Source organism: Tasmannia lanceolata, unplaced genomic scaffold (genome assembly GCF_043159265.1).
Source record: "Tasmannia lanceolata isolate RefF3 unplaced genomic scaffold, GAP_Taslan_0.1 ptg000003l, whole genome shotgun sequence".
NCBI lineage: Eukaryota > Viridiplantae > Streptophyta > Magnoliopsida > Canellales > Winteraceae > Tasmannia > Tasmannia lanceolata.
Window position 1 is genome coordinate 23,425,065 of NW_027518680.1, and position 72,089 is coordinate 23,497,153.

Below are 72,089 nucleotides of genomic sequence, written 5' to 3' on the forward strand. Positions count from 1 at the left end.
AACCAATACTAGAGGTAAGACATAGATAGAAAGCTCAAAAGAATGAAGGAAGTGACCGACATATGCTATACAAGGGGCATGGATTGGAAACAACTTTCATGTCTCCCGTCGATGATCGTGGTTTATAAATTCATCATGTGATAATGTGAAGCGGACAAATTCAAGATAAGAAAGTTCAGAAGCAAGCATCGAAAAGCGATAATCAAATATCAAGAGTTACCGATTCATAGATGGAGGATGTGAAAGAACAGGTTTCGCCCCATCAAAGTCGAAAGCACATATCAGAATCTTGAAGGAAGAAGACCTATTATCTCTTACCAGGAAATGCCGTCAAATTTTGTAAAAAAAAATAATATTAATAAAGAGAATTCATCAACCTAGATCAATTCCAAACCTGAACATTGGAAGGCCTCCTTTGGCCGAACGAATCCAAAATTCATAACCCAATATAAAAAAGAATATCTGTTTGCAAATCCTTCGAGCCTGAATAAAATTTCTTTGAAAACCCATCAAACTAGGGGCATCTGCCCAGAACTACGCGAGACCTAATTCCTTCATTGGGGTACGTAGGCAGCTCGGTCAAACCGAGTTCGGTCGTTTCAAACAAAAAAATTCAATCGTTCCAAAAAGAAAAAAAAAGGAAAGAGAGTCAAATAATCAGAGAAAAAAAGAAGTCAATCAAAAAGAAAGAAGAAAAGAAAGTCAATCAAGAAAAAAAGAAAAATCAATTTACCTTCAAACTAGGGGCATCCGCCCCGAACTACGTGAGACCTGATCCCTTAACTGGGGTACGTAGGCAGGTCGGTCAAACCGAGTTCTGTCATTTAAAAAGAAAAGTTCAATCGTTCCAAAAAGAAAAAAAAGAAAGTCGATCATTCAGAGAAAAAGAAGTCGATTTTTCCAGAAAAAAAAAGAGAGTCAATCAATCAGAGAAAAAGAAGTCAATTGTTTCAAAAAAGAAAAGTGAAAAGAAAAGAAAGTCAATCAAGAAAGAAAAAAGAAAGAAGAAAAATCAATTTACCTTCAAACTAGGGGGCATCCGTCCTGAACTACGCGCAACCTGAATCCTACACTAGGATACGTAGGCAATCTGTTTACAGGTTCGGTCGAAAGTTTTGCAAAGCCTTAAGCCATTTCTTTGAAAAGCCTCATCCTACCTATAAAATCTTTCCGATGTTAAGAATTAAGGATTTAGGTCCCAAAATAATAAAAAAGAGGAAAGAAAGAAAAGAACGGAGTTTGAAGATCTGCTAGATTGAAAACCAAAAAGGGCAGCTTATGCAAAAGCTAAGTTGAAAACCATAAAGGGCGGCTTATGCAAAAGCTAAGAGGATGGCCTACTGAGTCGAAAACCTGAAAAGGCGATTCAGGCAAAAGTTAAGGTTGAGAGGTCTGCCAAGTTGAAAACCCTAAAAAGTCGACTTGGTCATGGTAAGAGAAAATATCCAAGAAGGCTATACCCGGTATCAAGATTGAAGATTGAAAAGAAGTTTTGAACAAGCTTAATTGTCATCCTAGAAACTGGGGGCATTGAAACCATGCAATCCTAGAAATGGTAATCAAATCCTTGAGGCTTTACTGTTTTAAGGAAGTAGTTCAATGTTTATCTATTGAGAAACTACTCTTTGAAAGGCTAGACTTACCAAATAAAATGTTAACTAAGTCAGAAGCATCATTGTGTTTGTCAGTATAGTCTGCTAATCTTAGTTATTCTAAGTTCACCTTTTCAGAGCTCCTCAGTTCTTTGAATAGTGTCTTTTACCCAAATTTCCTCTTTAAGAAGAGTCAATCTCCGTTCTTGTGTCCAAATGATGCAACTGTCTCGGTGAAAGAAGCCCTGCGTCATCAGCTCCCTGCGATTGTACCTGAGCCAAGTTAATCCTGAAGGAAAAACCTCAAGAATCTAGTTAAAGAGCTTTATTTTAAAGAAGATCAGCTCAGAAGCATTCAGAAGTAGAAACATCAGAAAGTATGATTTCCATAAGAAGACCATGCCCCAGAAAGGCACATAAAGCTTGGGAGAATTTCATATATGATGATGGTTAGGTCTATTTCTCAGAAAGATAAACCATTAAAATTCAGAATTTCCTTCCAGTTAGTTGAATACTATCCTGGTCAAGAAATGCTTGTCCAAACACCTGTCAAGAGAAGAATCCCACTTTCCAATTTCAATATCCAAGAGAGCCGTTGTTCTAGATCATCAGTTTCGAGTATTTAGATCAAGGGTTTCAGTTATTGATACTCAAAATCCCTAGCAGCAAAGATCAACAGTCTCTTCGTGAAAAAAATATCTTGTTAAAGCTTTCTGAAAGCGTTCCTAAAAAATTAACGTTAGTCATGCTTCATCGTTCCTAATGTTTATTGTCTCGTCTTTTCTCAAAGTCCTAGTGTTAGTGTCTTCATCGTGCACAATTTTTGTTGTCCCCCAATTTCATTTTTCATCAATTTCAAGCATCTAAAATTCATGAAATTCAAGTTCACTTCAAATTCAAGTCATTTTATTTGTCATTAATCCTTGGGAGGATTAATCAAAGCACTAATTTGGTCAAATCTCCTGGGATTTTATTTCCTGTGAGCCCATTTGAGAACGGTGTCTCATCTTTTTTCCGAGGCCATTAGAGAATGGTCTCTTATCCTTTTTGAGCCCACATGAGTATGGTGTCTCATTCCTTGAGCCCGTTTGAGAACGATGTCTCATCTTTTTTTCACGTCCAATTGAGAATGGTCTCTTATCCCCTTTGAGCCCGATTGAGAACAGTGTCTCATTTTTCCGAGTCCATTTGAGAATGGTCTCTTATCCTCTTTAAGCCCGTTTGAGAATGGTGTCTCATTTTTTCGAATCCATTTGAGAATGGTTTTTTATCCTCTTTAAGCCCGTTTGAGAACGGTGTCTCATTTTTCCGAGTCCATTTGAGAATGGTCTCTTATCCTCTTTGAGCCCATATGCTGTGAGCCCGTTTGAGAATGGTGTCTCATCTTTTTCCAAGTCCATTTGAGAATGGTCTCTTATCTTCTTTGAGCCCATATGTATATGGTGTCTCATTCATGTGAGCCCGTTTGAGAACGGTGTCTCATCATTTTTCCCGAGTCCATTTGAGAATGGTCTCTTATCCTCTTTGAGCCCATATGAATATGGTGTCTCATTCCTTTGAACCCGTTTGAGAACGGTGTCTCATTTTTTTCGAGTCCATTTGAGAATGGTCTCTTATTCTCTTTGAGCCCATATGAATATAGTGTCTCATTCCTTTGAGCCCGTTTGAGAACGGTGTCTCATTTTTTTTTCTGAGTCCATTTAAGAATGGTCTCTTATCCTCTCCGATAACCATACGAATATGGTGTCTCATTTCCTCTGAATCCATTCAAAAATGGTTTCTCATTCCCTCATTGCCCGTTAAAGAACGGCGCCCCATCATAATTATCTTTCATTCTGGGATGCATGATTTTGGCACGTAGAGTAGATCTATTCCTTATTCTAAATAACTGATCATGGTGTTTGTAATAAGTGATTCGTTATTAATTTCTAATTTTTAGGACTTCCATTTAGGGTCTTGCATTTAGGATGCGTCTGGCGTACATAATCTTTTTGTGGCCAAAGCAATGCAAAATGCTTCTGTCACTTTTGCTTTGGTATTCGATGACTACGTCATCTCTACCAAAGAGGGGCATCTGTAGAGATTCGGTAGCTCCGTCGAGTCTAGGGTCAGTTTCCATCTCGACGGGCCCTAGACTTATTTCAAAAAATGCAAGGATTCACAACCTAAACATTGAACATGAATTCCTTCTTATTTCAAGTGTTCTATTCTTTCCTAGTAGTCTTGAAGGGCTCTAGAGGGTTCCATTGATCTCCAAATGATGACATTTCATGTTTCCAAGCAAGTGTGAAAACCTGCTATTTTTAGGATTTCTGAAGGTTATCCCCGGTTTACCCTCTTCTGCCTCTCAGGGGTATTTTGGTTATTTTCATAATGTCTCATTTGATCCCCAGAGTATGTCAAAGAAATCATTAGTCATTTCATATATTTTGGAAAACCTGCTAAATTTAGATTTTTCAGGGGTTTCCACCTTTTTGGAAATTATGTGTTGAGGGCACTTTGGGCATTTCTAGGGGGATCTGAATGATCCTATTTGATGTCACCCATCGTATCAAATGAACCTTAATACTTTTTATTTTTGAAGATGTCCCTCATAAAATATTTTATTTTTAACTTTCCCCTTAAGGGGCAATCCAGTTTGAAGGCATTTTGGTCACTTTTGGGCGTGTATTGATCAAATAGGGGCATTTTGGTCCGAGGAATAATTTTTCCCAATTGGGGTGGATAGGCCATGTGGTGGGGGTCCACCATGGATGCTATATGGGCTAGGCCCATTTATAGGAATTCGAATTTCATTGATTTGTATTGGGTTTTGGCTGGAAAACGTCCAAAACCCATTTAAAAGCTCATAATTGAAATGGCCCATGGACCAAGGCCCATGTGGGAACCACATCAGTCTCAACCAACATGTGGTCCCCACATGCTGGGCGTTCCCCATAGGGCTAGAATTTGTGTACAAAAATAAAAATCTCAAAAAGATCTCATGAAAAGGTTCATTCCTTCTAAAAAGTGCTAATATGGTCAGGTTACTAAAACGACCATAACGTTTTACATACTTGTCCGAAAATTTTGCATTCTATACATGTTGGAAAGATCTCGAAAAGATCTACAACTTTCTAGTTTACAAATGTTCTTGATTCGTAACCTAAATAGGTCAAAATTGAGCTTCAACGTTGGGAAGTCCTTTTTGGACGGGAATCTTTCATAATAGGTTGTTTCCAATATGTGAGAGCTTCTAGAAGAATTTTGAAAGATCTCTCTTATGCATAATGGCATGCCTTAGCTTATAAGAAATCTAAATTAGAAGCAAATCAAATTTGGAAACAAAGGGAAAAGAAAGTCAAAGGTGTGATTTGGAAATAAACCAAAAGAGAGAGCCCTCACATTGGAAACTTCCAATTCTATTCAACGCTAGCCTTGGCCTATAAAAACCAACCCAACCTATTCTTTCTCCTCTCTTGAAAATTTTGGTCTAGCCCTCTTGCTGCCCTTTTGCAAAATTCGTTCAACTCCCCTTCGGTAATTCGGCCATATTTTGGTTATCCCTCTCATTGAAGCACTTGATCTTCATCATCTCTTCTTCCGGTCTACATCAAAGCGGCTTATCTCCATCAGTCTACAGCAAAGCGGCTTATCTCCATCGATCTTCGGGGCTTCTCTCACGGATTACAAGGTGTGACAAAGCGAATATCCCGGAGTTTCATACCTTAGAAACTAGGAGAGCAATCGAAGGTTAGTACCCTATTCCATGTAATCTAGAACTAGAAAGCATGCTTAGGGTATATTTAGGGTTTTACTTTGAAAAGTTATGTATATGTACATGTTTTCGCATGAGATTTTTATATGAAAAAGTCAGAATCATAATATTTTATCATCCGAATTTTTGCTAGGAAAATTAGTTTTGATTAATTAAAATTGATTTTTGTAAAAAAAAAGGGTTTTTAACATGGAAATTATCAAACGATTTCAAAAACCTATGAAACTCTCCAGATAAGGATATCATATGTATGTAAAGAGTTTTATGTTTGAAAAGTTTAGAAAATCAGTTATTTACATGTATTTTTTTGTCAAAGCATCGTTTTGTGTGCGAAAAGGGTTTTTATACTAAAACCAATATTTTCTTAGATTTTTCTTCCCAAACCAGTTACATATGTTACTGTGATGATGGAGAAATTTTTTTATTAATTTTCTTGGTGTTTTATTACTAATAATCTCGATGTTTTGGATTAAAATATTAGGAAAATTGTGAATTTTCCACTGAAAATTGGGTTTTCAAAAATATATTAATTTTTCAGAACCAAAATTTGGTGATAAAATACTTTGGTTCTGATCTGATCTTCTGTGAATGTTTCATGATTTTTGAATAACAGTAGATAATGTTTGTGATTTTTCTTCTAAATCAAACCAATTTTGTTAAATCTGAAAAACATAGTAAATCAAAATAAAAATTATTAAAATATATACTGTGACATACTACTGATATGACCATGATGTCATAAATATTCGTGCCGATTTGGATAATGTTTACTATAAGTTACTGTGTAACATCATTGAAATGGCCTGATTTAATTAAAATCATTAAAAATTCATTTTAATGTTAGAAATTGTGAAAAATTTCAGAATCTCATAAATTTTCATAATTCATGTAATCCTTAGTCCACAAAAATCCTGAGTAAATGCCAGGCAACAGTATATCATAATTCATTTGTCGAATAGTAGGAGGAAAGAAATCACAATTCCCTTCCCTGAGCTCAACCCTAGTATGGGGATAATCACCCTTAGAGCCTTAGAATACCATGATTTCTAGGTTAGGAATCCCCTAAAAGATGAAAAACACCAACTTAATGAATTTGGTTGATATAACCCTCATAACAACACAGTTTTGGCACCATTGTTCATGGTCCCACCTCCGTAGGAGCCTTGTAGAGCCCTTATAGGAAAACTTAGGTCACAATCGAGTCCTAAGTCCTAAGGAGTCCTAGAGTTAGGAGTCTAGTTAGCCTCATCACGGCCAGATGCTATTATTAGCAACTGAGCCATATATTAGGTTTCACTAGTTAACCCATTTTCCTGTAGGACATGCCTAGTTAACCTAGGATGTAGGACCCACCTGCATTAGTCTAGGGAGTGTCTTGCATTCAGATATGATCATATAGCATCTTAGATAGAGTCCTAAGATAATAAAACGTAATCAACTTGAATTAATTAATTTCTCATAGACTGTTGAAACAGTTGAGTCCAGTCTAAATCGATGTCCTAGATGAGTTAGGCATAAGTAGCTTAGTTTAGGCGCACCGAACTACCTCGACTTTGATCCCTTGAGGCTTGGGTACGTAGGCAACTTGGATGCTTGGATGGCATTCAAAGCCCAAGTCGACCCTACACACACTCCAGTAAGGTTTTAGGATTGTTTTGTTTATTTCTTGATCATTTTATAATCCTAAATTAAAAATTAAATCACTTAGAATTTTCCCAAAATTAGATTTTAGGAGAACTCTCATATAGATTGAACCAAACCAAATCAAGAGAATTAAGAAATACACCTAGGAACTAAATTAAAATTCATCATCTAGCATATATGTTCCGTAGTTTGCACATTAAGAGAGTTTAAATGAGCAATTTAAAAGAAATTTAAATGAGTTAATCTTTGGATTTGAAGACCGGATTATCGCGCAAGAATGGTGCATATGGTGGTAATCCGCCATACCTTCAATTCTAGTAATCAGGTAACGAATCTAGCCTTCTGGGATCACAAGTCATTGCAGTGTCACTTATGGGTCATAGGTCCCTTACCTAGGTGGCAACTCTGGTCATTCTCTTTTGCATGAAATTCAGATTTCTTTTGTGATCCCAAGTTCACGGAAAGGATGATTTATATCAATAATAAAAAGTACACGTCATTCGTGTAGGTATGAGAGACCAAGAGAGAGGCGGGTCGCACCCCTCTCGCGGGATCGGGTCCACAGTGGCTTTGTAACAGATTCAAAGACTTTAGTTAGTGGTCCTCACTCCAGGGATTCGGCTAAGTAACCATCTCCGTTCACCTTTTTGGCTTAGGTTACTCAGTCAACAGATATTGGCACCCAACTCGGCCCGACGGCCCTAGGTATTTCTTCAGTTTTCAATTCCGATTAAAAAGGTTGAAAGCAAGGTAGGAATCCTTAGGGAACAACACCTAGTCAAACCGACAGCCTTCGTTCCAAGGTTCAATGATCTTGAATGAACTCAACTTGGTAGCCCGTGAGTGAGGGGAGGGGCTAAAACTAACTTAATCCACTCTCCAAACCGGCTTTCGAAGAGATTGGAATGTACGCTATTTTTATTTTGAAGTAGTATTCTTTCCTTTTGCAAATGAAGCAACTATAGCCTTTTCAATTGCTATCTGCTCGGTAGAATTATCATTATCTAGTCAAGAAATGAGAACCGTAAATGAATAGGAATAGGCTTATCCTTCCTGCTTCCTCCCAGTTTGAATTTACCACCCGGATACGACATGGAGTGGACTTTTTAACATTTGTTTCAATGGAAGGGAACAAAAAATGAAAAGACATTCTGAACATCAGATATGTTTAGTGTCAAGAATATGGTATCCTATCAGGATGAGTCATATGGATGAGTCAACATATGGAAAGTGTGTGAATTCAATGATGAATTCTTCCCAAACTAGAGAGGATATGCATTGTTGGTCATAGAAGGCACTTACATGTAGGAAAATGATATTCAGAAAGAGGCTGTGTTTTTTGAGACATTGAGGCATTTACTCGTGCACATAAGTATTTTTGCCAATAACTTGATCCAATTGTCGGATTGAGGCAAATTTTGTATCGATATCGGGATAAGCGAGAAGATGCATCAATTGATGATAGATTTCGATGTCATTCAACATGGATGCATGCTTGGATTGTCGATCCGACATCGTATGATAAGAATTTTTAAAATTTTAAGTTTTAGAGGTATGTTATAATTTTTTCTTTCATAGCAATAAATATAAATATTTGCAATTCTTTCTAAGGGATTTTTCATATTCTCATTTATGCAAGAATTTTGAAGCATTAGCCCATGAATTTGGGCTTCGTAGTCTTTCTTTGGGTTCTTGAAAACCTAGATCAATCAGAGACCATTTTGACTATTCATAGGGAGATTCTTCTGTAGTCAACATTTGTTCAACAGTCTAAGTTACATCAAAGGCTCTAGTTAGATAATGATTTTAAGTTTTTAACCATTTTCCACACAAAGAAATTATTTTTTGTGTAATACAAACCTTCCAATTTAGTGCTCATATTCTAGGATCATTTTTTGTGTTTGGGTGATCGTTTTGGAGGTTAAGTGCTATTAGCTATGTGGTCTTCTTCTTCAAAAAAAAAAAAAACTATGTGGTCTTTAGAGGAATGATAGATGCAAGGGGCCTCTTTATGCAAGGGCTAAAGAAGGGCCCTTGAATAGATACACATCATTAAATGCAATTGAATTCAGTTTCTCAACTGACTTTAAAAATGACATGGATCTATTGAAGGGCCCTTCACCGGCCCTTGCATAAAGATTCCTACATGAGGACAGATAATATTTCTATACACAATAAACAAGTATGGTGATAGCGGGTCACCTTGTCTTAATCCTTGGAACTGGTGAAAATAATCAATAGGAGTACCATTGAGCAGATTGCGTACTCTTTTGTGGTGACACATTGTATGCTTGGTTTGATCTTATGATCGTGGAATCCAAATATTTTTTCGGAATTGAAAAATATATATTTCATTTGATTTTGTCGTTAGCTTTCTCCATGTCAATTTTATAAAGGATTTACTTCTCTTTTTAATTCTGCTATGATTTCCTAAGATATTATTAAATTATCCAAAAATATTCTTTTAGGAACAAATAAAGATTGATTGGAAGGCGTATTTTTTGGACGTGTGACCTCATACTATTAACGAGTATTTTTGAAATAATTTTATATGTTACATTGCATAAACTTATTTGTCAGAATTTGTTGAGTTGAACACCATCACCAACTTTTTGGAGTACTTTTATGAAGATGTAATTGACTGTGGGTGTCATGCCCCGAGCCGAGCCCATGGCCAGGCACGTGACCCTGCCACATACCTGCAAAAAAGGCTCTACAGACATGCAAGGCTAAAGTATATAGAGCAATTTTAGTCATTTTTAGTTATAATCAATACAATCCATAATATTCCATCCGTGCAATAAAACCGAAGTAACCAACAGTTTTTTGTGCTACCATAGTATGTCTCTCAGATTTGGTTTTACTCAAATCACAACAACAAACAAGATCACTCAAACACACAAGATCACTCAAACTAAAGTTTTCTCAGTCTTAGGATCTCCATTCTTGGAAATTCAAAATAGGAATAAGAGAGAGGAGTTTAACAGCCAATACCTGTAAGTTTTCTCAGGGTTTCTTTTTCCAAACACTCGAGTTTCTTTTTTCCTCATTCCATCTCCATTTCCCCTTAGTGCAGATCATTGAGAGACAAATGCCCTTTCAGGAACCGAACTATCTGCTCAGTGTCAGATTACTGAAAGATGTTAAAAAAAGTTTCAATTTCATAAAAAAATGCACAGATGTCAATGTCAATAGATTACCCCCACTTTGTTTATGCATGACACAACCCATATGTAATGAAGAAAAGGATCAAACATGTTAAAGCCATTCAATACATACGTAAGTTTTCAAAAGCTTGCTAATCAAATAGGAGCTTGGCTAAGTCAGCGTGCACTGGTTGTGTTCTTGTTTTGGATTTTTTCTTTTTATATCAATGTTACCGATTTTGCTAGGTAAGCTAGTAGAAAACCAGCAACTGCAATGGAGAGTACTGCTCAATTTTATTTCATTGTCAACTAAATACCACCAATACAATTTCAAGAAAATTTGCAGATTTCATCCAAACAACGCAAATACCAGAATTTCACCCAAACAACATATTTTAAATTCGGGGAATCTAAAATCATTGTTTTTAAAATCTAAGAATTTGAAACTTCCAACAAAAGCAAAATTAGGATTTTGTTTACATTGAAACCTATGATAAGGTTATGAGCTTATGATTACAAACAATAAAAATTTCCACGTACAATTAAAAATAAAATAGTTACCGTTCTTAATGTCGAAATGAGTGCTCAAGTGTAAATCGAAGGAAATTTCCATGTACAACTAAACACAAAATAGTTAGTGTTCCTACTGTCAAAAATGTAACATTTTTACATCTCTCGGGACCAATAAAACCACCTTCGTATGGGTCCAGTGAAAGGTTTAACTATGCCACATCCATGATAGGTGTCATACCTTACTCATTCTTGGTCGACGTTGAGAAGGGCCCACACAAATAGCTGCACAATTAACCATTCGTGTCATCTCATTGACATCGTAGATTGAATTCAACCGTGAATCGACAAGCTGCCTATAGCATTGAGGATTCATTAAAGGTCTCGCCTGCAATACCAGACAACTAATCTGTTAATTTTCCAATTCCAAAACCAATAGAAAATGCGAAACAGAACATAAACAAAAGCAGAAATAGGCTATTTTATGGCCTATAATGTCTTGGGATCTTAAGATTCCTGGGTAGGAATGGTAATGTAAGTGAAGATTTGTGCAGTTCCATCTTCAAGACATGTAAGGAAACTGAGAATCTGTGATGTAAGTTACTAACCCAGTCTACCAATTTAACCATAGAGGACCGAGTCCTGATAATAGCTTCGCGTCCAGTAATTAGCTCCAGAATCATGACCCCAAAGGAGTAGGCATCTGATCTTTCAGTGAATTGGTGGGTCGAAACACATTCGGGATCTACGTACCTGTCATTAGTGAAAACAATAATAGAGAAAAGAAAAGGGTATAAATGATTAAAACAAGAATTGGATAGTGGTCATTGGATATTTGAAAATGATTCCGTTTTCCATGAATTTGAAGATCAAAAATCATTCTGGATCTAAGTACTTCCCATTAATAAACACGTTAATAGAGAAAAGCAAAAGGCATGGATAATTAAATTAAAAAATTGATTGTTATCATTGGATATTTGAAAATTATTTACTTTCCCATGTCCGAGTCTTAAAGAAAATAAAAAATAACTGGCAGTTTTAATCAAACACTTCAATAAATGGACTCCCAGGTAACATAACTTGAATTAGAAACAAAAAAATGACACCAACTAGGTCTTTCCATTACTCCAATGTGACCAAACAAGCTATATATCAATGCAATTGGAGCTCTTGACCAGAAATGAGTCCTAACCAGGATAACAACAGAGTAAACCCTTTTATGAAATTGCAAGAGTTAGAAACAAAATCCACCCCAACTAGGCCTCCCTGGTTCAACTCAAACCAACTATAAACCAGTGCAACTAAGACCAGGCGATTGAAAATGAGATAATTAGAAACAAAATCACACTAGCTGGGTGATGAATGTTAGTGATTTTTCAAAATGATATTGGAAAATTAAAGGGATTTTCACAAGTTATGCTTTAATTAGAAAAATAATTTTCAAACAGGGCCGGGTGACTGGGGGTTCCCGAGCGACCGCGGATTGGTTTCTGGAAACATAAATAATTTCTAGAAAGGTGTGGGCGGGTGACCGCGAGTAGCCCGGTCGACCACGGTTCTGTAGATCGGAAAAAATATAAAAGGAACAGAAGCATGTCGGCGGGTGACCGCGGTAGCCCGGCCAACCGCGGATGTTCGAAAATCTATCTGTTGGGAAAAAATAAACATGGATTTTCACTTCCATTTTTCAACCTTCTTTCATGTCTTTTGCTTCCCAACAGTCATGGATGATTTTCAAACACAAGGGACACTTTGTGGAAGATCCAAAACACTTAAATCGAAAAGAGTTGCGATCGAATGGTCATTATTCAAACAAATCCAAGAGATGTCTTGAAGGGATGTTTCCCTTAATGAATAGACATCTAATGCTCTATAAAAAGAGCAAAAATCTGTATTTTTAATATACAGAAAACGGTTATTTGTTGTAGCTTTTCTCTTGTAAACCCCTTCTCTTTTGTTTTCATTTTATTGTTCAAAAATAGCGCACTAAAGTCTATTTTCTGCAGAAACAGCTTTAGTGATTTCTAAGGCTTGAAGTTCTTAAAGAGGTATTTTGGGTTTGATACCACTTGTGCAAAGTGTCATCAAACATTTGTAGGATCTTCCTACATGGCTTCATTGCATCTTGGAGGCAATTCGAGGATCCTCTTTGCACACAATTGGTGGGGGAGAAATTTGTCTTAACGAAAGCGATTACGCGCCTTGAAGCAACTCTACAAATTTCTATCTTCTAGAAATTCCCAAAAACAATCTTAAGACAAATTGTTGTTGTTTCTGAGTGCATTAATGGCGTTATTTGCAATTCCTCAAATGACCCAAGACTTTGTCAAACTTGAGCACTTTGGCAAAGAAAATTTCAAGCGGTGGCAGAAGAAGTTGCACTTCATCCTCACTTCGCTCAAAGTTGTCTGTGTTCTCACAACTCCAAAGCCGGTGGCAGTTGAAAATGAGACACTAGCGCAGGCTCGTGCAAGGCTGAAATGGGAACAAGATGATTACGTCTGCAAAGGGCACATCCTCAACGCTATGTCGGATTCATTATTCGACATATGTCAGGGAATGGGATCGACCAGCGAGATTTGGGATGCACTCGAAGCAAAATACATGGCAGAGGATGCAAGTAGCAAAAAGTTTTCTATGAGTCATTTCTTGAATTATCACATGGTAGATGATAGACCTGTTATTGATCAACTGCATGAAATTCAACGCATGGTGAGTCAAATTCATTTACAAGGCATTTTACTTGGTGATTCCTTTATTGTACCTTCGATTATTGACAAACTTCCGCCAAGTTGGAAAGACTTTAGAAGAAGTCTCAAACATAAGACAGAGGAAATATCTCTAGATGACTTGGCTCAATGCCTCAGGATTGAGGAAGAGTCAAGAGTTAGAGATCATAAAGAAGATCATAAGAATTCTTCCTCTAAAATACACTTGGTGGAAAATGACAATAAATCGAACCAACAGAAAGGCAATCGGAAAAGAAACAAACATCCTGAGAAGAAGAATAATAAGAATAAGAAAAGGAAGGGTGCTTGTTTCAATTGTGGCAAACCAGGCCTCTACAAGAGTGAATGTGGACTTCTTAAAGATAAGAAGTCGGGAACACCAACAGACAACAACAAGTTTGTTGCCATGATTTCTGAGGCAAATATCCTTGAAGATGGCAGTGATTGGTGGATTGACTCTGGTGCGACGAGACATGTCTGTAAAGACAAGAATCTATTTTCATCTTATGAAATGGTTGAAGATGGAAGGATGCTCTACATGAGCAATTCGTTGATAGCAGAAGTCAAAGGAAAAGGAAAGGTGGAACTTGAATTCACATCTGAAAAATGTCTCACTCTAACTGATGTCTATCATATACCAGAAGTAAGAAAGAATTTGGTGTCTGGAAGCATTCTTAACAAGAATGGCTTCAAACTTGTGTTTGAATCTGACAAGTTTATTATTTCTAAAGGGGGTAATTTTCTTGGGAAGGGATACATGTATGAAGGAATGTTCAAGTTGAATATTAATAAAGTGAATGTGTTTGCTTATGTTATTGATTCCTTTTTATCTTTGTGGCATAGTCGATTAGGACATATTAATACTAGGAAAATGGATGATATGGTCAAATTATAATTAATTCCTAAGTATCAAGTTGACTTGGTAGACAAATGCAAGATATGCTTGCTCTTGGTAGACAAATGCAAGATATGCATGCAAGCTAAGATCATTACAAAGTCATTTCCTAATGTATATAGGAATAAGAAATTGTTAGACCTAGTTCATAGTGACGTATATGATATACATAGTGTCCCCACTAGAAGAGGCAAAAAGTACTTAGTCACATTCGTTGATGACTATTCAAAGTACTGTTATGTATATCTCCTTCGTCACAAAAATGAAGTTTTAGAAAAGTTTGAAGTACATAAAACTGAAGTTGAAAACTAATGTGGATCAAAGATTAAATGCCTAGGATCCGATAGGGGTGGTGAATATTACTTTCCTGATTTTTGTGAATCGGAAGAAATTATTCATGAGACTATTGCCCCTTGTACTCCACAACAAAATGGAGTGGCTGAAAGGAAGAATATGACTTTAACTGAAATGCGTAAATGCAATGCTTGTAAACTCTGGTTTAAACAAGAGTTTTTGGGGTGAAGCCTTGCTTACGGCTTGTCACATCTTGAATAGAGTTCCAAGCAAGAAGTGTAATGTAACTCCTTATGAATTTTGGAAGAAAAGAAAACCAAACTTAAGTTATTCTAAAGTTTGGGGTTGGAGGGCCATAGTTAAGGTCCCTAAGCCTAAGTTGAGAAAGTTAGGTGAGAAGGGTATTGAATGTATCTTCTTAGGATATGCCATTAATAGTAAGGCCTATAGGTTTCTAGTAGTAGAACCCAATGTCTTTCTTGAGATAAACACTGTAGTTGAGTCAAGAGATGATATTTTCTATCAAAATAGATTTACTTCTATTCCAAAGGAAGTTGAGGCTAGTACTTCCATGGAACCCCCTCTAGAACTTCAAAGAGAAGTTAGTGAATCTAGTGATGTAAGAAGAAGTAAAAGAGGTGGAAAAGAAAAGAGTTTTGGTCCTAACTTTGTTACCTATCTAGTAGAAGGAACAAGAGAAAAACTCAAAACTTCTATAATGTTAGACTTGAACATAGAAAGTGATGCTTAAATCTATGAAGAAGCCATAAAGTCAGAAGATGCTACCTTTTGGAAGGAAGCAATTAATGACGAAATGGATTCTATCATGGGAAATAAGACTTGGATTTTGGTTGACCTACCACCTGGCTCAAAACCAATAGGTTGTAAATGGATCTTCAAGAAGAAGATGAGAGTAGATGGATCAATAGAAAATTTAAGGCAAGACTAGTTGCCAAAGGGTTTACACAAAAATCCTGTATTGATTACTTTGACACTTATGCACCAGTTGCTAGGATTATTACCATTAGAGTGTTGATAGCTCTTGCTTCCATATACAAACTTCATATTTACCAAATGGATGTCAAAACTGTGTTCTTGAATGATGAATTGGATGAAGAAGTATATAAGGAACAACCAGAAGGTTTCATATTATCAGGACAAGAGCATAAGGTTTGTAAACTGATCAAATCTTTGTATGGGCTTAAGCAAGCCCCTAAGCAATGGCATGAAAGATTTGATAAAGTTTTAGTGTCAAATGGCTATAAAATACATGAGTCAGATAAATGTATTTATAGTAAATTTGAAGGTAATAAAGGTGTTATAATATGTCTTTATGTGGATGATATGTTAATATTTAGTACAGATATTGAATATATTCAAAGTACTAAATCATTTTTGTCTCAAAACTTTGATATGAAAGACATGGGTGAAGCATATGTAATATTGGGAATAAGGATCATAAGGAATGACAATGGTTTGATTCTAACCCAATCTCATTACATAGAAAAGGTGCTCAAAAGATTTAATCATTTTGAGTGTTCACCTGTTTCAACACTTATAGATCCTAGTGGGAGGCTATATCCTTATCATGGAAGGATCATTTCCTAACTAGAATATGCTAGTACTATTGGTAGTCTCACGTATGCTATGACATGTACTAGAGCAGACATAGCATTTGCAGTAGGTAAACTTAGTAGGTTTACCAGTAGTCCTGGTTTTGCACATTGGAATGCAATATATAGAGTATTTAGATACTTGAAGAGGACTATGGATATGGTTTATGTTATAGTGGATATCCAATAGTGATAGAAGGATACACTAATGCTAGTTGGACAACTCAGCGTATAGACCATACTTCAACCAGTGGGTGGATTTTCACTCTTGGTGGAGGAGCTATCTCCTGGGCCTATAAAAAGCAAACATGCATTACTACTTCTACAATTAAAGCAGAGTTTGTAGCTTTGGCTACATGTTATAAAGAGGCAGAATGGCATAGGAATTCATTATTGGAAATTCTGTTATGGCCTAAACCAATGCCATCGATGTGATAATCAGGCCACACTATCAAGGGCATATAATCATGTTTATAATGGTAAGTCCAGACATATAGGACTTAGACATAGTACTATAAGGGAGTTACTAGCCAATAGGGTTGTAACTATTGATTATGTGAGATCAAGCTAAAATTTGGCTGATCCTTTGACTAAAGCTCTTGCAAGAGATTTGATATGTAAAATATTAGTCGGGATCTGGTTAAAGCCATTAACCAATAGTCAACAATGATGGAACCTCGACTCAACACTTGAATAAACATCAAGTCTTGAGTTCAATGAGTCTAAGTACATCATATGGAGTGATTGCAAGCACTATAATATATATTATTTTCATTCCAAGGTAAAGTGCTTGGTACCTGTAATGTTTAAAAGGGTAAGGATGATCAAATGGGCTCTTAATAGACTTATAACAGGGTGTTGGAGTGTTTTAGTTACAAGGACACCCTTAATAAGTCTACCTATGTGAGTGTCGGAGTGGTGCTGCTTCCTATGAGACTTGACTAATCTCTAGAGCGCTCATGAAACCAAAATATAGACACAAGGCCAATACATGTGTCTGCTCTTAGAAATTGGCTATAAAGACGGAATCTTATGTGTGAACATGTGTCCGGTTAGTCAAATAGAATAACTAGTTCAAAGATATGTCTGCTATGCAATTCTGGCTAATTTTGATGTGTTTTCACTAAGTGAAGGCTCAAATCGAAAGATACCTTCATTTATGCATAATGTTTCCAAGCGTGATTAGGAAATTATTTTCATTTTGAAAATGGTGGGGGATTGTTAGAGATTTTTCAAAATGATATTGGAAAATTAAAGGGATTTTCACAAGTTATGTTTTAATTAAAAAAACAATTTTCAAACAGGGTCGGTCGACCAGGGGTTCCCAGGCGACCGTGGATTGGTTTCTGGAAATATAAATAATTTTCAGAAAGGTGTGGGCGGTCGACCGCGGTTCTTTGGATCAGAAAGAATAAAAGGAACAGAAGCATGTTAGCGGGCGACCGCGGTAGCCTGGTCAACCGCGGATGTTCTAAAATCTATCCATTGGGAGAAAATAAACATGGATTTTCACTTCCATTTTTCAACCTTCTTTCATGTCTTTTGCTTCCCAACAGTCATAGATGATTTTCAAACACAAGGGACACTTTGTGGATGATCCAAAACACTTAAATCACAAAGAGTTGCGATCGAATGGTCATTATTCAAACCAATCCAAGAGATGTCTTGAAGGGATGTTTCCCTTAATGAATAGACATCTAATGCTCTATAAAAAGAGCAGAAATATGTATTTTTAATATACAGAAAACAGTTATTCGTTGTAGCTTTTGTCTTGCAAACCCCTTCTCTTTTGTTTTCATTTTATTGTTCAAAAACAATGCACTAAAGTTTGTTTTCTACAGAAACAGTTTTAGTGATTTCTCAAAGATTTGAAGTTCTTAAAGAGACATTTTGGGTTTGATTCCACTTGTGCAAAGTGTCATCAAACATTTGTAGGATCTTCCTACAAGGCTTCATTGTATCTTCGAGGCAATTCAGGGATCTCCTTTGCACACAATTGGTGGGCACGGAATTTGTCTTAAGGAAAGCGATTATGCGCCTTGAAGCAACTCTACAAATTTCTATCTTCTAGAAATTCCCACCAACAATGAGGACTATCAAACGGAGATGAAAAATAAATAATAGGGACCATCTATCCACTTAAATGTTTTTTTGGTAGGTAAGCTGGTATCGAACCCCGAACCTCAAGGTTGAAGGCCAAAGCCTTAACCATTGAGCTAGAGGCACAATCCCATCTATCCATCAAAAGTTGTTGCTTTTCTTTTAATTAATGGGTTTCATAGGTGTAGATTTGCCTTTGGGTTGTTAATTAATTGTTGATTTCAGTTTCTAATGGGATTTAAGTTTTAAGTTTCAATAGGAGTTTCATTATTTGCTTGAATTTTAATTTGATCAGATTCATGTCTTAGAGGGAGTGTTTTAGTTTCTTTATAATACCTAAATGGATTGTAAACATTTTCGAGAGCTTGAAAGCATTCTATATCCATTTGGATTCTTGTTATGATGCTCTAGGTGGATTTCTAGAGACCTCCAATAATGATTTGTGGTAACCCTACTCATATTCCTCTTTACTAATCTATTATTTCTTAGATCTTCTCAGCTAGTACAGATTTCTCTCCCATCTTAATTTTATGTATTGTTTCCTTTCTCTTATTCTTCTTTAGTTTCCTCAACCCATTTAATCTGTATTCAACTTCAATTCATTCATTTTTTCATATGTTATTGTTTCTTGAAGCCAACTGTGGTTTTCTTGAATCTGAACTTATTACAAGATTTAATCAATCCCTGTAGTTTTCAAATCTCGTACGATTAGCAAAGAATCTTGGTTCGAAAGTAATTGCATAACTTTCATATGACATTTCTTGTTCTAGTTCCATTGTAGGACTGTATTTATCAATCAGAGTAATACTTCTGAGTTGTGACTTCATGTTCAACGAAAGAACAATTACTCTTAATGCATTGCATATGGGTGTTGAAAAGACCAAGAAATGTGTGAGTTCAAAGATATTGAATCGAAAAAACTTTGCAACATACTCATCATGAAGCAGTTTGAAGATGAATGCAAAGAACAAGTTGTTGTACTCATACTGGTGACACAAGAGGTAGATGATACTAGCGTTGAAGAGAAGTCGACACTTCCTCGCTAGCAAGGTTACATGGAACGCGGTTCGTTCCGGTATGGGTACAGGAAGGGTAAGGGAAACGATGGTAGCCTGGTATACGGTACGATGAGGGCAGGTAAGCTAATTCGCTATTTGGGGTTGTGCAACGGTTTGGAGCACTAATTCGGGTGCTCCGATCCACGCACACTCTCTTTATACTTATAGACACACACACACACACACACACACACACACACAAGATTATCATTCCATAGCCCGTACTACATACATTTAATAAAAAAGTAAAAAACCTCATGTATGGCATATATATCTATTAGGGTTGTAACTCGGGTCGGGTGGGTCAGGTTTTCCAGAACCCTACCCTACCCTACCCTACCCAAGAAATTATCTCGGGTCGGGTCGAGTTTATTTTCTTTGAAAAAACCCTAGGTTCCTAAATCCAACCCTACCCAAGATAGTTTTTCGGGTTGTTTCGGGTCGGGTTGGGTCTTTATTATTTAGCATAGGATAGTGAATAATTTCGAAGATTTTAGAAAGCAACAAATTTTCACATTAAAAATCTCTAGATTTATATCATCAAGTGCATAAATTTAAGAAACAGAATATTTTTTTTCACATCACAAACATCAGCCCATTGATAACAATTATTTCAATATATTAGAAAATAATTTGCAATGTTATTCAAGAGATATTTAAGATAGTCAATACACCTATAAGAGCCGGATTGGGTTTCAGGTTTCGGGTTTTTTTTCTTTAAACCCTACCCGACCTAAGACTGAGTCAGGTTTTTCAACCTGAATCCCTATGCAACCCCAAACCCATGATTTCTAAACCCAACCCGGGTAAAACCCGGCCCAAGTTGCAACCATAATATTTATTTAGGAAGAAAGTTTTAGTTCCAATCCAACCCAAAATATATAAAATTTTAAGGTCTCCAAATATCACTAAATAAAATATCAACATATATTGCATTCTCAATCCTAAATGAAAGCATACAGGGTGTTGATTTCGGTTCCCTTCCCATCTTCTCTTTCTTTCGCTCTCTCTCAATCCATATGCATCTCTCTTTTTCCCTCAAGGGTCGCCATTTTTGGCGACTCGGGTTCCAAACAAACGCCATTTAGGATCGTGCGACCACGGTTCGCGGGTCGAAATGTGGGATGGCGACTCTGATAACATTGCTCGTGAGGTGAAGGATGTCGTTTCATTTGAGAATCGAGTGCCTGATGAGTGGCATAATGAGCTGTCACAAATGGACTATATAGAACATGTTTCTGATCTTTTGCCATGGTCTTAAGGGCTTTATATGAGAAAGAATGTCCATGCACACTGCAACCTTTACTCATATTAAAGAAGGATGAATCACAGAGGATGTTTATTGATAGTCAGAATACTAATTGGATCACAATCAAGTACCGATTTCTTATTCATCACCTTGAAGACTTGTTGGGTATGCTTTTAAGATCTACTAGCTTCTTCTAAGATTGATTTATGGAATGGATATCATCAAATTAGAATTCAAGCTACTGATGAAGTTAGTTTAGGAGTGACTTGTTATGTCATTCAGTCTTACCAAAGCTTTGAGCAGATTCATGTGCATGAACATGCATGTATTTCATTCATTTATAGGTTGATTCCTTGTTTATTCTGATGATATTCTTATTATACTAAGGGCAAGGAAGAACATGGACACCTAGATCATCTTCATCAAGTGATGGGAGTTGCAAGGCAAGAGAAGCTCTACATCAACTTGAAGAAGTGTTCATTCATGACTACAAGCGTTATCTTTCTTGGATTTGTGGTGACTTCACGTGGTATTGAAGTATATTTAGATAAAGTTAAGGCTATTCTAGACAGGTAATTTCCTACTACAATCCATGAGGTTCATTCAGAACTACAGTTACTGCAACATTGTTATGGCTCCAATTATAGTGTGTACGAAGAAGGGACAATTTGCATGGACCATGTTTGTGCATATGCCTTGTATTCTGGCATTATATAGTACCCTAATAGATATATTTGTGTGCCTCTGCGGGGGTTTTTGAGGCAGCGCCCCAGAAGGGAAATTTAATTTTCAGTTTTACGCTAAAGGATGTTTCAATAATTATTTTGTTGTGACACTGATATATAGGCCATGTACTAAGTTTACAAGAAGATATCTTTGAGTTTTCTTGGCCGAGAAGAATTGGTAATCCTAAACCGAAATAGTGAAACTCTTCTCCCTTGGACGTAGGCACACTGTCGAACCATGTAAGTCTTGTGTTTCTGCTTGTGTGATTGTGTTTCTTTGAATCCTTTCTCAGTGTTTTTGCTACAAATCGTGTTTGATACTTATTTTTTGACGTATTTCTCGGTTTTTTCTACAAACAAATCATCTATCAAAGCCTTTAAAAAAATCAAAAAGCAAATGACCAAAACAAATGTGCCACAGTTGCCCAATTTCAAAGATGTTGGAAGCCAATACTAAGTCAAGAAGCACATCCAGTAGTTAACTACAGTGAGAAGCTGATCGAATCCAGTAGCAATACTCTACTTATGACTTGGAGTTTTATGTAGTCATACAGACTCTTCAAAACTAGCAACATTATTTGGTCAGTAAGGAGTTGTTCTCTATTCAAACCATGAGACATTAAAGTATTTTTAGCTCACAAAAGAAATTGGGAGCTTATCATGCCAAAAGGGATAGTTATCTTCTAGAGTTCACATTGAATTGACGCACATATGGAGTAGAGAACAAGGTCGTGTATGCATTTACATAGACTGCCTTAACTTTTAACTACTATAACATTCATAGTCATTGAGTTAGATTAGAACAAATCGGAGTATGCAAGTGATTGTGAACTTGGAGTCATATACACAACTAACATGATTATTTATCCATGGTACGTATTTTTTAATCGATAAAATAGAGAAATTTCTTAAAATATTCAGAAATGTCATAATTGTTACTTAGCAAAAGGGATGAAGCAAAACACAGGGTTATATTTGTATACTCCTTTCTTGATACCTAGTACGTCATGGAAAGCCTTGTTTATTGTCTTTGTTTTGGAACTACTGAAGATGTTGAAGAGGCATGATTCCATCTTGTTGTCATAGACATATTTTGATGTTATGCATATTGCCCAGCTATTCTTTAAAGCGGTTATTCATCTACATGATCTTTCTATAGCTATTTTTTTATAGTGATGTAAAAGTAAAAAGTTATTTTTGGAAGACTTTGTTGAAGATTATGAACACCAAGATTTATTATTTCAATGCCATTCATCCACAAACAGATTGGCAAACTGAAGTGGCAAATAGGAGTGTGGGAAATCTATTGTGATGCGTGGTTGGAGAGTATGCGAGTAATTGGGATTAGATTCTATCTATTAATGAGTTTGTTGAAAATAGTTTGATTAATCTAATACAGGCCAGAGTCCATTCGCAGTTGCGATAGGAATTCCTCCAAGGCAACCAATTGACTTGGCCTAAGCTAGAAATAATGCAGAAATGTTTGCTCAACATAGAAAGGAAATAGTATAGAATAGAAAAAGGCAAAGCAAAAAATACAAGGTCTTCAGGTTGAATGAAAAAAAAAAATCAAAACTGCATCTCTAGTAACACCGGAATGAGTAAACCTATAAGCTTCCCTTCTAGCTGATATCATGACTCTCAATCTTGACATAGATCTCCTCAATTTCATCCGTGAATCTCGACAGATATTTAAAACTATCTCTCAACCATCTACTGATTTTCAAGGAATCACCCTAAATGATAAGGTGATGAAGTAAGTTCTGATGAAAAAGTGAATATCACAAAGAGGATCTTGCACGTCGCCTCCTTAGAGTCTTTCTTGCCAATGGTCCTTGAGAAGGACCACCTAATTTATCTCGTAGGACCCCTAATGATACCTCCGATGGTAGCCAAACCCATACTGTCGAGGCTCGAGCCATCAAAATTCAACTTAGAAATCCTGGAGCTTCCCACCTGGGGCTAGGGTGCTCCCTCCTGCAACTGCTCGACAAGACTTCATTCTAAGAATTATAGAAAGTAGTTATCAGATAGTATCTAAGCATGGGGTCAATGTAGAAAGGATTTTCCTTCAAAACGAACCAAATTACAGCAACAAAAGTAAGATGACAAAGGGTTCTACCTCTCAAAGAAGACCACTGAGTGAAATCGTAAGCCTCACAAAGATAAGTAATATGACCTCAAGTAACCTAACAAACACTAAAAAGAACAAAGATGGAGTACTGACAACTTAAATAAATCAAGAGGTGGTCAACCAACTCAGTATCAACAATACCCAGAGCAGTGATTGACAATTATTTTAGGTTAGTGACGAAGATGATCAATAGTGAGAATTTTGTCCAAAAATATTGACCAATAGAAGGCCTTGATTCTCTATGGGGTCATGGAAACTCAAGATTTCCTTGCAAGAGACGGGTGATCCTGACCGAGTAACTGTGAATAGAAGGAAGAAACAAATAACCTTCTGATTGGATCTCATCTCCAAATTCTCCTATTGAGACTTGGAGATGGTTGGATGATGTGGGTTTGGTTTTGTTAACTAGATTATTTAATAATATTTTGAAGACTAAGAAGATGCCTGATGAGTGGAGGAAGAGTACATTAGTACCTATTTGTAAGAATTCAAAGTTGCAATAATTACCGGGGAATTAAGCTAATGAGTCACGCCATGAAGCTTTTGGAGAGGGTAATTGATCATAGACTAAGAAAAGAGACTAAGGTGTCAGAGAATCAGTTTGGCTTCATGCCCGAAAGATCGACTATGGAAGCTATCTTCTTAATTAGGTGGTTAATGGAGAGATTTAGAGAAAATAAAAAGGACCTTCATATGGTTGTCATTGATTTGGAGAAAGCGTATGATAGGGTTCCCAGGAGTATTATGTGGTGGGTCCTTGAAAGGAAAAAAGTGCCTACTAAAGATGTTGATTTGATTAAGGATATGTACGATGGAGCAATAACTAGTGTCAGAACCACGGATGGCACGTCTAGTGATTTTCCAATTACAATAGGACTGCACCAAGGATCAGCTCCAAGCCCTTATCTTTTTACGCTAGTTATGGATGAACTTAGGGTATCCAGGATGAGGTGCCATGGTGTATGTTTTTTGCAGATGACATAGTATTAATTGACGAAACCAAAGCATGAGTAAATGTTAAGTCAGAGTTATGGAGAACTACTTTGGAATCCAAAGATTTTAGACTGAGAAGGACTAAGATAGAGTATATGGAGTGCAACTTTAGCAATGTAAGGAGGCGGGACGAGGATGTAGTAAATATGACTGGATAGGAGGTATCTAAGAGGAATATCTTTCGCTATATTGGTTCAATTCTACATAACGAAAGAGAGATTGAAGAGGATGTTAACCATAGAATAAAAGCGGGTTAGTTGAGGTGGAAGCTTTCCTCAGGAGTTTTGTGCGACCGTAAAATCCCTACCAAGTTGAAGAGAAAGTTTTATAAGACAAATGTGAGGCCGTCCATGTTGTACGGCTTAGAATTTTGGGCGAACAAGAAGCAGCATGTGCATAAGATGAGTGTAGCAGAGATGTGAATGCTTAGATGGATGTGCGGCCACACGAGGTTAGATAAAATTAAAAATGAAGACATTCATAAAAAAGTGGGGGTGGCACCAATTGAGGAGAAGATCATGAGAGAGCATCGCTTAAGATGGTTTGGACATATCCAATGTAGGCCTCTGGATTCTCCAGTAAGAAGAGGTGACTTGTGCCAAGTTGATGGAGTAAAAAGAGGTAGGGGCATACCGAAAACAACTTGGGTAGAAACAGTGAGGAAAGACTTGATAGCTAGGAACATGACAAAGAACATGACCTTGGATAGGAGAGAATGGAAGAAAATGATCCATGTAGATGAACCCAACTAGTGTTAGGATTAGACTTATTTAATTTGAGCCGGGTAGATTCTTTCTCCTTCATCATGAAAATTTTCTAAAGGATTCATTAGCCTACCCCAACTGGTTTTGAAAAAAGGCTTAGTTGAGTTGATTGCCATGTCTCCAAATATAAATTAAATTGATATTACTACGGAGAGAGGCACCTTGATCCACTTCTTAGTCGAACAAATTCCTATGAAATCTAACATTTCACTCCACTTTCTTTTAAATTTTGCTAAAAGATTTTAGTGCAATAATATCTTGCACAGTAGCCATCCCAAAGAGATGGGGAAAATTAAGTTTCAAAGGCCTGCATCCACACCCTTCATCCATCAAAAATCATATCTTCTCTCGATTGCCACCTCTGAACCTAATACCCTCCTAGAAAGGACGCCTAAAATTTCAAATGCCGCACAAAACTGAAACTCCTTGCAACCTGTAATTGTCCTTAGACATCAAACCCCAAAGTTGGATCGATATTTATACTCAATCACCATCCTCCAAATACTATACCTCTCCTCAGAAAATTTCCACAACTACATTATGGCAAGAACCGTATTCATCAGCCTTAATCTTCTAGAAGCCAAGCTCTCTTATTTAATTGGTTTGCAAATCTCATCCCAATGAACTAAGTGGTATTTCCTATTTAACTCATTCTCATTCCATGGAAATTTCCTATAGAGTTGTTCGATTCTCTTGATCACCAACACAAGCCAATGAAAGACCGACAAGTAATGGAAGGTGAGATTAGCAAGCATTGCCTTTATAAGAGTAATTCTATCACAGAGAGAGAGAGAGAGAGACCTTTTCTTCCAAGGAGAAGTTTTCTTCTACTGTCGGATACCAGATCCAGGAGTCATTTGTCGACACACAATGGGAATTCCAAGTATTACAAATTAATTCATACTTGTAATAAAAAAATAGTAAAAAATTCATTGATATTGTGATCATGCAAACTCTCATGACCACCAACTTAGAAAAACTATTTTGTTTCCCCAATATGGCTTCATAGCATCTTATCACAGGCTTGAGGTTTCTAATCTTCCACCTCTCTGGGCAGTAAAAGATCAGTATGTCATCAACGTACTAGAGATGGAAAATTTCATCCATCCTCTCCAACTCTCTTAGAATCCCATTATTCTAATGCGATACTCCAAACAAACTCATTCCACTCTTCCATAGGCCATTTCTGTGTCAATTTTACAGAGAACACACTCACACTAGTCCATGTACTCATTGGCTAGAAAGATACCATCGATAATCTGTGTGCCCCTAATGAAGGCACTTTGAGTAGTAGATATGATGACTCTTAGTACCCTCGGAAGCTGATGCACAAGAATTTTAGTGAGAAGTTTAAACTCCTACTAGACCGATCTAAAAAACTCACCAACCGTGTCCGTCTCATGCCCCTTAGGGGTCAGAGTAATGAATGTGACTCCCATACTTTTCCCAACTCTTTTAGCATGATAGAACTAATTGAACACTAAATATCCCCATTCATCAATTCCCAAAAAACCTGAGAGTTATATAAGCCATCTGACCAGAGGCTTTATCTCTCTTTAAAGAAAAGAGGGAGGACATGTCCTCATAGAACCATCAGGGCCAACTCATCCAAGTAGTCAAAATTAATATCCTCCAAATATGGGAGTTCGATTTTACGTGGAATACAACTCTTTGAAGAAAGAGATAGTATTTGAAGAGATGGTGATCAAGTCATTGACTATGAATCCACTTATGTTTAGAGTGAGGTATCTATTTGCTCATCCCGTCACACTAGCAATACTGTGTAAGTAGGCATTTGTATCATCCTCAGCCAAACATTTCGATTATGATCATTATTTCCATTTAAGTTCCCCTTGTAAAAGGGCATAGTTATGGTCTTCAAGGAGTTATGATCTGCCCCGAAGTTCATCCGAGGATAGCTAACAGGTCTCACTAATGCTCTCTAGCATAGAAAGTCGCTTCGTTTGCTCCACCTCACCAAACTTTAGCCTTGAAAAAAGTTTCTAATCTAGTCTAGGTTCACAAGAACTAGATCAATGAATGGATAACTACCACTCTCGGCTTTAGTTTCAGATTGGGGCTTTCCAACCATGCAAGCTCAAAGTGGAAAGGGGACATTCCCAAGCAAAGGATCGAGGAGAATGGGTTGATGATCCAAGATGTCTGGGGAGAGGGATTTGAATAATTCCTAGAAATGCCACACTACATTGGGAGCAAATAAGAAATCTATCTAATCTACTCTTATTTTGGTTCCATTCTCAATGGAATTGTGCTATAGAAATAGTGTGATCAACCAGCTCATTCATACTAAAGAACTCAGAAAGAAATCATGTTTGTAGTAATCTTGGTGCTACCAGTTCTTTAACCAAAGAATCGAGTAGTATTAAATCCACCCTGAGACACTAAGGGATCTACCAGCTATCCATAATGGGAGAGATTAGGCCACAGATTACTCCAAGGGAGCTATCAAATGGGCAATTAACAGCTAAGAAAGCCAACTTCTTGTACTCTGATATCCTTTCTCAGGATAGTTGTCACCAAGAAAGTCCCATACTTTCAACAAGAAGGAAAATTTTTATCAAAATCCAAGGCCACAATAACCCCATCTGGATCATAAACAAAAAAGCCAAAATGCGGGAAGAAGCGAATTTCTCTAAGAACGGACAACGAAAAACCTATCACATGAGTTTACTAAAGGAAGAAGATACACGGTTTGTTCCTCGGTGAAACTTTCTTCACATTGGCTTATTTGGTTTGAGAACCCAGACCCCTAATATTCAACTTGAGAATCTTTGAAGGAGAAGACTAGAAAGCCAGCCCACCCTTACCCTCGTTCCTTCAACATACCTATTTCCAGATGCCCCTCATACTTAACATTAAATTACAATCTCACCATCTCCCGCTTCGAGTGAGAGTTTGAACAACTTCTCACTATAGGAGAAGCTCACTAATCTCGTAGCTCAATGAAAACGAAGAAGGCTCCGGCTTCCCTTTCCAAGACGAATAAAGAGAGGTCCATGACCCTACGCATTTCTAGCATGTGATATTTAACAAAATTCTACAATTCTTCTAACTTCATGCTATCAATCATTCTATGACCTTGGAGATTTGGGGGCCAAGCATATGGAGCTGTCATGGAGTCCATCGTGACCAAGGCGAGACTATTCCCCCTTCCCTAGAGAAATCTCACAAGATCTCTACACCAAATTCCATTCAACAAATCCAAAACTCCTTCCTATTCATCTAGAGTTCTAGACTAAGAGCTCATGGATGGCTTAGCATGTGCCACTGGAGTACTACTCCACTTCTCAAAAGGCCAAGTTAATAACCCTTCACACCTACAACCCCTAGTCCCACCCTTCTCCACTAGATCTAAGATCTCACACCCTCAACGATCAAGAATGGCAGAGCCCACTAAATGCTCGTCATGGAACCCCCTCTATATGGGTACCTCCTCGTGGGACCCATGCCCCTTACTCAGCCTCCCGAGAGAACCTCATGTGAATCCTCCTGCCTTGAACACAAAACCATTTCCCTGTGGCTGTTGGTTTCTGTATGGGTAGCAAGGGCCCCATGGGTCCCCTACTACCATCTTACATCTTCCAACAGTTGCCTGAATCATTGTCCTGCCATGGAGCAATTTTAGCCTGAGAAAAATTGCCGACCAGCCTTGCCACTGGTTGTTGAGTGCTGAAGATTTCTATAAGTAATGAATCTTACAAGGCACATGATGGTACACAAAAACACTTCGTGAAGTTTGCAAGAGATATGGCGATGGCGCATATTAGGCCCAAAAAGATTTCTCAAAAGAAAATTTCATAAGCTACACTCAAGGAGGGCATGTGCTCCTAAAATCCTAAAGAAGATTTGCCATAATGCGTATGTACTAGATTTTCCTAAGGATATAGGTGGTAGTAATGTCTTCACTGTAGAGGACTTGATTATTTATCAAGGCCATTATACTGATGAAGGTGATAGTGAACAAAGCATATGGTTGTCTATTGTACATAATATATCAAAAAAATTCGAAGATGTGCAACATGATCTGATCATTTATACAAGGTATGGTGGCTATCACAAGTTCTTGATGAAATGGAAGGGTTTTCCACAATCTAACATTACATGGGTCGCAACTGTGGATTTTCAACATGTCAATCCCGATCTCTATGAATAATACATCTCCATTCATTCGCATGAAAACTAGACCTTAATGCAACAGTGGAATAAAAAATTATGGGAGTTACAGATAATCTTATCAACAAGTTGTGGGGTAGAAGCCATAGAGAGTGGGTTTCAAAAGAGGCGGTGGGCACAGCAGGGGGAATCACAGTAATCTAGCTAGAAGGAGGGATTATTTGTAAAGAAAGACTATTTCATTGGCAGATTCACAGTTTCCATCTTGTTCGGCTCGGCTACTTGGGGGGGAAGGTGGGTGCTGACAATGGTTTATGGTCTAGTCAAGGCTAGGGAGAGAAAAGAACTATGGCTGGAGTTACAACTCATTCGTAGTCAGTGGCAGGGAGCTTGGATAGTGGGGGTGATTTCAATACAATTCGGTTCCCTTATGAAAAACAGACCGGGAAGAATTACGACTAATATGAGAAACCTCTCAAACTTTATCCTTGAAAATGAACTGATTGACCTCCACCTGGAAGGTGCAAAGTTCACTTGGTCCAACAAACAAACCCGATTGACTATGAGTCGCTTGGATCGTATTATTATCTCGCATGAATGGGAGGAGCATTTCTCAAAGATAGATCAACGAGCCCTACCTAAACCATTATCCGATCATAACCTCCTTCTACTAGAAATATCGAATTTCTCATGAGGCCCACGCCCCTTTAAATTCGATCTGGACCTATGTGATTCTCCGGAGTTCGAGGACAAGTTGATAACATGGTGGGATGACATCCAAGTGGAAGGCTGGAAAGGATTTGTCTTATGCAAAAAATTAAAAGATTTTAAAACAAAGATCAAGGAGTGGTAAAAAACTTACGATGAAGAAAACCGAAGAAGGAAGGAGGAAGTGTTGGCAACCTTGAAGGCCCTTGAAGGAAGAGAGGAGAATGGCATCCTCACAAACGAAGAAAAAATTGTTCGTTTGGGCCTAGTAGAAGAGCATGAGGAAATCCTTCGAAGAGAAGAGATAAGATGGAGAAGCTGTATGGCTGAAAGAAGGTAATAAAAATTCAAAGTTTTTTCACTATATGGCAAATATCGGAAGGAGAACCAATACAGTCAATTGTATAAAAGATGGTGATTAGTTAGTGGAAAATGTGGATGAAATCAAAGAAAAGATAATCAAATACTACATTACCCTGTATACAAAGAGTGTCCTATGGCACCCAAAGATAGAAGGCTTACAGTTCTGAACCATTAGCTAGGCCCAAAGAACCTCGTTGGACAGGGACTTTTCGGAAGAGGAGGTGGAAAATGCAATTTTCTCGATGCAAAATGACAATGCACCAGGCCCCAGATGGTTTTCCTATGGCTTTCTTCCAGAAGTATTGGAGTGTAATAAAGATGATACTATGGATTTCATTTTGTAGTTTCAAGATAGAGGCATCATCAGTGAAGAGGGAAAATCAACATTTATAGCCCTCATTCCAAAGAAAGAAGGTATTATTGGAATTAATGACTTCCGCCCGATAAGCCTTGTCCACAGCTTGGCAAAAATTATATCGAAGATTCTGGCTAGAGGGTTGAAAACTGTAATGGGTAGCATCATATCACAATTTCAAGGGGCCTTCGTTGATTCAAGGCAGATTCTTGATGGAGTGTTGATCGCCAATGAGGTCATCAACTCTGTCAATCGAGATAAAAAGGATTGTCTGATACTCAACGTCGACATCGAAAAAGCTTATGGTCACATTGATTGGGAAGTACTAGATGAAATTCAAAGCCATATGAGATTTGAGTTTCGATGGAAAAAATGGTCTAAGGCAGTGGTAACAACGAACAACTTCTCCATCTTAATTAATGGATCGGAGGAGGCATATTTTAGAAGTTCGAGAGGCTTGCCCTAGGGTGACCCATTAGCCCCATACTTGTTCATAATGGTGGTGGAAGCTTTGAGCTTGACGATCTCTAAGGCAAGGAACCAAGGTCTTATACATGGATTGAAAGCGGGATCCGATGGTGAAGAAATAACACATCTCCAATTTGCAGATGATGCCCTGGTATTTATTAAGAATGAGGAATCAATTGTAGCTTATGTTAGACGCATCTTCAGATGGCTTGAGCTAATCTCAGGTCTGAAAATTAACTTTGGCAAAAGCAAGCTGGCAAGAATCAATGTGGACGAGGAGGTGGTGCAAAAGTGTACGAAGTCTATAGGATGTGAAGCAAGCCTATTCCCTATCACACACCTTGGATTGCCTTTGGGGTTTGGGATTCCTTTAGTAGCTCAATGGGACCCAGTTATAGAAAGAATTGAGCGGAAATTAGCAACATGGAAGAAAAAATACATTTTGTTGGGTGGCCGGATCACCCTGATTAAAGCAGCCCTTGCTAATATGGCAGTCTACTTCATGTCGCTCTTCAAAGTTCTAGTGAAGGCAACTCTAAGAATTGAAAATTTGCAGCGTGATTTTAATTTGGGAAGGGGATGGTAGAGGCGACAAGCTTAACCAAAATTTGACCTGATCACCTTTGCAAACTTTGAATCAGGCTGGGTTACCGAAAGAACCCACCTTTAGGAGTCTCTAGGAATCCACATAGAACAAAACACCGTGAATCCACACAGCTAGAGGTGTGCTGCAAGCTCTCAAAAGTATTATTGATCCATATCATAAAGTTTAAAAGCCATTCACATCTTTTTTTTAATGGAAAAAGCCATTCACCTCTTTAAATGAAGCAACTTAAAGACTCCCACTAAAGCTTGAACTCCACTCAAGGACGGAAGGAGGGGCGGCAATCCCTCCCTCCACCCGGCCCCGATAATTCTAGAAGAAACGTACAAAGGCATTTGAAAATGTCGAAATTCACCAATAAAAAAATGTCAAAACTGCTCTTTGCCTCCCTTTTAAATTCCTAATCTTCATAAAGGGGGGCAAAATGGGCTTATGGTAAATCTTTGCCCCTTTTAGGCAAAATCACAGCATCCCAAAGTTACAGGGATCTTTTGCAAAACTTTCTCTCATTGTTACGGGTTGAAGAATCAATTTAGGTTTCTCCGCGTATCTAAGAGGCCCCTAAGATTTAGGTAATCTCTCTCTCTCTCTCTCTCTCTCTCTCTCTCTCTCTCTCTCTCTCTCTCTCTCTCTCTCTCTCGTCGCCAATTGTAGAATAAAACCGTTTGAAAGTGGATTAATGCGAGAGAGACATTTGCAGCTAGATAAGAAGATCATGGGGTGAAATTTCCGTTGTGGGGTTTGGGGGGTGAAATTTCTTTATTCCTCTTTAGTAATCTATAATTTCATAAAACCTTTTAAGTTATTACAAATTTCTCTCCAATTTTATATAGTTTCCATTCTCTTAAATATATTTTTCAGCTTTCTAAACACATTTTATCGATATTCAAATTCAATTCATTTTTCCATATGTTACTGTTTTTTGAAACTAACTGTAGTTTTCTAAAATCTAAAATTATTTCAAGATTGAATTAGTCCTGCTAGTTTCAAAATCGATAAGCAAAGTCTCTTGATATTAATCTAATTGAAGGACTTTCATATGAATGACTAGTGCGAGCGGAAGGAAGAAGAATCGCAATCGAAGAACACAATCTAATCTACAGTTCTTTTTGTGAAACTGTAACTAGAAGATAAAATAACATAAGTCTGAAAAATGTGTCATAAAAAATTCAATTAATTCCCCCACCTCACGTCCACTTAATCCTTTTATAAAGGTAAAAGTCACATTACACGTAGGCATCTTAACTGTCAAGGAAATATCCTGAAAGAAATCTAATAAAAACATACTTTCTAAAATGCTGACTCTTAAGGAATCCTAGTAAAAATAGAGTTTCTAAAATGCTATGACTCTTAACCAGTAAGGACACTAAAATATATGAAGAAATAAAGATAAGAGGCCTAAAATATCTATTAGATTATCATAACTAATTTGCTCTTACGATAGGGATAGCAACTAGGAAAAAATCATGATCTCCAAATTTTCCCTTGTGTTGACTTTTCAGCTTCAAATTGCAAAAAAAAAAAAAAAGAAGAGCTGTTGTTGCATCAGACTCCTCGAGTTTAAGAAAATCCATCCACGAATTTGAATCTTCGAAGAGTGCACTTTCTCACTAATATTTTCCATCATCATTTTCCCATTATTCCAAAAAACTCTTCCTCGAATTTTGATGTATCGAAGAATAATAATCATTTGAAACTCAGAAGAATCAAACTCTTCTACATAATCTCTAAGATAAAAAGATGATCTTTCTCGACCTTGAACTGGATCGAATTCATAAACCTCCATTATAGGCTTCAATGTATGATCTAAAAAAATGATCAGCAAAAATTGACAAAGAAATAAAATTAGTATTTTGCCATTTATTCTCCACTTCTATCTCCATGCCGTCGATCCAATTTCTTTTGCTTCTTTATTCATGGTTTCATAGCACACAACAACCATCTCTTGTGTCACTACATCATCGCAACACCCACTATCAATGATAAGATTATTCGTAGTATGCCAAGTAAGCAACACCTCACCACGATCATTCCAAGTGATCTTGTCACCCTCATCATCATTGTAGTCTTCATAACACGACTGTTCATTTAGAACATTCAATTCGACCAAGACCTCAAATTCTTCAACCAAAATTATGTAACTTTGGATTGGGCTCTCTTCCACTACATGACCGACACCCAAACACTTAAAGCACATATTAATATCACGGTAGGGCTTATTAGAACCGAATCAATCTTGAAATCCCCTATCACCCGGCCCACCCAACAGAGCACGATGATAATAAGGGTTAACATCTTCTGAGGTGAGATAATTGTCATGGCCACTTCGAGTTTCGAAACGCGCTACACATTTCTTAACTTGTTGGACTTAGGAATGTAAATTGGGTCAAGCTCAACCTGAACCAGACGGGTCAACCCTCTTTTTTCTCTGGTTAGGTTGGGCTTTGCTCGGGTCGGGTTAGGTTCGGGTTGGATAAAAGGAACCTGACAAAATTTTGGGTCGGGTTAGGGTTGATGTGTCGGCAACCCGACTGGATTCATAACCCTAGTTAAAATCAGTATTTTAGTACTATGTGTTTAGTTAGAAAGCTAAGAATGCTATTTTTACTATACTATTTTAGCAACAAAGCACAGATTGCAAAACCCAAGGCAAAATCAATCTTTTTGGGTAAGAAATCTAAGAATGCGTAAGCACATTGACTGTTATTTAATATTTTATTATGTTTTCAATTAATGATTTCTTTCTTTTTTCGAGAGAACTTGTTTTTTTTATGGAAGCGTGCTTGCATTAATTAGTCTTGCCTTTTGAGAAAAGAAACCAGTCTTTTTCTCATTTACATTAATATCCTTCTTTTATTGAGACACTTTCATCTTCATCACTGGATTCATCTTCTTCTTCTTTCTTGAATTATATGCAACTTCTATCAAAAGATTTTTCAATATTTCTTCTGCAATATTCTTCACTGCTTTACAGTGGGAACAGTGAACCATGTCGAGCAGAAGAAGAAGTCGGGTTTTTTTTCCTTCAACTTGAGTCGGGTTCAAGTTGGGTTCAGGTTCATAAAAAAGCCATGCGGGTTGGGTTGGGTTGGGCATCTTCGGGTTTAGGATCGGGTCGGGTTGGCCCCAACCCGACCCGAGTTGCACCCCTAGTTGGACTTGTCTCCTTAAGTCTCTGGCTTCATCGATTTTGTGATCATGATGAGGAGCCTCAACACGGATACTTCGATCATGCCTACCAGCCATGATACCAAATTAGCACGAACGAAAGCAAGAAGGATTGCAATCGAAGATTCCAATAACCACAACTCTAATATACGTTTCTTTTGTGAAGCCGTAGCTAGAAGAGAAAATAACACAATGCTGCAAAACGTGTCATAAAAAATTCAATTAATTTTCCCACCTCCCGTCCTCTTAATCCTTTTATAAAGGTAAGAGTCACATTACATGTAGGCATCCTAAGTACAAAGAAAGTCACATTACATGTAGGCATCCTAAGTACAAAGAAAGGTTTCATAAAGAAACCTAATAAAAACATACTTTCTAAAATACGGACTCTTAAAGGATCCTATTAAAAATAGACTTTCTAAACTATTATAACTCTTAACCAAAGGACTCTAAAATATACGAAATAATAAATACAAAACTCCTAAAATATCTATTAGATTATCATAACTAATTTGCTCTTACGATATTGATAACCACCAGGAAAAAAATCATGGTCTCCTAATTTTCCCTTGTGCTGGCTTTTCGGTTTAAATTGCTGAAAAAAAAGAGATGTGGCTGCATCAATCACCGAATCTTGATTTCTGTTATTGGAAAATTCTTAATATCTGATTCTTGATTTTGCTCCAATATGTACTCTGAATTCTATTCATTCCTAGTTCTTTTTCATGAATCGTACCTGTACTTTTGCAACCTAAAATCTTCTTAGTCATTTAAGATGTTCTGTTTCATTAATATTACCTCTATTTATTTGAAAGGTGAAATCTTCCCTATTTTTTTATACGAATCTAAATACTTTACCTGCTATAAGATTTCTTGTTCTAGTTTTGTCATAGGACTTCATTCATTATCTGAATCATGTTTCCTGTTCCATCAGTACAATAGTTTAATTTTCATTATTCCTAAACCAAAAATATTCAGAAGGCATACTTTTCCAATCCTTTTTGTTAGCCACTATAAGTTTCCCGCATCACAGGTTCTGCCGAGTTTAACACAATCTAGCAATAAATCAATACAATCGGGTCATGACCTCAAATAAGTCAAAAGTATAACAAATGAAAAGGGCACGGTTTTCATGAAACTGAAATGGGTTATCTTACCCGGGAGTTCCAATTACTCGAGTAACATCAATGTGGGTGTTGCCATTAGGTAAAATCTTTGCAATGCCAAAATCAGCAATCTGCATGACTTCAGTTCATTAGAGGAACCATAGAAATAAAAGCTCAGCAAATGAAAAACTATAAAACTGCCCTTACTTTGTCATTGAATGGCCAATGCAACAAGCACTTTTAACTAATTTTTTGGAAAAGACTTCATTTTTTTAATGAACTTTACAACCCAATTTGACAATCAAAAGAAAGCTATGAACATAAGAAATTTCAAGATACGGTTATTTCGTGAATAACTGGTAAACTGACGTAGAGTGGGTCCCGGCCAAAGAGTGTGGGCACTATTTGTTGTAGGGGAGAATATTTGTTTTGTCATTCATAAGTAACAAGGTGTGTGTGTGTGTGCGCGCGCGCGCGTGCGCGCATGCGTGCGTGCTAAATAACCTTAGGGAAGGTTATGTTTGTCTTTACCATATTAGGATTAGTATAAATATGAGTCTTCCATCTTTTGGGGACTTTTGAAATTGGGAGAATTGGATTAGAAATTTCATTTGGGAGCTCGAAATGCCCAACTGAGGTGGTCAGACTCTCTTTTGCAAGGAGTACAATGCTTAGAAGGAGATATTAAGCTATCCTTCCTTCTTGCCTGAAGCTTTTTGCCCATCCTTTCTTCATGTTAGGATTTTATTTTTCTTGAAGAAATTTGGTGAGTTCCTTTTGTCCAACAATGATTGGAAATTATCTTGATGAATTTCAACCCTATTTGTGAATGTTTATTAATTCAGTGTCAATTTTATCAATGTTACTCATATTCAATTGAGGTCTCTGTAAATTTTCCTACCCTTCGATTTCCTCGAAGCAATCAAATAAAGAAGCACTCCATTATTTTCTTTCAATTCCTAAAAAAAGTGCCGATTGTTGAAAGTACTCCGGACATGGACTGTAGTGGATATCAATATGGTCCAGACCAGAGATAGAACCCACTAATGGTTGTTCTATTAAAGTTTTGAGCTGATTTGATTGCATCGGAAGGACATTTAGTCAATCCTACTGAAATTAGCATTTGATATTTATTTTCAAGCTGAACTGAAATAAATGACTGGCAACTCATTATGGAGTCCTTGGATTCAGTTGAGTGAAGGAAAGCCTGAACCGAAGGCTTGAAAGCCTACTGATTTAGGGCTTTCGCAAGAGGTAGACCTTCAGCCTTCAAGAAAGTAGAAACTACACATTCATAATTGCATGTAGTTAGAGCCAAGCTTCATGGCCTCTGAGTTGAAGGAATTGATTGTAGCTTGAGAGTCAGAGTGAAGGCATTCCCATTTGAAATGCAGAACCACAAAGTACTATTCTCGACTTTCCTTTGATCCTACTATAAAGAAGTAATAGGACTGCTTAATCTCTGTTTATAAAAAGGCATATGCCAAAGATTGTTTTTCCTATCATGAATAAAACTATGAACAAAGATGAACAACCGGAGGATTATTCAATAGATGTCTTGTTACTTGTATAAGGCTCGGTATTGTCAAAATTTGAAGAAAAATGAGTTGCAGTTTGGACTTAGTTTTTGAAAGAAGTGAACATTCGACTATAGTTTGTGGACTTGCCCTATTCAAAACCAAAATTAAATAATTTCAAAGCAGGATGTTACTTGTTTGTGATTTCCCCTAGAGTGCATTACATTTACCTGCATGTCCATTCTAATTCAGCTTCAATTGTGAGTGGAAAACTCAATATTCTGCAAATTGCTTTACATCATAAACCAAATCAGCATGCTAGATCAATACCATATATTTTAGGAGACAAGCAGAGATATGAATCCTACCTTTGGTTCCCAGTGATTATCAAGAAGAATATTGTCTGGCTTGATATCACGATGAATAATCTTTGTTGGACCTACAAATTAAAAATATCCCTAAGAACAAGGACCAATGCCTCGACACATTTCAATAAGAAAACTTCAATTATAGTTTGCAACTAAATAGATCAATACGGGAAAAGAACTAGAAAGGGAGAACTTACATTCCTCATGTAAATATGCCAGTCCTTCTGCAGAACCCACAGCAACTCTTACTCTTTTGGACCAATTCATGTTTTGTCCCCCACTACCTACAAGAACCCAAGATCAAAATCAGAGCTCGAAACTCTATTGAGCAGTTTCCAGACAATTGTTTTAAGAAGTCTTCCTTCTATAAGAGGAAGAATTTGATTCAACCATCAATCAATTTTTCAAAGATGAGAAAGAATTTGATTGTGTAATTAAAAAAATGTATGAAGCATCCATTAATAGACTTGTGAATCTTAGTATTGTAAGAAAACTCGGCTTACCATGCAAATGGGACCTGAGTGAGCCGTTAGGAACAAACTCAAAAACAAGAATCCTCTGTCCTTGACCCATGCAGTATCCAACTAATGAAACCACATGTCTGTTATGCGCCTGGCTAATAATCACAACCTCTGATCGGAACTCACGATCGACGTGTCCTATACCGGGTTTCAGCTTTTTGACTGCCACTTGTATACCATTTGCTAACCGTCCTCTATAGACAACCCCAAAAGCCCCTTCCCCTAGGCGGTTACTGCGTGAGAACCCATGAGTCGCCGTGTCTAATTCCTGGTAATTGAACACTCTGGCCCTTTGGTTATGATGGGGATGGGGATGGGGACGTCGGGGGGGAGGGGGAGGGGGAGGGGGAGGTGGATGGGGATGGGGATGGGGACGTCGGGGGGGAGGGGGAGGGGGAGGGGGAGGGCGAGGTGGATGGGGATGGGGATGGGGATGTCGGGGGGGAGGGGGAGGGGAAGGGCGAGGTGGATGGGGAGGGGGATGGGGACGTCGGGGGGGAGGAGGAGGGGGAGGGGTAGGGGGAGGGCGAGGTGGATGGGGATGGAGATTTGGGAAAGGGCGACGAGGGGCATTGTTCCGGCGATGGGGGATCGGGGTTATAGCACGACAGTAGATGCAACGGATGGAACTGACGAAGGGAGGGGCCTCCAGAAGACGCCCACAGTTGGAACAGATCACCCTCGACATTTTCGTACAAAGGAAAAGGCTGGGGTAGAATGCGGTGTTTTTATGTTAACTTTACCTCAAGTCAGCGGACAAACAATTAATTACTCTCCAACGTCAACGGTCGTACCAACAATTAATTTATTTAAATGGCAGTCATATCCCCCCCCTCTTCCTGGATAAAATGCCATTGCTAGTCTACACTCTACAGCCGGTACTACTCCTCCTCCAAACCGCTCTCTCTTACCCTCTCTCTCTCCACCATGAGTGGTTGGTGGGCCCAACAATTAATTTGGGGTTGCCATCATCATGTGGAAATGATTTTGGAGGGGCACAACGTATTTATGTTATGCCCATCAAATAGATGGCTTGGATCATACTATGGTGTCTACCGTACACTTCATTTTTCTTTTTTAAGAGAAACTATGACTCTGTATAAATAAAACACTATTTCTAAGCAACCAATAAGAAAAGTCTCCTGGTATATGAAAACAAAAAAAATTGCAAATGTCGATGCTAAACTCAACGCAATCTCAACAAGGAATACAGACAAAATGAGACAGTTTTGGCGGGAGGTGGGCGCGGGTCCCCGGGTTGACAACGACGACGACTTGAAATTGCTCTTTATTTTGGTAGATGCTGACCTTCTAGACACCAGTTGGTGAATACTCTTTGCATCTCCAAACCTCCACCAGTAAAGCATCTATGGAAAAACCATGTTACAACCGACCCGTCTAGACACCAGCTTGCACTAGTGCTTTATCTAGGAGTACAACTCGGGTTGGGTTGGGTTGGGTTGGTTGAGGCCTTCCCTAATCCTACCAAAGGTGACCTTAACCTTAACCTGCCCGACCCCAGCTTCGGGTTTAGAAGGGTTAACCCTAACTAACTCTAACTAACCCTAACCTAACCCGCCTTAAATCTCTCAACCCTAAGTTAACCTGTCTAACCCAATTTTCCAAATCAGATCAGGTTAGATTTGGGGGAGTTTTTATATGATGCCCGACCTTCAATTAAGTACCGTCAAAACGGTAGCCCCTTGATATTGGATCCAACAGCAGCCCACTTTTTAAGAGGCTGTTGTTGGATCAAATATCAAGGGTGGTACTTTTGAGGTACCACCTTCACGTCACTCGACGGTAGGGCATCATATAATTTCTTAGATGATAAGGACAAAAATAAAAAAAGCATACAAAAAAGTCAAATCTATTCAATAAGGGTATCAATTTTGGCTCGGGCTCGGAAGCTCGCTCGAGCTCGACTCGAAAAAAGCTCGGCTCGAGCTCAGTTTGAATCCTTAACGAGCCGAGCCGAGCCGAGCCCGATTTAGGCCAGGCTCGGCTCGGCTCATTAAGGCTCGTTAAGAATTTAATATATTTAAATATATATATTATATATTAATATATACACTAAAAGGGTTATCCAGGGAGTGAAAGGGGGAGGCAAAATATGTCACTTCATTTTTGGAACCCCATTTGTTACTTGGACCACCCCCATAGTGTAAAAAAAGTAGTCAAATTACACTAGATAGGGCTGTCCAGGGAAGATGAGGGGTGTGAACTTAATATAACCCGAGCTCGGTAAGGCTCGTGAGCCTGGCCGAGCCTGACCGAGCCGAGCCTGGTTCGAGCCCAAGCCAAGCCAAGCCTGAGCCGAGCTTTTGAGCTTAACGAGCCGAGCCTGGCCAAGCTCGGCTCGGCTCGGCTCGTTTACACCCCTACTATTCAAGTTAGGTCGGGTTGGGTTCAATTCGTAATAAAATGATGATAAAATTAGAGGGACATGGGGGTGCGGGTGATGACAGGGTTAGCGTGGGGACAGGATCAAGTGCAGGTCGGGTCATAACTGGTAGTCTTGGATTTCAATGCTATATTGGGTTTTGCTAACGTTGCAACCATATGCCAAGCAAAACCCCTCAACCATCCTAGCTTTTGTGTAACCAAACACACCCACCCCAAAATTCAGCCGAGTGGGACTTTTCCAACCTTAACAAGAGGAAAAGCCAATCCAACCCGACCAAAATTAGGTTGAGCCCCACCTAAGTTGCACCCTCCCTAGCTCTCTCTCTCTTCACTGAGTTTTTTTGTCTCCAAAACATTAAACACAGCACCAAAGTCCTAATCATAGTCAAAAGGCTCGAGCTTTTGACATATTAAAAATGACCGAGGATTGACATATAAAAAATGACTTGGTCGTGTAATTTATACGGCCAGCTAATCATAGAAAATGGATGAATTGCTCGCATACAATTGAGACTTTGGAATAACAGCGGTGAGGGAGGGTTGTCAACAAAACCTTTTCTATGATTTGAATTATGATGAATTATAAAGAAAGTTGTTTGGGTGTTGAAATGTCAGAGAGTATAAATCCCACATCACCAGATTCCCACTGCCTCGAAATTTGGATTTCGGTCCGTTACAGGCAGACTCCACAACTGCGGCCTCTCATTGTTCAAAAAAAAAAAAAAAACCTATCAGTGAATGTTGAACAAAATGAACAAAGATGCTTTAAGGCGCGTAAACTCTTTCCTTAAGTCAATATTCACCCACACCAATAGTGTTGGGATCACGAATTCACCTCCTAGATACAATGAAGCCTGGTTTCACACCAATTGCTTGATGACGTACGCTCTGCACTAAACGGCATCAAACCTGAATTACCCTTAATTTGTCAAGTATGTGAGACCCAAGTGACTGTTTCTGCAGAATAACAGTACACTTGAAAACAACTTCGAAAAACAGTAAATAAAACGTTTGTAGGGGGATTTAATAGAATGCAAAAGTGTAAAAAATGCTTCTCGAATCAGCAGTTGGGCCTGCCAAAGTAGATTTTCAAATTATTTATCGAATGGGTGTTTTCTACTGTTTTTATAGTCTTTGGTGACTCTTCTGTTTGAAATACACCTCTTCAGAGTAGGGCTGCACATGAACCAAGCCGGCTCGTGAACATGTTTGGGTTCGGCTCGTTAAAAGCTCGGCTCGGGCTCGTTCGTTTACTAAACTAATCAAACCCGAGCCCAAAAATTAGGCTCACCAAATAAACGAGCTGAACTTGAGCTTTGTATAGTTCAGCGCGGAAAAGCTCGTGAGCTTTTAGGCTCGGTACATAAACGAGCCAAGCCAAGCGAGCTTTAAAGCTTGGATTATGTTTGTTTTTTATATATAAAATAAAAGAATATAGGTTGTTTATCATAAATGAAAGTTTGGCTAAGTGGTTAAGGTGTTGGATTTAGAGGGGGCTTGGGTTCAAATCCCACAGATGTATGTTTTTATCATTCTTGAGACGAGCTGAGCTTAAGCCCGGTTCGTTCCACTTAACGCACCGAGCCAGAGCCGAGCTTTCTCGAACATTTCACGACACTACAAGAAACTTGCATTTCACCGGCGGTCCTTCACCGACGTTCAGTAAAATCGTCCCTAATTGGTACTAGTTACCGACATTCATTATCTAAACATTGCTGCATATAAATTCCAGGTGACATTCATTAGAAAGAAATGTCGGTAAATACCTTTAGGCACGGTAGTATCATCAACGCTCACTGAAAGTGTCGGTGTAAGTTACACCGACATTCATTCGCATATGCACCAACGGTTTCTTGTAGTGCGAGCCGAGCCGAGCTTTTTCGAAAACTAAACGAGCCGAACCAAACACGAGCCTTCATAAAAACTAAACGAGCCGAGCCCGAACACCCCAAAGCTCGGCTCGGCTCGGCTCGGCTCATTTGCAGCCCTACTACAGAGCACCTTTCCACAGCAGATTAATTGCTGGCCGTTAGATCACGCCCATCCGTGATTCTACGATTCAGATCAATCCTTGGGTGACTGTTGGCTTGTATAAAAACCCCTTCCAATTCCGTAACAGCTAGGTCAACCATCCACGGTGCGGATCGCACCCTTTAGGCTCTTGACCGTTGGGACAATGGGATACAACCCAACGGTCCTCATCCACCAGCTGTTACCCTACGATCAGACGGTCCAGGTCGCACCCGCTCGAGCACTAGCCGTTGAAGCACACTGGACCGAACCCATGGCCCAACCCGACCGAACTATTCGGTCATTCGGCCCGACCGATTGCAGCAACTCTGATCGGACGGTCCAGATCAAATTTGAAAAAATCTAATGCTGTCCGTCCAGATCAAATCTGAACAATTCTAGTGCTCCAATTACTCCTTACGACGATGCGTTGTGAGAAGTACAAAGTGTGCCTAAAAAGTCGCCATTAGAACCCTATAGCTCATTGCCCATGCCGCGCGGACATGTGCAGACAGTGCGTTGCACTGTCCCGTGGTTCCACCCTTGGCTAAGAGCCAATGCAATGAAACAAAGAAGAGATGTGTGTAAAGCTATATTAGCCCATCTCTTTCTTTCTCCACGTAGGGCTATGGTTTTGCACTACACTTCCACACTCTATACAGAAAGTAAGTTTTTTGGAAAGAAAAGTTTTTCTTTTCCAAAACACTTTTACAAAATCTTTTCCAAATACTCTATTTTGACTCAAAACATGATTTTGAAAATCAAAATCCAACAATCCCCCACCATTTTCAAAATAAAAAACTGGTCTCATCATACTTGGAACTCTTATGCATAAATGAAGGTATCACCATTTACCAGAATAACATAGTAGATGCGTCTTTAAACTAGCTATACTATATGGCCATCCAGATACGTTTTACACATAAGAAATCCATCTCCTTGGGTGATTCTTATAAACGGACACGTGTATTGGCTATGTATCTGTATCTCAGTTTCATGAGTGCTCTAGGGACTAGCCAAGTCTTATAGGAAGCGACACCACTTCCACACTCACTTAGGTAGGCTAAAGCATGCCCCTGTAACTATAACACCCTAACAACTTTATTACAAGCCTATTAAGAGCTCATATGCTCAATCTCCTCCGTTGCACATTACAGGTACCAAGCACTTCCCTTTGGGATGACATTTATATAATTTATAGTTCTTGCAGACACTCCATATGATGTGCTTGGGCTCATTGAACTCAAGACTTGATGTCTCTTGAAGCGTTGAGTTGACTTTCCTTCATTGGTGATCATAATTTGTTGGCTTTAGACCCATCCCCATTAATGTTTTTAACAACAAATCTCTTGCAAGACCTTTTGTTAAGGAATCAATCAAATTCTGGCTTGATCTCACAAAATCTATAGTTACTACTCCATCAGTAAGTAATTGCCTGATAACTCTATGTCTAAGTCCAGTATGCCTGGACTTATCATTGTACACATGATTATATGCCCTCAATAGTGTGGCCTGATTATCACAATGCACATATACCGATGGCATAGGTTTATGCCAAATAAGAATTCTGATAGTAAATTCCTTAGCCATTCCACCTCTTTACAATAAGAGGCCAATGCAATAAAGTCTGCTTCTATGGTGGAAGTAGTTATTTAAGTCTGCTTCTTAGAAGCCCAGAAGATAGCTCCCACATCAAGAGTGAATATCCATCCACTCGTTGATGAATGACCAACATGCTCAGTTAACTAACCAGCATTTGTTTATCCTTCTAATACACCTGAATACCCACTATAAGACAATCCATAGTCTATATTGCCTTTTAGATATTTAAGAATCCAATATGTGACATTCCAATGATTATTGGTAGACCTACTTAGTTTTCCTAGTGAGAATGCAATGTCAGGTCTAGTACATGTCATAGCATACATTAAACTACCTATGATACTAGCATACTCTAATTGGGATATAGCCCTTCCTGAATTAGGATACAAACTGATATTTGAATCAAAATGTGTTGAAACTGGTGTTCAATCCAAGTGATTAATTTTTCTAAAAAATTTATCTATATAATGTGATTGGGTAAGAATAAGCTTATTATCTTTCCTTATTATTCTAATACCTAATATCACATCTGCAACACTCATATCTTTCATGTCAAACTTAGATGATAGTAATTCTTTAGTACTTATAATATTATCCATATCAGTACCAAAGATTAGCATGTCATCTACATATAAGCAAATTATAACACCTTTGCCATTTTTATACTTACTATATACACACTTATCTGACTAATGTATCTTGAAACCATTCGACACTAAGACCTTATCAAATCTCTCATGAGACTGTTTAGGGGCTTTTTTAAGCCCATATAATGACTTAACTAATTTACATACTTTATGCTCTTGACCAGGCATAATAAAGCCTTCAGGTTGATCCATATACACTTTTTCATCAAGTTCATCATTCAAGAATGTTGTTTTAACATTCATTTAGTGAATGTGAAATTTGTGTATCGATGCAAGAGCAATTACGACTAACATGGTGGATATCCTAGAAACTGGGGCATAAGTGTCAATGTAATCTAAACCAGCTTTTTGTGTAAATCCTTTGGTAACTAATCTTGCCTTAAACTTTTCTATAATTCCATCAACTTTCATCTTCTTCTTAAAGATCCTTTTACAACCTATGGGTTTAGATCCAGGGGGTAAATCAACTAATTTTCAAGTTTTATTACCCATGGAATCCATTTCGTCATTGATGGCCTCTTTCCAAAATGATGCATCTTGAGATTTAATGGCTTCTTCATAGGTTTTTGGATCAGGCTCTATGTTTACATCTATCATAGTTGAAGTAAAGACCACATCTCGTGACCATTCAACTAGGTAAATGACAAAATCAAGACCATAATTCTTTTCTCTTCTGTCTCTTTTACTTCTTCTAATCTCATTAAGTACCTCATTAGTTTCCTCTTGAGGCTCTAATGAAAATTCTAAAGGTGGGTTTGGATCCATTAATCTAGGAATGGAAGAAAACCTATTTTCAAAGAAGGTGGTATCCCTAGATTCTATAATTGTTTTTATGTCTATTAGTTCATTTGGTTCTATAACTAAGAACCTATCAGCTTTACTATGGTTTGCATATCCTAAGAATATGCATTCAATGCCCTTTTTACCTAACTTTCGTTTCTTAGGTTTGGGTACCTGAACAATGGGTCCACAACCCCAAACTTTAAGATAACTTAAGTTGGGTTTTCTCTTTTTCCAAAGTTCATAGGGGTTTTCTTATTAGGTATTCTATTTTGGATGTGACATTCCCATTTCCATTAGAGCCTTCTTTATTACCACCGCTAGTAAACAACATAAATGGAGGATAGGAAGGTTCCCACCTTTCGCATCACAATTGTCACGCCCCCAAACCGTATACACGGTTGAGAACACAACCATGTCATATACCTGTAAAGATAACTCAACAAGCATACAATGCTAAAAGACAAATATCAAAGCCATTCACAACTATCTAATTTCCAAACAATATTAAAGATCCAAAATAACCAATAATTTAATTGTCTCTCTCTCTCTCTCTCTCTCTCTCTCTCTCTCTCTCTCTCAACCCATAATAATAATTGATGAAGTCTTAGTCACATTTCCAAATCAATAGTCACTGTCTAAGTTAAAATAAGAAAACTCCTAAACGAATCGTAGAAATGTCCTAAGCTTCTGCTCTCTCGTAAACGCCGCGAGATTCCCTAAAATTGTTAAACCACAGTCAGTTGACGCCTAGTACATAACAACAGACTAATAAAGTGAGGAACAGCATGCTAAGAAAGAGTTCAAAGAGTTTTAAATAAGTACCAAAGAATCGATGTTCACAACTGATGTTCTTATAGATTCAAGAGTGTCAAATCTAAGGTCGAAAAGTCAATAGTCCATATTTAGGGTAAGGAGTCCACAAGTGCGAATGTCACAGTTCTTATAAGTCGAAGTTCAAAGAAATACTAGATCAAAAGAGGTTTAAACGGGGTCAAAGTTCATATGAAACTTCTTGTCATTGTCTTAGTCACATAATACAACAATATACACCACAATATAGGATGGTTTTATTGACATGTTATTTTGCACCAATTGTCCGCGATGTCGGAACTAGTTCTTGATTCTTATTCATATAACTGTCGACACGGCCAACGAATGTCCCCCAATGGCGGGATCTAAGTTCTTATATTCATATATAGGCTAATGCCTTAATTGCCCCAATGGCGAGGGTCTTTTCTGAGTTCACAAATCTAAGCCTCTTGAAGTATTCGATTCGATGTTCATATGTTCATAAGGTTATCAGATTCATGGCTTCACATGAGTATCAAAGGCATGTCTTTGGTTTTCAAAGTTCTAAATTCAAAGGTCACACGGTTCGAAACATATTCAACTCAAATGTTCTATACACAGTTCGAAGTAATAAATAGTTTTACAAGTGATCAATAAATTGTACAACTGGCAGTTGCATGAGAGACCAAAGAATGGTATAAAACATCAATACGATGGCATGCTAAGTTCAATGTAATAACGAATCAAAGCTCACAAGGTCCTTAAGAGATCAGGACATTATTCTAGCGAATTGAAGGTATAAATCATGTGACGGAATCAATAACACAAAATTAGTACGTTATCACGTACCTCAAAATAACTCGTGTGCTTTCCGAATGGGAGAGCTAATCACCTGATAAAGTGTGCAACAAACATCAATAATAGGCCTCAGGAAGTACGTTAAGACGAAAATCTAAAATCCAAAATGAAATAAATTTTTAATATTTCTAGTGGTTCGGGCACCCGACTCTTCCTATTCGGGTGTCCGAACAATTCTTTGGATGACTCTTCAAGCGTCTCTGAGATTTTTCCATAATTTCCAGCTCTTGGGTTTCGATGTTTGGGCACTTGAGTCGGGAGTCCGGGACTCCCTTCGGACATCCAAATACTTAAGTTCGGGCATCTGAATCTCGTGAATTGGGGTTTTTTACCCAAGACTTGCGAGATCACAAATTTTTACCAAATTTCACAATCTTTGGGGATTCGTATCTTCTTCGTTTGGCCTTGTTTTGTGCAAGGTTGGATCCGATGGATTCCTTGTGACGAAAGGGTTACATTAAACCCAATCTAAGCACAAAAGATTCACCAGATGGCGATTAGAAAAGAAAATAAGATTTATGGTAAAAGTCACACAACTCTCAATTCTAATGCCCAAACGGATTGATCTTGGGTTCATTGGAGATTCAAGAACCTAACGAACCCCAAGGAATCTGAGATGAATCACACAGATCATCCCCATCACAATCGTACACCCAAAACGGTCATCTTAATTCGCAACACAAATCTTAGAGTTTCCAAAGATCAAAACTTAATCTAAATCATAGTTCTTACCACGGATTGTGTTCTTGTTCTCCAAGATGGCTTCTTTGATCTCTTCCACACGTACACCTTTTCTCAGGGCTGAGAAAAACATGTGGTTTTTAGGGTTAGGTTTTGCCAAAGTTCACTTAATGATGTATTTATAGGGAATTAGTAGACTCCCTAATCTTTTAGGTTTCCCATACGAAAAAACACCCTCCCTTAAAGAGGGGATGAATTTTCATGTGGGGGGGGGTATTTTGGGGTATTTCAACAACTGTTCAAGGTCATACAACCAATTGCAACCACCACCATCAACATCAGGTATTGCCTTGAATTTCTCAAAGGTCACTTTGTTCAATTACGAGGAATTATCCATGGTGACCGATGGGTTCCTTGACGAAACCTCCTCAGGCAAGGTGGTTTTGGGTTTGTCCGTAGAGGTACATTGGAAAATGGTGATCAAGTGGCACTCAAACAGGTGAAATCTGGCAGCAGACAAGGGGATCGTGAGTCTCAATTAGAGGTTGATATTATTAGCCTTATACATCACAAACACCTGGTTTCATTGGTTGGATATTTGCATCGCTGAAGAACGGAGGATTCTTGTTTACAAGTTTGTTCCTAACAACACACTCATGATCCATTTGCATGGTAAGACTTTTATTTCTCGAGTTTAAAATGCTTATGATTGTTCAAGTATAAATGATTAAATTACACCATCTCTTACAACTTAAGCTTTTGGAGTAATTGGTTGTTTCACAATGATATAATCCGAGTTCTCAAGTTCTCTTACTCTACTGAGATTTACAAGTCTACAGATGGATGTTTCATTTTTTTTTTTAAATACTCAATCAAATTGTCTGGGAACTACTCAATAGGGTTTTCAGCTCTGGTTTTGAACTTAGGTTCTTATAGGCAGTGGGAATCCAACCATGGAGTGGTCCACAAGAGTAAAAGTTGCTCCGGGTTCAATAAAAGGACTGGCATATTTACATGAAGACTGTAAGATCTCCCTTTTGAGTTTTTTTCCTGTGTTGATTGTATTGATCTATTTATTTCTAAACTATACTTGAATTTCTTTATTGAAATGTGTAAAGGCATTGGTCCTTGTTCTTTGTGATATTTTTAATTTGTAGACCATCCTAAGATCATTCATCTCGATATCAAGTCAAACAATATTCCTCTTAATCTTAACTGCAAAGCAAAGGTAGGATTCACATATTCACCAAATATATGGTAATGATCGGGCAAGTTGATTTGATTTACCAGTTATTCACGAATCAAACGTATCTTGAAATTTCATATGTTCAATCTCATGAAGAAGTAGCTTTATTTTGATTGTAAAATTGGATTGTTAAGTACTTTAAAACATCAAGCCTTTTCCAAGCATTGCTCAACATGTTTGTTGCATTGACCATTCAATGACAAAGTATGTGCAATTTTATAGTTTTTTATTTCCTCAAATTTTATGTCTATGGTTCATCTAATGAACTAAAGTCATTATACAGATTGCTGATTTTTCCTTGCAATGATTTTTCCTGATGACAACACCTACACTGAAATTAGACGAGTAATGAGAACTTTTGGATAAGATTAACCGTCTTTTTCGTTAAGTACTCTTTTCATTGATTCATGTCATGTGATCTGATTGAATTGGTTTACTGCCAGATTGTGTTAAGCCAAATAGAATACGTGATCTGGTAAACTTATAGTGGTTAACAAAAAGGATTGGGGAAATAGGCCTTACGAATAAGTTGGGTTTTGGGACTAGTGGAAATTAAACTATTGTATTGATGGAACAGAAATCCGGATTCAGATAATAAATAAAGTCCTATGAATAAATTAGACTCATATAGAAAATAGGAAAGATTTCAACATTCAAAAAAATACAGGGAATATTAAAGGAAAGGAAGGGCTTAAATGACTAAGAAGATTTCAGGTTGCAATAGTGTAGGAATGATTCTTGAAAAAGAACTAGGAATGAACAAAATTCAGCGTACACATTGGAGCAACAAATTAAGAATTAGATACTGAGAATTTTCAAAAAACTGAAATCAAGATTCAGTCATTCATACGAAAATCCTTCAATTATGTTAGTATCAAGATTCTTTGCTTATCACTCGAGATTTTTAAACTTGCAGGACTGATTCAATCTTGAAATAATTCAGATTCAAGAAAACTATAGTTAGTTTCTAAAACAACAACAGATGGAAAAATAAACTCGATTGGAATATAGACGAAATGGATTGAGAAAACTAAAGCAATATATTTAAGAGAAAGTAAACGATATAAATATAAGATGGAGAGAAATCAATTTTAACTGAAAATTTTTAAGAAAACATAGATTAGTAAAGATAATAAGGTTGTGGTTACCAAAAGAACCCACCTTTGAGTGCATATAGGAATCCCATAGAACAACACACCATTTACCACATAGCTAGAGAAGTGCTGCAAACTCTCATAAATCTTATTGATCCATATCATAATGTTCAAAAGCCATTCACCTCTTTAAATGAATCAACTTAAAGACTCCCACTAAATCTTGAAATACAATCCTATTAAAACTCAAAAACAACGAATGAATGTAACACTCGGCCCCACCAAGGGTCAGGAGAGTTAATAATTTTAACTAAATCTTGGTTGTAGATCCCCCGATCAAAGATCAACGGTCTAGATCTTCGATTTAGAGCCGTTCAGATCGTCAGCTTTGCACTCACTATAAATTGTAAGTTCGTTTTACTATAAATAATAAATTCCATTTTTTACTATAAATAGCAAATCCCATTTTTACTAGAAATAGTAAATTTCGGTTTTACTATAAATAGTAAATCTTGTTTTTTCCTTAAATAGTAAGTGGGCCCCACTATATAAGTTAAAATTTTAAATTACACTCTTTCTAAGTGGTTTGAATAAAGATGGACTCTTTTTATTAGTATTAGGGTTAGATTAGGAAAATAAATTATAAGTTGAAACAAATTAGGAAACATAAATCAATGGATTTTATAAACACCCAATTCGTGGGTTTTTCTCCCCACCGTGCGCACACCTCCCAAAAATTGAGAGAGAGAGAGAGAGACATGAAAGAAAAGAAAGAAAAAGAAAAAGAAAAGAAAAGAAGGAAAAGAGAAAGAAACTAGGGTTTGTGCACCAATTCGTTTCCTCTTTCAAGTGCATGCCCAAATTTGATTTTTCTTTGTATTTTTCATGAAAATTGCAACATGTTCTCTTGTTCTTGGTTAATTAATTAGGATTTTATAAATTTATTAAAGAAAGATTATTTTCTTTTGATCAAGAAAAGGGTTTTGAGATTTCTTTTTAGGGTTTTGACACAAAAGCCTTATTGTAAGTGTTAGAGAGTTTTCTTGGGCAAACTATGCCGTGCGTATGGTTTGGATGGAGTTTTGTCAATGTTTGTGTTAAAAATCAGTACCTAAAGGTGGCTGTTTTTTCGAAATATCAATACCTACTAATCATATAAATTATGTTACTTATTTTGTAAGAAGGAATATGATGCTATGTTTGTTGATTATAGTTTTTATGTGTTTTTTTTTAAACAAAACCAGCACAAAACAGTGTGTTTTGTGGGCTCTTTTGTGAAGGACTTTAATTGCACATGTCGCATAGTGTGAGCAAATCGTTTTCTATAAGTTAGACTATGTAATTAAGGTATGAGTGAATATTTCAGGTGCCGATTTCTCAAGGTATGAGTGAATATTTCAGGTGCTGATTTCTTGAGAAATCAGCAATATTAAATGATATTGAGGGTTACTTTGAGAGGATTCTCTCATGTACATAGTATGTAATATTGACATGTGATACTATGCGAAAATTAGGCTATGCATAAGCTACAGAGATGTGTTTTGAAGGCTGTTTTTAATAAAGGGCTGAAAATTATTTTAAATTTATTTTTAAAAGGAATGAGATTTGTGGTAATGAAACTATATGCTACATAAATTATTTTATGTAAAAATCGATCTTCGTAAGAAAAGCATTATTCTCCAAATAGAGTATTTGGAAAACTTATACAAAAGTGATTATATTTCTATGCTTTGATGGGTTTTTTAATAAAATATATATATATATATATATATATATATATATATATATATATAAATATATATACATAATAAATATGATATAACTACAAAAGGTGATTTCTAGGGTGAAGGATTTACTTAGAGCTATGAATAGGAGTAACTTAGGATAAGTTATAACAAGAGAGAATGAATAGGTTGAGAAAGACAAATTTAGTGAAAAAAGAATTAATAATACTTGGCTAAATTAATTGACACCCTTGACATGCAATAAATTACAGGTTTAACTTCCGAGTATCACATAGAGCTTCATACTGCATCTCTTTACAATAAAAAATTGCAGGCAATTGATAGTTGGCTCATTTAATAATAGTTCATTTAATAGATTTGATATTATAGTTATGTTCATGCTCATATCTTTCGCTTCCCATGTTTTAGAAATGCAAAATATCCATTTGAATAATATTTTTATACTTTTTATTTTTTAATGTATGCATATACACGATGACTTTGAGCCGCCTTAGTTTGGTATTGCGATATTTGACCCATATATACACACACATACATATATATGTATATTATATATGATGAATTTGATCCACTTGCTTTGGTATGTGATGTATTTTGACCCGTGTATATCTATATGATGATTCAGATTTGAGACTGTATACTTTGGTATACGATGTGATTTTTTTACAGTATTTATCTATGTTTTTCCACCTATAAGAGGTTTTAGATCCTGTGTTATTTATCTCTACCATGATCAATTGATATCCCCTTTGTTTGTTCTCATGTCTTTTGATTATCGTCCTCATGCTCCTATTTCAATTTCCATTCACGTTGCCTATTCTGATCATTGACATAACGATCATTATTATAATGTAATTTCATTATTGTGCACTCTTATCATGTGAGCCCACTATGGGATCTTGCTCAGTTCTCTCTGACTCAGTTACTACATTTTTGTAGGTTAACATGATGACATGAACACAAAATAAGAGAGCTTAAAGGGATTGAGGGACGTGTGTTCGGCCAAGGGGCCTTATTGATTTTTCTAGTTATCCTTCTTAGGCAATTTGCCTTAGTTTGTTTTATTCAGTGTGTTAGTTTCAACTTATGTTAGGAGACTTTTGGATTTTTGTATTGGCAGTTTGTAAATTCAAAAAGAAATGTAATTAGTATTTTATAGTTGAGAGTTGTTAGTTTTCCCTTTTGGGGTAGCGACTCTGATTTCTTATGTTTTGAAAAAAATATTATGTCCAAACAATATTTGGCCCAAATCCGGGTCGTTACAATGAAATTCCTAAGTTCCTAAATTCTATATAGTTGGAATCCAATTCAATCTCGAATTCTTAATTTGAAGCAATGAGGGAGCGTTAAGGAAGATCACTCATTATCGCCAGAGCAATGAGGAAGGTGTCGAGAGAAGACCCCAAGAAGTTTGCCATAAATTTGATTATGAAAACCATGGTAGGAGGTCACACGGGGTGTGGCGCCATCAAAGGGGTCTTGTAGAGCAGAAGTATCACTAACCTTTTCGCCGGCCTGGGTTAGTTGATCCCAGTAGAAGGATCCTTGGCAAGGTAGTTTACGTTGGAGAGGAGGAATCTGAGACAAAGTGCTGGGAAGTGCAAAGAAAGAAGGATTAGGTGGCTGGGTGATTAAGTGTGTTGGAGATGTAGCCTTTTGAACTTCTAGAGAAGGGTGGCATCTAGAAGTTTTGGGAATGTTTGGTCCAAATCGGATCAGAGCCATCCTATGAGTCTTCCAGGTCGAACGAGAATTCTTTGGACCCCCAGGGGACAAATTCAAATGGAGGAAGTATCTTGGTGAACCATTACACACCCTAGGATGGCATTGGGTTGAGCAGTTTCTCGAAATCCACCTTTCAGAGGCCTCAAAGCTGTAAAAATGCTCAAAGATTCTGCAACCAAAGGATAAATGTTTGGGTTTGCGGCCTACACTACTTCTTGAACAACCTATGGGGGATTCTCAAATTTTTTCCCCATCGCACAGGATTCTATTGCACTGGTTGGCCAGAACTAGTGGCGTTCATGGTGAGATAATGATCCACCCAGTTGGACCCACAAAAGTGATTATCACCCTTTCTTTGAATATTTATTGAGAGGACTTTGTTTGCCTGCTGAAATGGTAATTCGAGGTCCCAGTTCCATGCCGATTTGGCACAAATGGCATGGGATGGATGTGAAGGAAGTGTGGTGGGGGATTAGAGGCAACCCTCCTCATGCATGGACCTTTAAAACATTCGACAAGACCGAGAAACTTTTTGGGAAGTGGTTCCCATTGATTGATCATGGAGTGCTGGTTTCGACTGCAACGTAAGGAGAATTTGCTCGCGTTTCTTTGAGTTTTGCCCTAAAAACCCTTTGATCTCTTTTTTGTCAATGGATTTTTTTGGGTATTTTCTTCAAAGGAATCACATCTGTTAGATGTGGTTCAGTGTTATCATTCCTTTTGGAAGGAGACCCGAAGAAGACAATGCACAATCTTCTTCTCCTAGTGAGACCTATACTTGCTATTCTCTAGTTTTCATTGTCGATTTAAGTAGCAGGATGGAAGGGTTCATCGTCTTGCTCTTTGCTCAGTGAGCAATTCTAGAGTCTGACGAGGGTATGGAAGAGTTCCTTGTTTTGCTCTTCGCACAATGACCCAATTCTAGATCCCGCTGAAATGCAAGTGTGACAACTCAAGAGAGGGGTGAATTGGCTATTTAAAAATTCTTGGCTTAAGTATTCTTGGCTTAAGTAGGTGGATTATTAAAGTTGATTTACTGATTAAGCAATTATTAGTCTAACCTTTGTTCAAATAACCATAATAATGAAGATTAGGGCCTAGAAATTACTTTATCATGCATTGACTAACCCTTGTTCTATTAAAACATAAATACAAGCTAGGGTTAGAGATTACCAATCACCACAAGTGCAAGAGAAGAAGGAGAGAAAGCACACCACAAGAACACACAATTTTTATAGTGGTTCAGTCTATCACAAGTCCTACTTCACTCTTCCAAGTTTTCCTCCTTGGGTGCTCCACTAAGGTTGAGATTCTTCAGTGGCGAATCTACACGCCGTACAAACTCCTTCTCCAACTCCAAACGGAATAAACCCTTTTGCACGAAGCCTTATGAAGGGACACTCCCTCTTACAACGGATTCACCTTTGTTACTGGGCCGAATCGAAGACCCTCAATACAAATGAAGAACAAAAAATAAAACTCTCTTTTTGCCTCTTGATAGGCGGATTACAAACTCTTAAGCTCACAAACTCTCCAAATAAAAATACAAATGTAGAAGCCTATGGAGATCCTCTTGATGGAATGTAAAAATCAAATTAAAAAAGGTTAAACTTTTGATATAAAGGTTTTAGCTCAAAAGGATAGGATTTGATTTTTCAAAAATGTTCAAAACCTTGCTTAGATAGGTTTAGATAGTGTATATATATAACCCATTTGAAAATATGACCGTTTGGGGGTAAAACTGTAAAAAAACTGGGTTGAAAAAGTCAAGCCCCGCAAGCCCTAACGGCTAGTTTTCAGGCCGCGGCGGTCTACCGAGCTACGGCGGTTGCCCGCCCTTATCGGGATCCATTTTTAATTTTCAAATTTCTTATTGTCGAGGTCGACCGGACCATGGCGGTCGCCTGGCGAGGGTTACCTGTTTGATTAAAAATTTCGCTCAAAAACCTATTTGCGATCGATCGGCCCATGGCGGTCGCCTGCCCAAACCATGCTGGAATGGTTCTGTTTCAACACAATCATTTTCGCGATCGCCCGGATCACCTCGGTCGACCGGCCCACTATTTGAAGCCAAGTGCTGGATTTCTAGCCTTGCTTCCGCGGTTGCCTGAGAAACCCTAGTCGACCGGCCCTGTTTGAAAATCCCTTTTTAACTTTGAAAAAATCAGGGACTTGGGCCATGGTCTTTAGGCTTTAGTCCTAGGTTTTCAAACACATTTTTGGATATGTTAATGGTTTCCAAAGAAATAAAAAGTTAAGTATGAAAACTATTTGAAAACCTATTGAAAGTGCATTTAACATAAAATCTAGAGGACTCCAAAATAAATTCTAAAAGTGTATACCATTGAGTCTTCTTGGAATGTCTTGGCTTCTTGGCACTTTCTTGGACTTATTGACTTTTGAGTGAACTTCTTGAACTTGATTTGGCTCTTGTGACTTCCTCCAATCTTCAATAAATGTTGAGAGGTACATGAGGTGTCACCATTGTTGGGTCATCTCCAAGCTTCTTCTTGACACTTTCTAGGTATGCTTGAGGGATCTTCTTTTTTAGCTTCTTGACTTGAACATCCTCAAATGATGATGTCTTCACTGTGAGTGCAAGCTCTTGATCATTGTGTGTGTGGATCCGCAAGTCATGTGCTGTATTGAGTTGTGTAATGGCGATATGACATATAAAGTTCCTGTATAAAGCACATCATCTCAAAGCAACACATTAGTCCATAAATGCTAATCAATTTGAGTTTGCTAACATCAAAATAAGAAGGTAAGGTGAATGTTTGAACTCATGGCAACCCTTAGGCTTACATTCTCCCCCTTTTTTTATGATGGCAAGCAAATTGATTAGGGAGGAAGGAGATATCGAAAAATAGCATAAATAGTGGAGCAATGCTCCCTCTCACTATATGCACAAACTTAATATAACAATGTAAAGTATGAGATGCATAGAGAATATGGACTGCCTAATCAATTCCAAAAATTCTTCCCCCCCCTTTTGGCAGCAGGAAAAAGGAAGGGTTTTAACAGTGAAAGTTCAAAATATGGTGCCATGATTACTCCCCTTATCTACTTATCATGAATAAGAGATATTCAAAGAAAAACATGCATGATAAGAACAACCAAACATAGACATATGAAATGACAGTGTAAGACACTTCTATGTTTGAGGATGGGCATAGGTGAAATGTGTCAAAATACTACAAAGTGCTTCTATAGCCCATTAAACTAATCATAATATAACATTTAAGCTCACCTAATGCTTATCAAGAAAATTTGAAGAAGAAAAATCAAGTATAGTTCATGACAAGCAATTTTGTTTTCTTTTCATCAAAGGATTCACAAGTTAAGCCCAACTAATGGGGTAATGGATATTGTGAGCGTATCACAATAGTCCATATAAAGATGAGAGTATGACCATTAGACTCTCCCCCTAAGTATTTGTCATTGGCCTTAGGTGAAACCTATGAGATAAGGCATGACAATACAGAATGGCCATAGATATGACAATGAATACCTAGCCAATGAATCTTGTCATGAAGAATGATATTCTTAACTTCAAATGAATATGATAAGAGTAAATTCATAGGAGACAAGATGATTAACTAGAGAATGATCCTATGGAGGGCTCTAGAGAATTTTCAAACCCTAGAACAAGATACTTATCATTGGAAATGATGATACCATATGAATTCATCCCAGATAAGTCTAAAGCCTATGAGGATATGACACTAAGGCACAGGCTAAAGGAAGTTGTCATAAATGAGAATCGATCTCAAAGTGAAAGCATGAGACAAGCCCTAACTAGAACCATATGAAGCTATTAAGCTCAAGATGAGTGTACTTATCGTATGAAATGGAGTATACATGTCAAATAACATTTGATAAGATAGAAGGACAGATATTACATATATTGCTCCCCTTTTGTTAAAGATTCATACAAGGTATGACTCCAAAGCGTTGTCCGAACAAAGTCACCAAGGGATTTAGAAGTGGATGATTGAAAAACAACCCTTGGGCTACAAATGCATGTGTGCTAGGGGTAATCAAATGATACCAAATGAGATGATAACCTAGTAGACCATGCTCCCCCTAACTATGTGCATATAATATATATGTATATATATAACAATTCAAGGCACTTATAACTTATCATGGTTAAGATGCTGGCTAGAAGCCAAAAAGATTAGATGTTTTAATTAAAGGTGAGGGTACATCTCCTTCTCAACAAGTAAGAAGGCTAAAAGCACCAATTGAGTAGCTTTTAACTTTAAGTTTAACATCTTACCATGTAGCTCATACCACACGAGGGGAATATCTTACATATATATCTAGTGCTATAAGGAAACACACAAAAGCACACCAAGGATAGCAAAATCAAATAAGTTTGATGAAACACACTATCCTAGGACAAGCAACTCTATCCTATTATGAAAACGACTAGTTTTAGAAGATTTCCTATAAGGGCACACTAGTTTCCAATTATTTAGGGAATGATCATTTTTATTTTTATGTTCCCTATTAGCTTGTTAAATGTGTTTTGATGGATTAAGTCCAATTAACTAATTGAGTGTGATTATTAAAACACATTTCATTTCAATTTTATTGTTTTCAAAGCCAATTATATATATATATATATATATATATATATATATATATATATCAATTTTGAGCATACTTTTGGCTTTTTAAGCATAATCTTATGATTTTAATGATGTTCACAATCAATGAACTCATGAGATATAAGTTTGAGTATATGATGAAAATGACTCAAACTTATAGTGATCTAACCAGGGAGTCTTTACTATGATATACATAGATCACATGCTTCTAACTAAGTGAATTTTTATAACCCTAACATTTAATGCTTCCACTTTAGTTTTAAGCTCACAAGCCTAGAATGTTTCAAGTTTTAATCACTTTTGCAAACTTATCAATGTCATATGGATGATATAAATGAATGACCAAATATGAAACACACTCCATAGTGACAATGAATTTTAATGTGCACACTTTTGAGATTTTAACTAAATTTTTATTTTTCTAATGCACATATGTTTGGAGTGAAGGGTTTTAAGATGATTAAGGTTTCTTAGCACTTCACATCTTTAATCAAATTTTACTTGTTTGTTTAATTTATGTTCTTCTTAGAATTATTTCAAAACATGTGAGTAACATGTCATAAATGAATGATCACATTAAAGCTTTTAGACATGATTAGTTCAATGATGGGTTTATATATCTCTTATGGATTTCTCACATTGAACCAAGTTTTTATTTTCCTTAAATATTCTAAGATTTCAAGTTCAAAGGGATTTATATCAAAAGCCAAGGATTTTCAAGAGTATCATGAAAATCGCCTTGGGCTAATGAATCTACTTATGAATTTCTTATGATATTAACAATAGTTTTAGAAATTCACTAAGTTTTCTGTTTCGACCCAACCTTGTTTATTTAAAGAAGTCTAAGGATTGATTTACAATAATTTTGCTTAGACCTACTATTCATGTATTCATCTTGATTTTCTATTGTTTCTTCTACTTTCAATTTATATTCAATTCTTATATGTTTGCTAGAATGACATAATCAACTACTCTAACAAAGAAAAGTCTAGCAATAGCAAGGTAATAATTAGGAACTTAGCTTGAAATAAGCAAAGCTATTCCTATGGGTCAATTTAGGTACTAAGTGCATGAGAGAGTTTCAATTGAGGTACCAAAACACTTAGACCAAATCACAAGATCATACCATTATATGAGAGTATATTCTATTATGCACCATAACATGGGTTTATGGATATAAACATCCTATATCATGTTATTAATGGTATGAATGCCTAAATATAGATACATATAGATAAAGCAAGATATTTATATGTGTATCTATAATACATTTTTAAAAAGATACGATCTTTAAGCACAAGAAAACTAGATACATATAAAGCATATGATATCTAGTATGATTTAATATGATATAACAACTAAGCACAAGCATAGTCTAGAGATGTGATCATTAAGCTCTATGAATATAGATATATTCTATTATTGAAAGCACATAGTTATGACTATCTATATTCAAGAATAACAAGATATACCAATGAAGCTCATGTGATCTAGATACAAGATATTAATCATTAAGTGAAGTATCTAAAAGAAATCATATGATATAACAATTAAATCACAACCCATTATACTCAAATATTCAATGAATGGTTTGAATGGAAAACTTTGGAACCCAAATCACTTTGGTTCCAACCAAGTTTGTTTGTGGGAGTGTGTCCTTTCCTACCCAAACAAACTTGTTTGACTTCACAAATCTAAGTCTACACCTAGATTAGACTTAGATTTGTGATGCCCTAATCTACCACAATAAGTACAATAATAATGATTGGTAGATGGGGTGCAAATATAATCACAAGACTTTGAAAGTAAACAAACATGTTTATCTTTTTCTTTCCGTAGTCTTTTATTCTTTAAAGAGAGTTTTTCATTTACTAATTTTATCTCATTTACTTAATTTTCAAGACAACCTATTTTATGAGATGAATTAGTTTTTAATTGTTCTTCAGTTTTACAAACAAGTTTTGTATTTTTCATTTAATTCCTTGTTTGTGTTTTCAAGGCTTCTGTTTTCTTTTTCAAAAGCATTACATTTTTGTATTAAATCATCATTTTTATGTATCAAAATTTCGCTTAATTGACTTAATTTTTCATTCATCTTTAAACTTTCATCAATTTTCTTTTTTAAACCTTCAATTTGATTCTTGAAATTGGAAATTGAATTTTCAACATTTTCTTTATTTGAAAAAAAATTTTGTGAAGTATCTTTTTGTTCAAGAATTTTATTATTTGAAAAGAGACAAATATTTTTTATCAAAAATATCTTCAAGTGTGGTCCAAATGTCTTTTGCATTAAAGCATGTTGAAATTTTCTCAAATATGTTTGAGTTTAAACTACAACACAATAAAATCATTGCTTTTGAATTCAAGGAAAATAATTTTGAATCATTCTTAGTGCATTTCCTTGGCAAAGAAAATTCTTTTTCAATGACATATAACATGTCATAATCTATGAATTTGAGATAGGTTCGAGTTTGCACTTTCCAAACTCTATAATTCGTTCCATTAAAAAATGGAGGAATTAGAGCAGATCAGCCTTCCTCCAACTCCATTTGGGTTGTCAGGGATCTTTTCTCTTGTAGATTTTAAGTTTAAAATTATTTTAAGAGTCTGTGCTTTGATACCAAATGAAATGTAAGTGTGACAACCCAAGAGGGGGGTGAATTGGCTATTTAAAAATTCTTGGCTTAAGTAGGTGGATTATTTAAGTTGATTTACCAATTAAGAATTTATTAGTCTAACCCTTGTTCAAATAACCATAATAATGAAGGTTAGGGCTTAGACATTACTTTATCATGCATTCACTAACCCTTGTTCTATTAAAACATAAATAAAAGCTAGGGTTAGAGATCACCAATCACCACAAGTGCAAGAGAAGAAGGAAAGAAAGCACACCGCAAGAACACACAATTTTTATTGTGGTTCGGTCTATCACAAGACCTACTCCACTCTTCCAAGTTTTCCTCCTTGGGTGCTCCACTAAAGTTGAGACTCTTCAATGGCGAATCTCCACGCCGTACAAACTCCTTCTCCAACTTCAAAGGGAACAAATCCTTTCTGCACGAAGCCTTACGAGGGACACTCCCTCTTACAATAGATTCAGCTTTGTTACCGGGCCGAATCGAAGACCCTCAATACAAATGAAGAACAAAATGTAAAACTCACTTTTTTACTGTTGATAGGCGGATTACAAACAGCTCACAAACTCTCCAAATAAAAATACAAATGTAGAAGCCTATGGAGATCCTCTTGATGGAAAGTAAAAATCAAATTCAAAGAGATTATACTTTTGATATAAAGGTTTTAGCTCAAAATGATACGATTTGATCTTTCAAAAATGTTCAACAGCTTCCTTAGATAGGTTTAGATAGTGTATATATAGCTCATTTGAAAATATGACCATTTGGGGGTAACACTGTAAAAAAACTGGGTTGAAAAAGTCAAGCCCCGCAAGCCCCAACGGCTAGTTTTCTAGGCCATGATGGTAGACCGAGCTACGGCGGTCGCCTGCCCTTATCGGGCTCTATTTTTTAATTTTCAAATTTCTTACCGTTGAGGTCAACCGGACCATGGCAGTCACCCGGCTATGGCTACCTGTTTGATTAAAAATTTCGTTCAAAAAACTATCCGCGGTCGACAAGCCCATGGCAGTCACCTGCCCAAACCATGCTGGAATGGTTCTGTTTCAACATAACCAATTCAGCGATCGTCCAGATCACCCCGATCGACTAGCCCGTTATTTGAAGCCAAGTGCTGGATTTTCAGCCTTGCTTCTGCGGTCGCTCGGGAAACCCCGGTCAACCGGCCCTGTTTGAAAATCCCTTTTTAACTTTGAGAAAATCAGGGACTTGGGCCATGGTCTTTAGGCTTTAGTCTTAGGTTTTCAAACACATTTTTGGGTATGTTAATGGTTTCCAAGGATATAAAAAGTTAAGTATGAAAATCATTTGAAAACCTATTGAAAGTGCATTTAACATAAAATCAAGAGGACTCCAAAATACATTCTAAAAGTGTATACCATTGAGTCTTCGTAGAATGCCTTGGCTTCTTGGCACTTTCTTAGACTTCTTAACTTGTGAGTGAACTTCTTGAACTTGATTTGGCTCTTGTGACTTCCTCCAATCTTCAATAAATGTTGAGAGGTACATGAGGTGTCACTATTGTTGGTTCATCTCCAAGTTTCTTCTTGACACTTTCTACGTATGCTTGAGGGATATTCATTTTGAGCTTCTTGACTTGAACATCCTCAAATGATGATGTCTTTACTGTGAGTTCAGGCTCTTGATCATTGTGTGTGTGGATCCGCAAGCCATGTGTTGTATTGAGTTGTGTAATGGCGATATGAGATACAAAGTTCCTATGTAAAGTACAACATCTCAAAGCAACACATTAGTCCATAAATGTTAATAAATTTGAGTTTGCTAGCATCCAAACAAGAAGGTAAGGTGAATGTTTGAACCCATGGGAACTCTTGGGCTTACACCCGCTCATTGGGACCCTCAAGAACTGTTTATTCTACTCCAACACAGCTTGTTGAACCGTCAGTTGGTCAAGATGATAGTAGCATGTTTTGCGTCTGACAGTTGGGTTCCATCCTGTAAGATATTCCCAATGGATCTTCCCAAGAGACTATGGGTCCTCTAATCCTTTTTCCTTTATCAAGCTTAGGCTCTATCACTTGCTCTCTGGTGGAGGAGTGTGGCAGAGGAGATAGTCAGTGACGTTCTTCCAATCTCGTATGATATTTCGATCACAAGTTCATACTACTCTAGAGAATTTGTTCCAGTAGTTCTATAATACACAACTTTAGATATGCCTTTTGTTAATCTTTTTGTTGATTTTGCTTTTCCTTTTTTCGAAGTTTCTTTTGGTAGCAGGATTGAGCTTCAGCTTCCTTCTTTGGAAGTGGTGGAAAACCCATCTCTTAATCGATCTAACCAGAATGCTTCTGGTTTGCAGGAAGAGCCCAATTCACTATGTTGTCTTGATCTAAATCTCGTAACTAGTTTTTTGTCCTCTTGGTATTCTGAACACGCCCCAACCCCACTGTGTAGATATTGTCCGGTTCTGGGTCATCTACCCTTCCCGGTTTTGTTTTTCAGACCCCCCGACCCCACTGTGTAGATATTGTCCGGTTCTAGGTCATCTATGCTCCCCGATTTTATTTTCCAGCAGCACTAACCATGCCCGACCCACTCAGTGGGGCCCGCCCCTTGGAGATGCTAAAAATGCGTCTACATAGGGAGAGGATAAATCAACATATATAGCCCGGTAACATTTCCTCCCTTTCCGATGTGGGATCTTTCAGTACTAATCGGTTCTGCATCAGTTCTGTGAGAGGATTATGATCCTTTGAATCTAGAACTTCCTACTTCTCTATCTAGGATGACAAGCCTTGAGACTGGAACTCCGCGATCTGAGGAGGGTGATTACACCAATCAATGCAATGAAGATAGGATCAGGGATAGTGAGGAGTTTGCTTTGGCTATGGTGGGCCCTGCCGAACAACCTCTTTCCTTGGTTCGCAACAACTTCTTTAGTGGACATGCTAGTCTTTATAAGTTTTAGGAATTGAAAAAGGTGGAAGAAAAACACTTGCTAGAGTTTAACAAAGTGATGGGCCTATCCTTTGCTGGTTTGGAGAAGGGAGCTAGGGCTTTCTTTCTTTCAATCGAGTTGCAGGATGTTAATGAATCCCCTTATGGAATAAGATCTCGAAACAAGCTAGTTTCATGGAGGGAGAGAAAGGTGGCAAGAATAGAATTCAACGTAAATTATGAGGTTGGATACCTGGAATCCACAGTAACATTATTGGGGAGAATGTTATTCATTTGGCTATCCATAAATATCCTTGTTTGAAATGTCTGTGGCGTGGGCTTTTTGACCAAAATATCCCATGTGGAAGAGCTTTAAATGAAGAATAAATTATTCATCTTGTCCAGGGGCGAAGCAACATTTAGCGTGTTTCTGTCCCCCCTCTCCCCCTCCCCTCCCAAAGATTTGAAAAATCATAAAGTTTAAAACCTATTATTTTCCCGTTTATGGTCAGATTTTAAAAAAGCGCGATTTTATCGCGAATTTATCGCAATAAAATAGGGATTTTCTTAGGGAAATCATTTTTTCGCCTAGCCTTAGGATTATACACCCCCTCTTGACGTGATTTGACGTCAAAAAGCGTTAAATTCTGCCCACAAGGCCACAATTCAGATTAAAGGGGGCGCATAATCCTAGGGGGGCGAAAAAATCATCTCCCAACTGTTTCCTTTTTTGCGAAATGAATTCGCGTAGAACCTTAGGGCGATATTTTTTTTGGGGGAGCTCTTCATTGCGCAAAAAGGGTTTCTGTTCTGCGAAAGAAAAAAAAAAAAAAAAAAAAAAACCTTGCTTCCATCTATCGATCTCTGTGACCGTGACTCCATTGCCAAAGAAGAAGGAAAAGAAAAGGTTAGTTCTTTCTTTTTCCCCCAGTACTTCTAGGGATTTTGGTTCTTTCCTTTTATTTTGGTTTCATTCTTTTCTAGGGTTTATGCTTCTATTTTTTCTAGGGTTCTTTTCTTTTCTGATTTCTTTTTTTTCTTTTTTTTTTAGAGGGAAAAGGAGAGATTTGAAAGGCCCGATTGAGATGAGGGTGACAGTGGCCAAAAATCAGGACAAGGTCATCTGATTTTGAATATAATTGTTTGTTTCCTGATTTTGTCACCTTCTTGCCACTTGAAGACACTAGTCTCCTAATTTGTTTTCCACTTCACCCGCCCAACCCCTCTCTCACCACTACCAGTCATTAAAAAAAATTCATGGTATTATAGTATATGAATTATTTTTCTTTGTTTTCTTGATTTTTGTTTGGGGATTGCTGTCATTTATGCGATTAAGATGTGTTTTTTCGTTTCTTTTTCATTTTACTTATTTATTGTTATTTTTTGGTGTTTTGTATGTGATGATCAATTGATCAGGGTTTTAGGGATTTTGTTGTTTCGTTACATTTCATGGGCGAATTGAAATATAGTTGTTATTTTCTGTTTCCATGGGTGAATTGAAATTGAGTTGTAATTTTTTGTGTTCTTGCGTTGAACTGATTCGTCCTGTTCTTCTTCTCTCACTGATTGAAATTGAGATGTAATCTATTTGACTTGGAAATGATCCGATGATGACCATGGTTATTCCCTTATTGGTTATAAAGTTCTGTTGTGTTCTTATGTTCGTAGGCTGGTAGTGGTAGCCAAACATTCCCTAAGGCCCTGTTTGGATTGCATTATAAATTCCCTACTTAAGGCATGAAAAAGATAACTTGAGCGACCTTCAATTTATGATAATATTCCTTTAAGTTAATCATAATAAGTAATCACATTATTTCCCTCTAAATCATGGAAAGGGAAAAAATTTCCCCAGAAAAGTTTTTCCGTCGAAGATATTTTTCTTGCAATTCAAACAGGGCCATGGAAGAGTTTGTGGTTGTGGAGAGTTTTTTCCCGTTGTTTTTATGTTCTTAAGGGAGGTTTTGGATGCATCTGCTAAATTATTCTTTGATAATGATTAGGCCTGATCCTGTTGGCTTAAGAGTATGCCAATGGATTTTGATTCCAAAACTAGTTATTTGATTCAAATTCATGTTTAATTTTGATTCCAACAATTGGTTCTGGATTCACAATTTTGTGTCCAACTTGTTATAGTATCTTGATATATTATTTTTTTTGCATTTTTTTTTTCAGGTTAAGAGCAATAAATTTCGAAGATTTAAATTCTATTTTGTGGTAGCTCTACTTCTCACAGTCTTGACTCTTGAGGTATGCCTCCTCTATGTGCAATAGTGTTGAAAATTATTATATGAATCGAATAATGTGATCATTACTTCGCTATATATATATATATAGAACTTGAGCCATAATTTTCGATTAAAATCCTTGAAAAATATTATGCTAATTGATAGATAAAATTTTTCAAATTACTTGTTGATCCATATTCACTCCTCACAATTTAAAGTTGAATCATGGGCAAACAAAAAACTATCGATGCATTCTTAACAAAAAAGAATGTTAATGATTCAGAAGTCAGTACACCTTCTCCATTAAATTCTGACATGTTAATTAATGAGCAACGTCCTTTGAAGTTACCAAGAACCAAATCTGAAGAAATTGATACCACTTCCTTAGAACGTGATCCAGTATTGTGCTCTCAAATGTGGGAATATCTCGTTAATTAAAGAGATGAAATTCGGCGTGCATAGCTTAGAGACGGACCATATCAATTTCTACTTTTAGAGTATCCTCTTTCAAGAGCAGAGAGTCATCTTCGTCGATTTCAATTGTCTTGGTTCAAAAAATTTCTTTGGTTAAAATACTCCCCTTCAAAGGATGTTGCATTTTGTCTTTCATGCTATCTTTTTGTAAGAAACCAACACGACACCCGAGATTAGGCGCGTTTACAAGTGAAGGGTTTTGAAATTGAAAAAAAGTGAATGATGGGTTGAATTGTGCCTTTGTAGGTCATGTCAGAAAAGACCCTAATTCACCACATAAAAAGGTTGAGAAAGCTTGTCAAGATCTAATGAATCAATCGCAACATATTGATAAGGTGATAGAAAAACAAACATCACAAGAGATTGAGAATAACCGATTATAGCTCCAGGCCTCCATAGACAATGTTTGCTGGCTAAAATTTCAATCATGTGCTTTTAGAGGTCATGATGAAAGCTTGAGTTCAAAAATTCGAGATAATTTCATTGAAATGATAAAGCTTTTGGCTGATTATAGTGAACATCTTGTGTTAACTCTTCCAGTTTCAACTGCAACTACAGAACGTGCATTTTCAAGTTTGAAGCTTGTTAAAACAAGATTTCGTAAGAAGATGGATGATGAATTTCTTGCAGATTGTTTGGTTGTCTACATCCAAGAAGAAATCGCTGAAAGTTTCAATACAGACATGATCATAGATGAATTTTATTCTATGTAAAATCGGTGTTCACAACTTCAATAGAAAGATATAGGTTTACATTTTTGTTTTCTTTTGTGCATGTCAATCAAAGGTGACTAAGACGCTTCATGTATTGAAAATCCTATAACAGTTCTTATTTATTAGTTTAAATTTATAAATAAACATTTTTAGTCGATGAAAGTATATAATATATATATATAGGGAAATTATTTCAGCACAACCATTTTTTGATATATGTGGACTCTTGCTTGTCGTTTAGTATTTAATGGGCTTTTAAGTGCTTTTTGGGAATCATAATGACCTTTTTACAGCTCTTTAAATTCTAAAAGACAGGCTAGGTGACGACATGTATCAAAACATGTTTGTGGTGAAATCATTTCCCTATATATATACAGAATGTATCCATTTATTTATTTTTTTCTTACCATTAGTCCCCCCCCCCCAAGTGTAAATAGAAGCTCAGCCCTGATCTTGTTCATGTAAGAGACTAAGATTGAAGGTTTCACAAACTAGGATCTTAGAGGCATTGGGTGCTCTCATAATTTACATTTCTCGGAGTATGATTAACTTCTCAGATATTTTTTGGTAAGAATGCATTGATTGATTGTCCTTTAATCAGGGCTTGATTTGGTTTGGATAGAAATAATAGCGAAAGACAAATTGATTGTTCCTCATCTATCCTCTCGTGACGTGAGTGCAACATTTTTTTTTGGGCTATCCCGGTTGCTCCTGTCAAATCGGTCTCTGACCGTTTGCCTCTCATCCTTGATCCTATCACGGCCTCGTGGGTCCCGTCTATTTCCGCTTTGAGTTGGCATGGCTTAAGGAACCCTCTGATTGACAAATTGAAACGTTGGTGGGATGAAGATGGGTTATTGGGCCGCCTAATGTTAAATTGGTCCAAAAGCATATATTTGTTAAATCCAAACTTAAAACATGGGCTAAGGAGATGCTTGGCCAAGTAGATAAGAGGAAGTCCTTAATCTTAGATAATCTCAATAGGATTGAGGGCATTAATGAAGAAAGAGATATAAGAATGCTAAACCGAAGGGCACCCTTGCAAAAAAACAACTACATGGGCACCACCACTGGACCATCTCACCAAAATGCATGGCACTGAGAATATACAATTAAATGAATAATAAATGGACTTTAGTGAGATGGTCCAATGGGGAGGCCTTGCATCTTGTGTTTTGCAAGGGCACACTTAAATTAAGCATTCCTATATGGAATTTGTTAGGGAATTTCGCGGAAAGATATTTCTTGGCTGGCTTTTGAATGTGAGAAAAGTCACCTCAGATGAATTAAATCAGTAAGACAAAATCCACAAAAAAGTCAACCTGTGTGGTTGTTCTCACATGCAAAATTGCGTAGGAAATCCCTTCCTATATATATATTATTCAATTAAAAAATCACAATTGATCTAACAACTAGCTAGGATTCTCAGGTGGGTAAGTTTTTACCATTCGATCTTCTATTTTAAGTATTAGACAAAGGTTTGAGGCCGGTTCACCTACGTCGCGACGCAACATAAAATGGTTCGTCGCCCAGGTTTCAGCCGTTGGATTGCTTTTACGGACAAGATTAAAAGTTGTGAAGAACCCTTAGAAAAGGTAGCCGGTTACTCCTCTTTTTTCTTTTTTTATACACTCCGCAAATCTCGCGTTTTGTCATCTTCCCTCGGAAAAACAGGGACACCTGCTCATCCCTCGCTGGAATTTTCCTCTCTCCTAAAAAGAGGGCTCAAAAGCTTCAGCCTCCTACCAAGATTACAGTGTTGTCTCTTTTTAGGTATTCTTGCATTCGGAGAATGCTTAAGTCGCCTTCACTATTTGAACCAGGGATTCCACCACGCTTTTTTATTCTTCCACCAACGACATTTTAGGAGGACGAAAAAACCCTAGAAAATGCTATCAAAAGGAAGAAAAACAAAAACCCTATCAAAACGAAGAACATTTCTAATGCCAATCTAATTGCAACCATAAGATAAACGACAGATCGACTGAAGAGCAGTTCCAATATTAAACATTTATTCATTACAAATGAGCCACCATGTGTATGTGCCAGAGAATGCCTAACAAGACATTTTATCTTGGGACTATTGGATGTGGCAGCTTTCTTAATCTTTTGTTTTACAATTTAAATTTTTATTTTCTTAGTAGTTGTTACCTTAAGCAAAATGCAAACCAACTAGAAATAATAGCTAACATGGATAAAGATATAAACGCGCTTTCAACTAAATCAACCTATAAAAAAATAAATAATTCATTTAGGTCGACATTATATCATTGTATCGATATATACATAAATTTCGTCTTGTTCTTGATTTCTGATGTTGGAAAACGAAATGACGGATACTATAAAAAAATTCTATCGAAGGGGTGTGCATAGAGAAAAGTATGGAATGCGGGAATTAATTACAGAAAAATATGGATTTCGGGTACCAATTAAATTGATCATCAAACACGGATGATTCTTCAAAAAGGGTTGAAAAAAGACCCAAATAACCTTCTGACATGATATCAATCATCCTCATATGTTGGTTCAAGACTGTACTTACATGATTCTCTTTGCAGGTCACGTCAGGTGGCTTAAATGACACATTGTGGTCAGCAGATTCGTACATGTATTGTACCGGTGGCTCACTTGTAGTGTACCGGTGGCGTACCTGTATAATACTGGTGGCATACCTCTATTGTACAGGTGGCGTAGCTGTATAGTACCGGTGGCATACCTGCAGAGAAATAATGACGTGATGGGAAAGGGCACCCTCATTATGAAACACCGTTTTTTTCTTCCAGGAGGCGGTAAATTCGAACCGTTGCCAACCACTCCTCCTCACTTTCAATTTATATTTATAGTGGGCCTTGGGTTCTTCATTTTCCATTCCATTCTTCTCATTTTCTATCATCTATCTACTACTACTGCAACTCTCTCAACACCATGTCCGAAGATCTCGACCTCTCCTTCCCGCCAGGATTTGCTTTTGTGGATGTGGAATCATTACCGGACAGTAAATACGTCCGGAGGTACACTGGAGAGCCGGTGCCCAAGAGGACACGTCGGGCAACTCTTGCAAAGGAAATTGAGAAGGTGGAGAGTTCCAATCCTAATCCTCCCCTCCTCCACTGACCAAGGTCTGCAATCTTCAAATGAGGGTCGCCACCCTCGAGGACGAAAACAGGGCTTTGAAGGCTCAGTTCCAAGGCTTGTCCAAAGGTGCAGGTCCCTCTAAAGACTGATTGTTCAATACCAATGTATGGATGACTGATTGTTCAATACCAGTTTGTTTCATTGCATATAGTGAAGGCCCATCTAATTGTATATGAACTTTTGGTTACGTCACAAATGAGTGTTAGTATGATAGAAAATGTCCAGGATAGATTAATTCAATGAAAACTTATTCTCTGAACAGGTTTGTCTGGGTAAATTCCATTTCAAATGGCAGTTTACATTGTTATAGAATAATTATTGGCTAAAAATCATAGCAAATTGATTAACTGGATAATTTAATTTCCAATACCAGTGGCATACCCTCTTATAAATAACACAAAAGAAGATTCAACCATACCAAAAGTAATAACTCCAGTTCCCTCTTTCAAATTGTAATATAGGGTAGAAATCAGAAGGAAATGATTAGCTGAGAAAATTTCATTTCTGAATAGATTGCTAGGTTCTTGGGTAGCCAAGTGATCCATTAAATCATGCTCAATTCCATATAAAGAAGCTTGCGTCCTTAATAAGACGCCGGCGTCCTTATAAATACGCCGACGTTTATTTTAAAAAAAGTTGTCCAATAACGTTATAGAGCGCTCAATTATAATGCTTTACACTGGCGTTAAAGTAAGGCAAACAAAAGCAAATCTTCTTAGAGTTACAAGTCTTTCAGAACAAGAGTTACTAGTCCATCAGAACAAGATATATTTGCAAAGTATTATTGTTTTCAGAGAGTTAGAAGGTTTTTGATATTCTCTTTGAAGCTCTCTTCAAAGGTCTCTTTAAAGCACTATTTTATTTTTCAAATCCTGCAAAATATAATAGTTTTAAATTGTTTAAGGGGTAAGACATTTATCATTTTTTCAACATTACAGTAAGGGTTTAAGTCTCACAATTCTCTACACATCACTGGCATATTTATTGTTGTCTATCACAGATCAAATATTGTTGTGTTTTTGCTTGCTTCTATTCTATTGAATCTTAACAATCTTGGTTAAGAAGACAGAAGGGGGTAGAGTTATTTTTAGAGTATACAGGAGTGTTTGCTAGCGATTTGCTACCGCTTAATAAATCTCTTCATGTAATAGCAAAATATTCACGAGGAATGACAATGTATGTTGAATGATGATTTGATAGAACTCCTCATGCAAATTAACTAAGATAGATGATCGGTTTTCTAAATTAGAATATGGGGGCTTATATAGCTGCCCTTATCGAATACAGATAC

The 72,089-nt window shown here is 37.1% G+C and overlaps 2 protein-coding genes across 7 annotated transcripts; one reads left to right on the top strand and one right to left on the bottom strand.

Moving 5' to 3' along the window:
* Positions 1–1,775: 1,775 nt before the first annotated feature.
* LOC143867936 (proline-rich receptor-like protein kinase PERK2) lies at positions 1,776–45,945 on the bottom strand. Its single transcript, XM_077376150.1, has 8 exons — positions 45,669–45,945; positions 45,051–45,158; positions 38,192–38,278; positions 37,995–38,065; positions 36,161–36,240; positions 11,258–11,402; positions 10,891–11,037; positions 1,776–1,865 (listed from the first exon to the last, which is right to left on the bottom strand). Exons 1-8 carry the CDS (start codon positions 45,943–45,945, stop codon positions 1,776–1,778), a joined length of 1,005 nt encoding a protein of 334 aa, XP_077232265.1.
* Positions 45,946–64,925: 18,980 nt separating this feature from the next.
* LOC143861982 (uncharacterized) lies at positions 64,926–71,038 on the top strand. Of its 6 annotated transcripts, none has more exons than XR_013240115.1 (4): positions 64,926–65,158; positions 65,303–65,369; positions 66,424–66,498; positions 67,491–67,818. XR_013240115.1 is itself a non-coding variant. In XM_077372969.1 (4 exons), the coding sequence occupies exons 1-4, from the start codon at positions 64,989–64,991 to the stop codon at positions 70,363–70,365; spliced, it is 456 nt and encodes a 151-aa protein (XP_077229084.1). In that variant the 5' UTR covers positions 64,926–64,988; the 3' UTR covers positions 70,366–71,038. The 6 variants fall into 6 exon arrangements, 2 of the variants coding, with proteins under 2 accessions (XP_077229084.1, XP_077229091.1); XR_013240117.1 differs by having other exon boundaries at positions 67,509–67,818; XM_077372969.1 differs by lacking the exon at positions 67,491–67,818 and adding an exon at positions 70,222–71,038.
* Positions 71,039–72,089: the final 1,051 nt, after the last annotated feature.

Coding starts and splice junctions, on each gene's coding strand:
- LOC143867936 (XM_077376150.1), bottom strand. CDS start 45,945: ATGGATCCAAACCCACCTTTAGAATTTTCATTAGAGCCTCAAGAGGAA. Junction 38,066..38,191: donor GGCATATTTACATGAGGAAT/GTAAGTTCTCCC, acceptor TTTAATTTGTAG/GTCCAACAAAGATTATTCAT. Junction 36,241..37,994: donor ATAATCACTGGGAACCAAAG/GTAGGATTCATA, acceptor GAAGTCATGCAG/ATTGCTGATTTTGGCATTGC.
- LOC143861982 (XM_077372969.1), top strand. CDS start 64,989: ATGAATTCGCGTAGAACCTTAGGGCGATATTTTTTTTGGGGGAGCTCT. Junction 65,159..65,302: donor AAGAAGAAGGAAAAGAAAAG/GTTAGTTCTTTC, acceptor TTTTTTTTTTAG/AGGGAAAAGGAGAGATTTGA. Junction 66,499..70,221: donor TCACAGTCTTGACTCTTGAG/GTATGCCTCCTC, acceptor TTCTCTTTGCAG/GTCACGTCAGGTGGCTTAAA.